Below are 72,089 nucleotides of genomic sequence, written 5' to 3'. Positions count from 1 at the left end.
TCAATCCTATCTTAAAGGGGACATGCTTTGTTGCAGGAGCAGGCGCTGGAAGCTATGAAAAAAATGAATCTTGCTAAATGGTGAGGAATGGCACAGCATAGGAGACTCCAAGGTTTTTTTAGACACTGCACTGGAGGCCTTGGTGGAAGAGGCACAAATTAGGAGAAACGTTCTTTCCACAGGAGACCAGGAATCCCTCAGACATAGGCCAAAAGGCAGTGTGAGTAGACAGCTATGGAGGTCAAGGAGTCAAACCTTGAGGACCTGACTGCAGTGCTGCAAAATGTTTAATAGCCACACAACTGGTCACAATCAGTGAATGCATCTTCAAAGGCTGCCTTGTGCCAACTGCATCACTAGCCTCAGGCAACTCACCGCATCCAAATCGCTCACCTACCGACAATCTCTATTAATATGGGTTTACAGCTTACGCCCAATGGCTTCACATCACACGGTGTACAACTGGCAGCAAGTGTGGACCAGTGGGTCAGGCAGATCTCCCTATTCTAAGCCCTTTGGATGGAATTGTACAGGCAATTAATGGCCACTCATTGCTGAGATCATGGCAAGGGGCAGTATTGAACTCCTAATACCTAAATCTCCTTTTCACATCTTACTTCCCCTTCATCGCACGATCTCTGCTCATTTACAAACTATAGATGAAGTAGGTAGGAAATTCTTACTCCTCTCTCTCACCACACAGACTTCCTACTATGTCTTCTGTGTTCAGAAACCCATGATGTGGATATGCTGGCGTTGGACTGGGGTAAACACAGTAAATTTTTTTGATAGTAAACTCACTAGCTTTCGAGATTGCCCACTTCGTCAGGTGAATGGAGAGTTCTGGCCTCAGACAGAGCATATAAAGCACAGACAGTTTACAGATTACTGATTAGAATGTGAATCTTTACACCTAACCTGCTGTTCAAGTCTTAAAGTGGCTAACAATGTGAGTAACATTGTGAAGGGGGTAACCTCCTACTATCAAAAACAATCGGCTGGACTTAAACCTGGTGTCGTCAGACATTATACTGTGTTCAGAAACCCAGGAAGTGCAATGTGGCCCAGCAGTAGAAGAACAGCACCAAAACATGACGGTGAATAAGCACCGTCAGTGAATTGCATATTCACAGCTACCAGCTCAGATACTGAGGCCGTGCCTGTTTTAGAAACTAGGATAAAGGAGAGAGTTGTATGTAGTGAGAGATCAGGCATGAGAATTAATGAAGTTCAGCTTTCTTTGAATAGAGAATCTCATAGTAACCTCCCCTATGCAACAATGGAGTGGGTAGAAAACTTTAAGATATTGCATTTAGTGCCCTTAGTGCTCTAAAATTATCATTTTAGAGCACTAAGAGCACTCAAGAAGCTGGATAAGTCCATCTCCCCACCCAATAAATTTTAAAATGGCTTTCTATATGACCAGAAATGCTGTACACAACCACAAGCATTTGAAAAGACCAAAGCTAAAATAAGAATACAGCAACAATTTACACTCATCTAAAGCATTTTAACGTAGAAAAATAAACAAATCACTTCAATGAAGAGATTTTGGGAAGGTTAACTAAAAGTGGGCTTTGAAGAAAATTTTGAAGGAGGAGAAGGAATTGGAGGAGTGTGACTGAAGACAAAGCCACCGGGGTTTCAAACAAAAGGGTGGCATAGACAAGTTGGGCCGAAGGGCCTGTTTCCACGCTATGACTCTGTGATAGTGAGGCAGAAGGTAGGGATGCACGTGAGCCCGTTATCAAAGAAAAGGAAAGTTTGTGGGAGGCATTTACAGCGTTGAAAGAGGTTAGAGAGCCAGAGGATAATAAGGCTATAAAGGGATTTAAACATGAGAGTAAAAATTTTACATTTGGGATACCAAGGGAGAATGAGCCAAGAAATAACATAAAGGAAATGAAAGCTAAATGGGTGTCAGATCTAAAAGAAATAAGAGAAGTAATAGCGGGGAGGAAATGAAAGAAAATGGAATCATAAGAACTGTGGACGTAGTATTCGGAGAAGAGAAAAGAAGAATGCGATATTTAAAACAAAAATAGAGGGTGAGACACAGAGAGTGAATAACTGCAATCAGATATGGATTGTACTTGTAGCTTTATGGAAAATATGAGAAAATTGGGTCTGAACCAGCAGGAGAAATCAAAACAAGAAATCCAAAATGTCAACAAAAGAGTAGCTGCCACATGAGGAGAAAGCTGACGTAGATAAACAGAAGATTGAAATGGTCTCACTTATGATGGATGATGAAGTGGGAGGTCAAAGCATTTCAATTACTGACTAAATACAGGCAGATCAGAATCTGAATTTTTGTACTTCAAAGAAATACAATGAATACATTTCATTTTCCTGTTCAATTGCTGGATATTATTAAACGGATTGAGCACCTTCTGCTGTTATTTAATATGGGATTTTAATGCTGGGTTTTACTCAATGGAGCAGTCAGGTTTAAGAAAGTTGCATACAGACCAATCTGAACTCAGAGGGAAAACGCTTGGGTAAGCTAACACTCAAAATTTGTTCAACTGTTTGAGAAAAAAATTCGAGGAGATGACCAATGGCCATGTTGTTAGAGTTTGAGTCATACAGCACAGAAATGGCACTTTGGTTCATTGAGTCTGCACAGACAATAACTGGTGGCAAGTAGATAGCTTTTGCTTAGAGAGAAAGTTTCTTCAATACCCGCGAGTAGATTTTTGTCTTTGCCAGCCGTGGATGGGAGAGGCGGTGGCCTAGTGGTATTATTGCTAGACTATTAATCCAGAGACTCAACTATTGTTCTGGGAACTCAGGTTCAAATCCCACCAGGGCAGATGGTACAATGTGAATTCAATAAAAAATAACTGGAATTAAGTATCTACTGATGACAATGAAACCATTGTTGATTGTTGGAAAAACCCATCTGGTTCACTAATACCCTTTAGGGAAGGAAATCTGCCGTCCCTACTCAGTGTGGCCTACATATAACTCCAGAGCCACAGCAATGTGGTTGACTCTTAATTGCCTTCCAAAGACAAATAAGGATAGGCAATAAATGTTAGTCAACCAGCAATGCTCATGTCCCATGAATGAATAAAAAAAATTAACCATCACCTGGGTGGAACGCTGAAAAGAAAAGCTAGCAGCTTGCAAAGAAACATCAAAGAACCTCAAGCACAATATCAAAGAACCCACCCATTTTTCCTTCAAATTTTTTCTCATATCAACACTATCTCATTCTGCTTACAAGTGCAATGCACACTCATTTTCAAAACAGATCCTCACTACTTGCAACCCTTTCCACTCTCTCCTTACAGGAATCAACAGTATATAACACCAAGGAACAGAACAGGAATGACAGAAGACAATCAACCTTTAGGTCACATCAAACCTCCCGATGCTGTGCACATTCAAGTATTGAAACTGGGAGCATGTCTAAACTTTGTTTCTAACTATAATTTGTCCAGTGAAGCAGACATTCAGCCAATTTGATGATGATTGCATATTTTCTGTGATTGCCCAGCCTCTAGAAACCATTTTCTCTTTTCTTTAGATCCTGCTGAACTGCCTCAACTCCAAAGAAGAAACCTTGGAGGAGAACCGTTCACCTGCTCCAACATTCCCACGCATCTGCTCTATGGATGGGTTAGAGAGTGAGTTAAGAGCGAGTATGCACACGGTGATGCACCTGGCATCAGACAGCAGGAGCAGGTCATGGTGTCAGGGGCATCTCAGGAAACAAGTGAAACTTCTGCTGAGAAGATAGGGATGAGGACTTCATACCCTTTTATAAAGAAAAACTACTTCTCTCGAGCAGTTTCTTTATATGTTTCTCAAGGCTTTAAGCAGCAAAGCTGAACATATGGAGAGTCCGCATCCAGCTTGTTTCATTTTACAGGTAATCAGAACCTGCAGTCTACTTTGGAGAGTACTGATGCTGCAGCCGGACCCACACAACAGGAGTCAATGTCTGCACCCTTTGCAGCTTTACCAGAAGCTAAAATGGCTGCCACGTAGGCTCAGGGCTACAGCTTGGAGAAGGAAGGTCTTGAGCTTGGAGGGAGTAGTACCACATGGATAGCAGCTTCCATGGATTCATTCCTCATTTACAGTCAGTCCTGGCATAGATCAGTGGAAGTGAACAGTTGTTGTCCTATGGAATTGGTTTTGGCACAGCAGATTGTTCTCTCTCAGGGTGTCAACAAGCATGCCCCTTTAGCTCCACATTTGAAGTACTGAGTACAGTTCTGGTCACCCTGCTATATGAAGGATGTTATTAAACTGGAAAGGATGCAAAGAGGATTTACAGGGATGCTACTGGGACTAGAAGGTTTGAATTTGAAGGAGAGGCTGGATGGCTGGCACGTAGGAGGATGAGGGGTGACATTATAGCGGTTTTTAAAATCATGAGGGGCGTCGATAAGGTGTCATTGATGTAGAGGGTGACTGAAGGGTTTCATATGTTCGAATGCAGAGCTAAGAGGGAAGTTTATGTATTAACAGAGGTTGTTAATTTCTGTAACATTTTTGGGGAGGGTACTGTTCTATGAGTTGAACTCTAGTCTCTCCAGTTGCAATGTGTTGTGCTGGCTCTCATTCTTCTAGCTCTCTCTTGTCTTCATTCAATTCTTTCTCATCCAGTGCTGGCTCTTTATGTTGCCCTTTCTCCGCTGACTTTCATTGTCAGGTTGTGCAGAATGCCACAACCACAATGATGCTGATCGTGCAGAGTGGGGGGTGAATGTAAGAAACTGTAAAAAGTATTCTCTCTGGTTATATCACAGCTTGATAGAGCTCTTGCTCTGCTCAGGATTGCAAGAAACTACAAAAAGTATGAATGAAACCCAGTCCATCATGCAAACCAGCCTCCCATCCACTGACTGTCTACATTTCCCGCTGCCTTGGAAAAGCAGGTAGCATAATTAAGTAACCCGGACATTCTCTATTCCACCTTGTTCTGATGGAAGAAAGATACAAAAGTCTGGGATCACATACCAACCAACTCAAGAACAGCTTCTTCCCATCAGACTTTTGAATGAACCTACCTTTTGCTAAGTTGACCTTTCTCTTCACCCTAATTATAACAGTAACATTGCATTCTGCACTCTCTCATTTCCTTTTCTATAAATGGTATGTTTTGTCTATATAGCGTGCACGAAACAATACTTTTCACTGTATATAATACATGTGGCAATAATAAATCAAACCAAATCAAATGAGAAGGACTATGGTCGACTATGTGTGAGGAAGGAGATGGGATAGCTTTTGTCCATCAGCAGGCAATCGCTGAAGTTCCTGAATGGGTCAAAAAGTGGAAGGATAGATGATAGTTACACGAAGAAGCCATTGCAATATCTGTCAATGAAGCTGGCAGGCTGTGGCATTATTCTTCTGCAATTGTACATTGATGGTGTGAAAACCAAATCGTGTTCTGCTGCTGCCTTGAAATTTGCATGTGTGCAGCCTATTGTGCCCTGAACATGAAGAGATCCAGCAATTGATGCAAAATTCCACAGCATATTTCCACCCAAAACCTCAGCTCCTTCGCTGTCAATTCCTTCACTTGATATCAGTTCCTCTCTTAGCGTTCACCTCCATTTTTCACAGAATTAGAACTGGACAGCCTGGTGTTCATCCCGGGGGGAGTCAATCTGATCCATGGGATGCGCCATTCCAGGTTCATTAACACATTTAACCCAAAATCATCAATTTACTCTGTATCCAGATTGCCACTTGTCTTTCAGCTCCTCTATTTCACCGTGGGATTCAATCCATCAGCATTATGCCTCTATCCTCTATCTATCATTATGTCACTTCTCCTTGCCACTAACTAATCGTTAACACACACACTTCACACACACACACACTATGCACACACATACACTTCATGCACACACACACTGCACGCACACACACACTGCACACACACACACACACACACTGCACACACACACACTGCACACACACACACACACACACACACACATGCCATCTTCTTTCTTTCTGTCTGGACGCCCCATCTCATCCTCTGGGAAGTACACTTGGATGCTTCTATCCTGAAGAAGTAATTTATATATGCAAGTTGTTGTTGTTGGTAAAGTAATCCATCAGTTTTTTTGTTGCAATATAAACTTCTCTGTAATTTATAAAAATTGCAATTGGCCGTTAATTACTGTTCATATCAGTTAATTGATGACTGACTGCTCAAAATAATGCCATATTTCCTGTGTACTCAACTCTTGGAACATTACTCAAAAATGAAGGACTCGCCACTATCTATAATTCAAAACGTACTAACAGCAGCTGGTTTCAATATATGATGGAATTCACAGAGATAATATACTACTGAGAACTGTACCTTTTGAGCTTTTTCATTATATAATTTGAAATGCACGTGCTGACAGTTACAGTGTCTGATCCAATTCCAACCTAGCTTTTCTTATTTATATGTGAGTGAACTTCATTTAACCCCTTCATCGTTAGTTCCCTAGAGTTCATTTTTTTAAATGTACATTGGTCAATCTATATTACACTGGAGCTATGACAGTTAAGGGCAGGTCATTGCTATCCTTACAGAAAAACACGGCGAAATAAAGTTTGCCTTATATGTCTTGACTCCAGCTTGAAACAGATTTCTCTCTCTTCATAAATTACTTTTTATTTGGTGCTGTTTTGCATCAATGTCTTCAATCAAGTCTGCCCACCAACAAGGCAGCTCACTGTGATGAGAAAGTATTCAGTCCATTAAGATCCTAAGCAACTATAATAATTGGATTGAGATGAATACAAAATGCCTCAGTGAATTGTTATCTGAAAAGTGACACTTACCAACCTGGGTGTTCTTCAATGAAAAGTACGTGTGGCCAGATTTATATAAACCTGCTTAACCCAATGCCAAGACCACCAATATTTCCAGGGTTAATTTAATTTACTTATTTTCCTAGAAGGTCTTGATGGTTTTATTGTTTCTGAATGAGAATTCGCATTGAGAGACAGGGGAAAAAAAATGGCTTGCTGTTAGGGGTTTATTTAGATGCTTGCAACAGTTTAAAGCTCCGAGTATCATTAAGCACCCTTGATGGAAAATGTTGCAGTTGCAGAAATAGGCCATTCGTACTTCTAATCCCATTTACCCACTCTGCTCTTGGATTCCTGTAGCACTAGTTAACATTGCTGCCTCACAGCTCTGGGGATCCGAGTTCAATTCCAGTCTCAGGTGACTGACTGTGAGTTTGCACGATCTCTCTATGTCTGTGTGGGTTTCATCCAGGTGCTCCAGTTTCCTCCCACAGTCCAAAGATGTGCTGGTTAGGTTGATTGGCCGCACTATATTGTTTCTTAGCGTGGAGGAAATTAGCAGAGTAAATACATGGGTTTACAGGGATAGGGTGGGATTGTTGCCAGGTGCAAACCCGATGCATTGTAGGGATTCTATGTTCTATGATAACCTTTCCTTCATGCACTTATCCAACTGAATCTTGAAAGTTGACATTTAAATCTCAATTATTACATTAATCTTGAAAGGGAATTCTGTAGTTTCACATTTCTGTGCACAGACATCTCTCTTGTTCACTGCTCTAATTGAGCACATTATTCAGTATTGCAGAACCTTCCAAAGGCTTCAGTGGAAATACCGAATGGAGAGAAGAAACCCTCCCCAAAGGAAGCACACGGTGAAAATCAGTAAACATCATCTCCATGATCCCACACACATTGCAACATAGTGGGGGGAATTTTATGAGATTTTTTTTCTAAGTGTCCAGCTAGCGTGAAAACGGGAGAGTTCCTAGTCGGATTTTCAGGTGAGTTTTCATACCCAATCTTATGCACCCTGTCTTTGAAATTCTGGGCTAGACTGTTTCTGGCCACAAGAGGCAGTGGGTGGGGCTTAACTGGCCAGACAGCCAGCAGCTCAGATCGGAGCTGCAAACTGCATGTGCGCAGGAGAAGTGAAAAATAAAGCAACTCTCCTGGCCGAACCCTCCTGGGTCAAATACAGTTTACCCTTGCCCCCAGGCTTTATGCCCAGTTTTACATCATTTTACCACCAAAAAGCTGGTGCAATTAAGGTGCAATTCCACCCAATATGTCAAGAAATTTAATGGCCTTATTAATTCAGGCAAAAGAGAGTGAAAACAACAACTCCTTCCAAGATTGTGCTGTACTGTACTGACTATATTTGCTATTTATAACTACGTGAAATTACTATGGGGGCTGAAATATGTTGCATATATCCCACTTTTTTGGTGTTACTTACCAGCTTTAAGATGTTGCCGAGATATTTCTGATGGAAAATGCACAGAATGTCATCCTGACAAAGTGTCTATTGACCACAACACATTGAGCAGGCAGGTTATCTTGCAATTCAGTATATTTAATGCTGATACAATGCCAGCACTACCATTTTCCAAATGCACATTCCAGCTAACACCTTGCCTTAACCTCACACAGCTGAATGAAATGGAAGATTCTCCACCAGCACTGTTTAAAGGGGTCATGAATTAATTGCAACTTAGTTATTGGTTTATTTCTTCTGGCTGCTGGTCCAATTGTACATGTTTTTGAAGCTTTCCGACACTTGGCTAAAGTTTGATGAGTCAACGGGGAATTGTCTGGCTGGCGCTGAAGTACTTTTATATTGCTTTGTAAATTTTTTTTTCTTTTTTTTATGAGATGAGCGTGTCACTGGCAAGGCTAGAAGTTGTTGGAGCTGCAGTCCCAGAAAGCCCCAAAAAGTTGGTTGTTATCCACCTTGAACTGCTACAGTCCATGTGGTGTAAGTATAAACAGTGCTGTTGGAGAGAGTGATCCAGATTTTTACGCAGTACCAGTGAAGGAATGATGGCATAGTCAAATCAGAAAGGTGTGCTGTTTGGAGGGTATTTTCCAGATAGTGGTGTATGCGTCTACTGCCCTTGTCTTTAGGGAGCAGAGATCACAGATTCGGAAGGTGATGTTGAAGAAGACTGGGTGAGCTGCTGTAGCACACCTTATTAATGGTGTACAATGCTGTCACGAAGCTGATACCAATCAAGTAGGTTGCCTTGTGCAGGATAGCGGCAGGCTTCTTGAGTGTTGATGGAGAGTATTCTATCCTGCTCCTGACTTTTGCCAATAGATAGTTGTTCACCTTGTGCACAGTGGTTAGCACTGCTGTCTCACAGCACAAGGGACCTGGGTTTGAATCCTGGCTTGGATCACTTTCTGTGCACATTCTCCCTGTGTCTGCATGGGTTTCCTCTGGGTGCTCCAGTTTCCTCCCACAGTCCAAATGACATGCTGATTATGTGCATTGGCCATGCTAAATTTGCCCTCAGTGTGCCTGAACAGGCACTGGAATGTGGCGACTAGGGGATTTTCACAGTAACTTCATTGCAGTGTTACTGTAAACCTACTTGTTGCACTAATAAAAAAAAAATGGTGATTAAGCTCTGGGGAATCTGGAGTTGAGTTATTGGCTGCAAAAATCCCAGACTCAGACCTGGTCATGTAGGCATTATATTTATATGGCTGGTTTAGTTAAATTTCTGGTCAATAATGACCCCGAGGACAGTGGGGGATTCAGATATCATAATGCCATTGAATGTCAAGTGGAGATGGTTAGAATTTCTCTTAGAGATGGTCATGTCTGGCATTTTTGTGGCACAAATGCTTGTGTTGAAACAAGTTGTTTCCAAATTTGATTAGCCTGATTGGGCTTCCTCTGGGAATTCAACATGACTGTGAAAATAAAGAGGCGCCATGCAGACTGAGCAAGCTGCTAGTAGATGGAGAAGAGTACAGGGGAGAAGGGCACTGCACAACAGTCCATATCTATCAGAGTCTTCTATTCCCTTACCTTCAGCGAGGACAAATGTACGAAATGTCTTTGTTTCACAAAAGAGGTTGTGATTGAAAACAAGGCTCAGACAACATTGCCTGTGATTGTCAAGGTGATATTGATTCTCAACTTTTAAGTGTCTGATTCCATCCGAATTGCTGCAGGAGATATAAGCAACATCTCACAGCTTGGACTTGGTGCTGTGTAAGATATCTTACCCTGTAAGATATGAAGCTCTCTATACATAGAGGAACAGTTTAATCAAATTAATCTAATTTGATCTAATTTCTTATTTTCAGAGACAAGTAGGCAAAGGGAACATGAGGGTTTTTGTGGATTGTCAACTACCCATGGTGCAGTGTCACATTAACACATTGCCTACTATGTCTGCGTTTTCTCTCCGTGTCTGTCTGGGGTTCCTCCGGGTGCTCCAGTTTCTGAAATACCAGAGGAAACCTACGGTTTCTTCTCACAGTCCAAAGATGTGCGGGTTGGGTTGATTGGCCACACTAAATTGACCCTCGTCTCAGTGGGATTAGCAGTGTAAATATGTGGGGTTACGGGGATAGGGCCTGGATGGAATTATGGTTGGTAGAGACTTTATGGGCCAAATGGCCTCCTTCTGTACTGTAGGGATTCCATGATTCTAGGATTGTATGGTACAGTGGAAGCTGTAACATTGGCCATCAGATGCTGCATCATGGCTAAGTTTCACAGCTTTGCTGATGAAGGTGATCACCATTCCATGTTGGAGAGGATGGGATTTCAGCTCTGTGCAAAATCCTGTGCCAAATTGGTACTGGAATCTTAGTTGCTTTTTGAGAATATGTGCAGGCTTCCCAGCGCACCAAGCTTTGTTTTAAATTTACGGGATGTGCTTGCTGCTGGCTACACTGATATTTATTGCCCATCCCTAGTTGCCCTTCAGAAGTTGGAAGTGAGCTTCCTTCTTGAATTGCTGCAGTCCCTGAGGTGAAGGTATCCCCATACTGCTGTTAAAGACCAAGGATTGTGACCCAGTGACCATGAAGGAATGGTGATATATTTTCAAATCGGGATGGTGAGTGATTTGGAGGGGAATCTTCAGGTGGTGGTTTTCCCAGCTTTTTTCTGCTCTTGTCCTTCTAGATGGCAGTGGTCATGGATTTGGAAGGTGCTGCCAAAGGAAACTTGGTGAGTCCTGCAGTGCATCTTGTATACTTGGCTGCCACCGCTCATTGGTGGTGAAGGGATTGAATGTTTGTGGAGGGGGGAGGAATCAAGCAGGCTGCTTTGTCCTTGGTTCTGTATTTGTTCATCACATCAGCTTCTTCAATTTGGGAAGGCGATGGCCTAGTGTATTACCAGTGGGCTATTAATTCAGAAACTCAGCTAATGTTCTGAGGAACCCGGATTAGAATTCTGCCATGGTAGAATTTGAATTCAATTAAAAAAAAATGTGAAATTAAGAAACTACTGATGACCACGAAACCATTGTTGAATGTCGGGAAAACCTTTTTACCTGGTTTGGCCTACATGTGCCTCCAGAGCCACAGCAATGTGATTGACGCTCAACTGCCCTGGGCCAACTGTGGATGGGTAATAAATGCTGGTCAGCCAGCAACACCCATGTCCCATGAATAACTGATGAATAGTCTGACCCATCTACTCTGACTGCTGCTCCTCTGGTAAGCTGGCACCTGCACTAACATTTTCCCCTGCCCTATCTCCTAAACACTTGTACCCAGTATCTCACCACAATGCAAATTGCCTCCTTTATCCTAACTTATCAAAGACGGGCATTGTCAGAATCCGGGCTGATAACTGCGACTTTAAAATTGACTGACAGTGTCTCTTCATTTTCACTGTCTTTTACATCACCTTCCCTGACTTGAAAGGTTCAAATTCTCGGGTGTCTGAAATACAGAAAGGGGAAGGATTGGGCAGTGTTGAGGGGAGGAGAGAAGGTAAGAAGTATATACCCTCATGCCATCACTCACTTAAGCCCAAATTGGAAAGATTGTGGAATGAGGGAGAATGGGATGAGGGAAAGAGGATTAGTAGACAGATACCCTTAGCCTCGATCCTTGCAGCACTGCCTTTGGCCATAACTTCAGTGCTGCTTGTCTCCATGCTAGTCAGGGCTGTCTCTGGGAATTAAAATATGTGTTTCTTCTCTTCCACTGATTTCCTGCTGACTGATGTTCAGTGCCGTCTTTCCTGCAAGAAAGAGAAACATGTGTCTGTGAGTGTCCTGCAATATGTTTGCATCATTTTCCACATTCATTTCTTGATAAACTCTCACCACATCTTGTAGCCACAATGCACTTCTTCTTTAAGTGGTGCCGGCTGTTTTCAAGTAACACTAAGCTCGAGTCCCCTGCTGAGTGCAGCCAATAAATGGCCAGGTTATCTTTGGCTGTACACAGCTAATGTTTTAAACTGCATATCACACAGATATTGTGTTGCATTCGTGCAACTCAAGGGCATGGGTTCATCACATATTGTGATGCCCAAACACATTTTTTGGGGAAGTTGTCCAATTTAGTCCCATACAACACCAACTTGTTGGGCTGAATGACCTTCAGTGCTATACCATTCCATAATTCTATGAAACCAATTGTTCTGCCTAAATATTAGTGTTGAAGTTTAGCCTCCACACCAGCCGTGGTCCTAATGCCATGTGCTTCCTATGACCCTCTCTTTCCCGAGCAGTGTTAAAGTGTTTCAAAAGCTTGCAATTAATTTACTGAAGGTGCTATTGGGCATTGTACGTACATCCACATCTTCATTTGTAAGTGTTCTTGCACTCAATACCTTACACATTAGGATAAAAGTGATGTTACTGTAATCTGTAAAGAAAAAAGACATGTTAAGAAGTTTCGGTGTGTACTTTTCTCCCAGACAGATTCTGATGAAAGATACAAACCCTTGCTGTCACTATCTGTTCATTAATTTGCTGTGCATGTCCAGTATTTCAGTGCAGCACCAAGGGCATGCTGCATTGTTAGAGATGATACTGTTTGGATAAGGCGTTAAGCTAACCTGCTATTTGCCTATTGAGGTGGATATAAAATAACCCATGGTACTGTTCACAGAAGGACAGAGAGTTTTCCTGATATCTAACCCATACTCCTTCCTTCACTTCAAATTGGCTGCTATCTGTACCCATTTTATCAACATTTTTTACTTCAAGAAGGAAGTGATGAAAAGACCATATATAGTTCTTATTTCCATGTTGTAACACATATCTGAAAGATAACTTTGTATATTGATGTCCAAAAATATTTGTTAGATTCTGTGCTGTGTGCGTAGATGCTGCATTTGGGATCTGTGAAAGCATTGTCTCAGAGCAAAGTCTTTCTTTCTCGATGTTCTTATTGCTCAGAACAGTCTGAATTACACACTGCCTGACACAGATGAGAGAACAGCCAAAGACTTGCTTTGGAAGTTTCAGCATAGACCAGATGTTGCAAATGTCTTGAAGATTCATAGAATCACAGAATTGTTACTGTGGAAAAGGAGGCCATCGTGTCTTCAAATGAGCATTATGATTCAATACCGTTCCGTTGACTTTTCCCCGTAACTCTGCAAATTGTTCCCGTTCAAGTAGTCACCTCATGCCCTCTTGAATACATTGATTGGACCCATCTCCACCACACTTCCAGGCAATGCATTCCAGACCCATACCACTCTCATGTCTCATTTGCTTCCTTTGCAAATCATTTTAAATCTGAGCCCTCTCGTTCTCAATACTTTTATGAGCGGGAATAGTTTCTCACTATCTACTCTATCCAGACTCCTCATAATTTAGAACATCTTTATCAAACCGTCTCTTAGCCTTTTCGTCTCCAAGGAGAACAGTCACCTTACTAATACCATAGGGAACAAAATTCTTCAGTTGCAATGGGGCAGTATACTGGATCTCTGTTATACTTTCTGCATCTATGGCAACAACTAGTTAATAAGCACCAACAATGATCAAGAACTAATGTCTCGAACTATGTCCTTCAGTAGTTCAGTTCCAGGACAAAAGCGCCTGAAGATGGAAATTTTGTTCGACAAAACAAAGGAAATAATGCTCTTTTCGATCACTTTAAACATTTTCACTACTTCAGCTAATTTTCCAAACAGTTCCAAGGCTGAATGTATTTCCTTACAAGTATGGTTCTTATTTCCATGTTGCAACACATATCTGAAAGATAACTTTATATATTGATGTCCAAAAATATGTGTTAGATTCTGTGCTGTGTGTGTAGATGCTGCATTGTGTCTAAATGTTCTGGTTTGTAATCTGCAATAAGTGTCACCAGTTATCTGGCTCTGTTACAGCTTCGATCTGGCACATTGTCTGTGATGAGTTTTCCACGTTTATAGTCCAAATACAGATTTTCAGAGTCCTGATGCAATAATGCACTTTGTGCAACAGAATCCTTGGCCAGGATTCTCCCAGCCCGCTGAGCTGCTCGAGTAGTGCGATGGGTCGGAAGACGTCAACGAGGGCCAATCGTGAGTTTCCCCCAGGACCCTTTTATTTTTGGAAAATCAGCTCCACACTGGAAATCTGCGCAGGGCTGATTGGCGTATTGAAATTTAAATTTTAATATGATTAGTGGTCCCAGAATGGTAGATTCTGGGCCTGCGAGTGTCTACTCCCCCCTCTGTTGGGAGAGGTTCCTACCTGTAAGGTTTACAACTGCCCCCCACCAATAGGGAACAGGTGTGCTCATCCCGCTGGTGGGAACAGAGGCAATTGAGGCCCCCCTCGGGGGAAAGTGGAGATTCCCCTTGGGTAGTGCCAGCCTGGCACTGCCTACCTGGCACTCTGACAGTGCCCACCAGATACCAGACAGTGACTACTGGTACCCTCACCGAGGGGTGAGGCAAAAGAGGGGCAGGACATACTGGAGCGGGGAGCAGTTGGCCCTGTGGGGGGACCTACTGTCACTCTGCAATGGGATCAGTGGGGTAGGGAGTGAGAGGGGTGTTCCAGGACTGGCAATGGGAGGCGAGGTCAGGTCTGCTCATGAGAGGGATTACGGCTGGCTATGGCGGGGGAGATTGGTGCTGGCCCAGTAGGCCAGCAACTGGGAGTGGGAGGCCAGCGACTGGGAGAGGGTGGCCAGCGATTGGGAGGCCAGCAATGGGGAGGTGCCAGTACGCATGCGCTGATCTCCCCACTGACAGACTGGCACATGCACAGTTGCCCACTCAGCATGCTGATTCTACCCTCTCAAGCAGGATGAGGCCTCAGCACCACTGCTGCAACCCCCCCCCCCACCCCCCCCACCCCCCCCTCCCCCCCTCCCCCCCCCCCCCTCACATTACCAACGTGAATCTCTCTGAGGCACTCTGTGATGCGTAGAGTGTTGGAGATTCATTCAGGTAGGTATGGCCCAAAAAATGGCTGGAAAGATCTCCTATTTTCCTACCCGTTGGACAGTTTTTTTTGGGAGAATCCTGGCTGATATATTGGGCACATCTAAAAAGTAAGCAACTGCTTCCCTTTGTCTATGCATCCACCCGATTTTCTAACAATGCATTATTTCATTGGATCGAGTTGTCACTGGCAGGGTCAGCATTTGTTGTCTATCCCTCATTGCCCTTGAACTGAGTGGTAATTTCAGAGAGCAGTTAAGAGTCAACCACATTGCTGTGGGTCTGGAGTCACAAGTATGTCAGAACAGGTAAGAGTGACAGGTTTCCTTTCCTAAAGTACTTCAGTGAATCAGATGGATTTTCATGACGAGAGATTGTTGTGGTCACCTTTAAGGGGACTAGCTTTATGTTCAAGATTTATGCATTTAATTCAAATTCCACCAACTCCCATGGAACTTTCATGGGATTTGAATCCATGAGCATTATCCTGGGCCTCTAGGTTATCAGTACAATAGCATTACTACTACACTGTCATCTCCATGTTTGATGATGTGCCATAAAACTACCAGTGGGTCTTTTGTCACTTGACCCAGTAGGAATATTTTTGCCCATGAAGTATGGTGCCTAGGATCCCCAGATACGTACCTAAATGACTTTGATGTCAATTTTGTGTCATGTCGTGTCGAAGAATGCCCAAACTCAGAATTGACCTGGAGCCTATTCCATCACAATTTTAGCAAACCAGAGACATCCAGGAGTCCAGTTTGGTCTCGCAGTTGAACAGCGACTGAGAGTGGAAGTAATAGTCAAGTGGATACTTGCCCTACCTCCTGATCCACCTCTTATTTGTGTAAGTCAGGTGAGCTGAATAGGAGACAGGAAATCAGAGGCTGCTGCTATGATTCGTAAGAATCTGCAACAGCTAAATGGAGGTGTGTGTGTGTGTGTGTGTGTGTGTGGGGGGGGGGGTACCTTTTGAGGTCAAAGTAATGAAGAAACACTGTGAAGTTGCAAGAAGATAACAGAAGGTGAGAAAAGTTCCAGCAGTGTCTAAAGGTTTTTTAAATAATTCTGCTGAGCATCCTGTTCTGCTTGTAAAGTTGCCATGCGTCAAGGCAGGTTGAGGCATATGCATGGCAATAGAGATGATATCACATGAATATGAGTAATAATTTCCCCAGGAACTGACTGCAGTGCAAAAAGAAATGTAATGATCAAACCACAAGTGTTAAGGTCAGTCTTCTCTTCCCATATTTCATTTATTTTCTGATGCCCTATGGTTCTCATCTTTGCCTGTTTATATTCGTTCTTTCCTTTCCCAATTTTCATTGTTTTTCATACATCAGCAGGCAAGATATTTTTCTGCTTGTATTCACATTGTCAAAAGTTGTGATTGTCTTTCCAACTATTTCCTTCTTTGGCCTCACCAACTGGTCCTTCCTATAATTGATTGGGACTAACTAGGTAGCTCTTTCGGAAGCCAGTGCAGACACAAAGAGTTGAATGGCCTCCTTCTGTGCTTAAAATTCTATGATTACAAAAGAATTGGACTAATCTGCTCTATACCCATCCCACCAATTACCATAACCCAATCCCCGAAGATTTGGTTGCAAGATTTTATGGGGGGCATTTTCTTTTCAGAAAAATGTCTGCTATTACGCTGTGATTTTTGAAGCACCCAGACACACATAAAAGGGTTACTGGGTTGTTGGGCTTTCTGCTGGAGGCGGGGAACTCAATATTCTCTGGGTTGATACCCTCAGTCTGATTATCAAGGGCCACTAACGTGCAGGGATGCTCAATGCACCCACTGTTTGCAAACAAATGAAGGAACTGCTCCCCTGAAACGCTAGAAGGTTGTCCTAACTTAGCAGCAACCAAGATCCAGGACTAAGTGGCAAGGTTGCTGGTCCTTGGGTTTTCAGTGCCAATTTTATCATCTGTGCAACAGGCACAGGCATGTTTCCATGCTGTAGACGTCTATGACACAGATGCAGCGAGAAATAAGCATTCATGTGCCAGTTGTCCTCATAGAATCATAGAATCCTACAGTGCAGAAGGAGGCCAGTTGATCCATCGGGTCTGCACCGACCACAATCCCACTTAGGCCCTATCTTTGTAACCCCATATATTTACCCTACTAATTTCCCTGACACTAAGGGGCAACTTAGCCTGGCCAATCAACCTAACTCACCCATCTTTGGACTGTGGGAGGAAACAGGAGCACCTGGAGGAAACCCACACAGACACAGGGAGAATGTGCAAACTCCACACAGACAGTGACCCAAGGCCAATGTTGAATTCAGATCCCTGGCGCTATGATGCAACAGTGCTAACCACTGTGCCACCATGTCATCTTCTTTGTCGCTGATAGATTTGCTCCTTCTATAGGGGCTGTGTGGACTAATATTGCTCTCAATTAGCCTTAATAGCAGATAATAGTGGTACACTCTGTTGGTATAGATAATTAACATCAGCTTACTCTCTACTTACTCATGTCTCCCTTGAGAGGGCTGACAGACAAATCAGACCCATGTATCGATTTCATTATTAGTTTCCCAAATGGTGATTTGATTTGATTTGACTTTTTTGATTTGCAAAGGAATGTGAGATGAAGACATGAAATGGGAATGTATCGGATTAACTAAATAATTGTTCACATTGTTTACCTAGTTTACATTAAAGTAATGCCTGCTAACAACTTAATGAGTCAACAGCACGGAATGTCATACACCATCCTTCTTTGCTGCATCATTCTGTGATTCAAAGATGTACTCGAGCATTCCTTGCCTCAGTTTTTTTGCCTCACTGCAGTAGGTTGTTGAAACCCAAGCTTGATATCACACCTAACCATTACTTCATATTTGAGCCCACTTTGTGAGCCCACTTGGTTTTTCATTTGTTCATGAGATATGAGTGTCGCTGGCAATTTCAACATTTGTTGCCCATTCTTAATTGTCCTCGAATAGGTGGTGAGCCTCCTTCTTGCTCTGCTGCAGTCCATGTGGCACAGTTACACCCACAGTGCTGTTAGAAAAGGATTTCTAGGCTTTTGGCTCAGTCGTAGAAAGGGAGTGGTGATACAGTTTCAAGTCAGGGTGGTAAGAGGCTCAGAGGGGAACTTGCAGATGGAGGTGTTCCCATGTGTCTGCCCTTGTAGGTGGCAGAGGTAATGAGTTTGGAAGGTGTTATTAAAGGAAACTTGATGCGGTGTATCATGTTGACCATACACATGACGGCCTCTGTGCTTCAGTGGTGGAGGGAGTGAATGTTTAAAGATGGTGAATGGGGTGTCAATCAAGCATGTTGCTTCATCCTGGATGGTGCTATGCTGGAGTCACCCAGGTAAGTCGACACTATTCTACTACTCTCCTGACTTGTGCCTTATAGATTGTGGACAGGCTTTGGGGAGTCAGGAGGTGAGTTCTCTGCCACAAAATTCTTGGAATTTCTTCAATTCTTATGAATCTTTGCAATGTCCTGCCCTATGAACTTTCCTTCTTCAAATGGGTTATTTAATAAAGGCAATTTTTTCCTACCAACCAGCTAATATATCCTCTCAGAATATGAAACGGATGGTTTGAGAAGGCAGGAACATTTGAAGGCAAGGTCAAAGCTATTTGAGAATTCTGATATGTGTGTCAGTGAGATTGAAGTGCAAAGTCATGCTCAACTTTTCTTCTGAAAACTAAATTCTCTGTAAGGTTGGGTGGCAAAATAATCAGTATCTTAGAAACAATCTACTTTAACCCAACATCTTCTTCCACGAGATGCCCATCACTTTGCAACATTATGTATTTGAAAACCTCTTCACTGTCACCATCTTTAAATCATTCTTTACACCAAATCCCAGCCCAATTCGGAACGTACAATAATAGCCTGCTTTTCTCCATAAGTGCACAAAGCATTGCCCGATATCTTAAATAAGATAAGGTTGGAAGAAATGGAATGTCTGTAATTCAGAGCATAAAACTACACTTGTAACGCTCTATTTACCAATCGAAGAAATGTCAGCCAGAAGTAGTCCATTATTGAAAGTAATTCAAAATTCATTTTCAGTGTGATACCTGAGGTGTTCTTTGTTCTCTCCAATGCTGCGGCAACATACTTTGAGAGAAAGGACAATAGATAAGGAAGCAATATGAAAACTGTAGGTTTAGCAACTTTAGGATGGTACACATAATAAATGGGAATAGAATTTGATAATCTCTTCTTTTCTTCAAATGAGAATTCAACTGTTAGCAGGTAGTATGAGTGCAGGCACGCCTATCAGATTCAGTGCTGTATAGCTCTGTGCCATGGAAAAAGAAAAAGATAAAATTAGAAAATGCTAGAAGTATTAAGCAGGGACAATTAGCATTTCATAAGAACATAAGAAATAGGAGCAGGAGTAGGCCATCTGGCCCTTCGAGCCTGCCCCGCCATTCCATAAGATCATGGCTGACCTGTCGTGGCTCAGTTCCACGTTCCCGCCGATCAGGACCCTTCATCAGAGCCAACAACGGAACATAGAATCATAAGATCCCCTAAAGTGCAGAAAGAGACCTTTCAGACCATCGATCCTGTATCAACAGTCCCACCCAGGCCCTATCCCATGTCCCCATGTATATATCCTGCTAAGCCCCCTGACAATAAGGGGCAATTTAGCATGGCCAATCAACCTAACCTGTACATCTTTGGCCTGTGGGAGGAAACCGGAGCAGTCCCACGCAGACAGTGACCCAACCCGGGACTTGAACCTGGGTCCCTGGCGTTGTGAGGCAGCAGTGCTAACCACTGTGCCACCGAGAAGAGGCCGTTGTGTTTGTTCTGCTGGATTATTGCTGCAGAACAAGTGACCTTAGTCTTTGGAAGCTGAGATATGAGGTGGTTTTCCTTATTGCTGCTGAGAACTGTTGGATGAGGATGAGCTACAGTCTAAATTCCTGACGGATGACTGATAATTGAAAGCTGTCTGCCATGGCTGAGGAAGCTGGGATGGAGAGAGCGGTTTATTCTTCTGCCAGATGGACTGCCCCAATAAACCTTTCTTTTATTTTCCACAGTATTGTTTAAATTACTCACGATTTATTGACACAGATGTCTTCTTGGAAGCAAGTTTGGCCATCTATATTCAGATACTGACTGCACTGAAATAAATTCACCTTCTTTATTGTGGTTTGACAGAGATACAACATCAATCATATGTCCTATCTGAGATGCGCGTACATAAATTTTTGAAGCTTTGGTTTAGTTGTTGTGCAGCAAAATAAAATTGTTCTTAGTCTTCCCATTGACAAAATATTTTTGTGGTGTGCTGTTTCCAGGCAAAGTGTCTAATGAACCTTGTTACTGCCCTTTCGCTGTTGTCAGAATTTCAGACTAATTTGCAACTGGGAAAATCGTTAGGCACCAAGGTCAGGGAGTTACTGGCATTGTAAGATCTGTTACAGTGGAAGTTTAAATTATTGCAAATTAGACAGTAAATAGTATTTAAAAAGAGAGAGTGGTAACAAATTCAATGCTGTTATCTAATCTAAATCAGGTTGACAACAGTGAATCGTTCAAGCTTTCGCCTCGCCATTTGATTAGACGTTGATTTATATCCCGTTCTCAGTACCCATTATTCTCAACTTATACTAGATGTCAACTGAAGTCAACCACAAATGCCTTCCCACTCCTCGTCAAACTTTTGAATCTCTCCTCTCCCACCTAAAACTCTGAAATGACACAAAAAGTAATCCATTGAGTTAAGTAATGCCACAATTGCTTCTGCTATCACCACTGCCCATGGACCTCGTCAAGAGATTGTGGAGTTGGTGGAGAGTGGTAGACTTGAAATTAGCAGTCGACACATAACGTCAGGGGGAAACTGGGATAATGATTCATAGAATCTCGCAGCTTCATCTAACAATGCTGAGAAAGGTGTTTGAGGTCATTGCCATGTAATTGTTGAATTCCATTCCCTCTACACCCTGTCTTCTCCTGAAGGGATCAACTGGCAGACAGTTCATTCACTGAATGAGCAAACATTTGTGATTTCCACCTCCTTCTAGATTACATCATTAGTGGGAGCTGTACTAATCAGAATTGCTGTTTCGCATTGACAATTATCAGAAACAATAAATAAATATGAGGGCAAAAAAAAATACAAGTAACAAGAAATGTCACTCATGACAAATCGAATATCTTAATTCTCATTCAAATATTGTAATCCACATTACTCAGTCTCAACTTGTCCCAATGATTGAACGGTTAACAATAAAACTTTGACTAAATCATCACATTTTTTAAGATATTTCAGTGCATCCAAAATAGGTGATGACTCCGAAGCGAAAGATGTGTATTTTTGAGAAAATAAGTAGATGCTTTCACCATCGTGCCTCTGCCATCTCCCTCCCCACCCCAACACAACACACCCCCCTTCCCCCTCATGTCTCTATCATCAACCACACTACCCTTCACCTCACCAGTCCCGGTCAGCATACTGGACTGTGGTTTAGAGTGAATTTCTATCTGGGTCTCGCAGCGCAAAATGTGCTGCCCTGTCGAGATAATGTGGCAGCCACTGTGAGCAGCCCAGCTCAACACCCAAGGCAACCACAGTAAACAGCTCCACCATAAATCCCCACAAGAGTGGGCTAACACTGGCGTGGCTGAGGAACTGGAGCAGCGCTGTTGCAGGTAGGCTTTGAATGTTGCCCTCACCTCAAAGTCACAAGTGAAGTGGGGTGGACAGCTGAACACCGCTTATATCTGTTTACGATTTAGACCATTTAGTTTCCTGTTGGCCTGGCTGGCCATTGGGAGGGGAAAGGTGATTCCAGTGAGTTGTGTTTTTAATGAGTTTTCATGACATTCTAATACATGCAAATAAAATTTGTGACATGGACCAATGGGAAAGTCAGCCTGCCATTGTCCCAACAGGAAATTGGCTGACTGACTGGTTTTTCCGCCAATGGGAATCTAACTTCTGGCCTCTCTGAATTTCCTACTTCTACCTACCATGAACACCATCGCTAGCGGAAGTGGAAAACCACCCTAGCTTTTAATTCCAGGCGTAGTAATTAACTGACTAAAAATTTCACCAGTTGCCGTGATACGTTTTGAACACATGGCTCTGGAGGATTTGTCTGAATCTTAAAATTACTGATCCAGTAACATTACTGCTACGCCACTTCATCGATCACCTGTGAGCCACTTTTATTCTGTAAGTCCCTCCCTCCAGTAGTCACTGTATTGTCCTAACTGTGTTAGAGGTAGTGGGTTTTAACAAAAAGAGAAAAAACTGTGTTTTACACATGTAGATTCAAAGTAACACACACCAGATTTATTCTAGGAGTTCTGGCTGGTACAGTGCACAACCTGAAACTATAAGCAACAGCCTGTGCAACACCCTAATGACATCACCATCAAATCATGTGATCACTTCTTAAAGTAATTGTGAAACCATTTAAATATATAGCAGTCATCTTTATTTGGAGGTAATTAAAATCCTAAGCATTAGATATTGCTTCAATATTTCCTTCTCTTTTAGGATTATGTTCTATAACCATTTGCTTGAATTCTATTGCAAATGCAGGTACTGTCTATTGGATGAGGTGGTAAGCCAAGACCCCATCTGGTTACTCAGGTGGATGTAAATTGGATCCCATGACACTATTTTGTTGAAAAGCTGGGCTGCTGGCCTCAAACAGCAAGACAAAACAAAAGGAGAATGAAACGTATTCCATTCCCTTTACATACCGAGACTCAGTGACCTCCTTCACAGCGCAATAGATGGCAAACTGCAAGATATAAATACTGCCTGCTCCAGCCAGGAAATAGCTCAATGCAAACTGTTTATGGTCATCTTCATAACCATTTGAAAGTTCTGTGCACACTTTTCCTGAGACTGCCAGCCTGCCCACAATAGGTGGCAAACCTCACTGATCACCTCCATAGTGAAACAGAGACACCATGCAGACCCTTCCATGATGAAATCAATGAGAAAAATTGTTTATCTGGAGGGAAGCAATCTTTATTTTATTCATCCATAGGACATGGGCATTGCTAGCTGGCTAACAATTATTGCTTGTCAGCCTGAATCTTGTATGTCTCTCTTGTGGAGACAAGGGATTGGATTCAATTTGAATTTGGTTTTTGGAGCAAGCAATGGATTTTAGTTTGCCTGGTCCACTCCGAGCATTGGCTTTGCTAATTTAAGAATGGGGTAAAACATTTAAAAAAAAGTATTATTCTCTGAAGTTCCTGAATGGATTTGTCCTCCTGCTGAGAACCCAGTCACACCTTCTCTTCCTCCCTCTTCCAACAGTGTGCCCTCCACTGTGTTACCTTTACTAGTTCCCTCAGTCATGCTGCAGAGCAAGAAGGATAGAACTATTACAGCCTTGACTGGTCTGGGGAGAGCTCTTGAAGTTACAGGCAAGGCCTTTGCCACATGCCACTCTGCTCCCTAGAGATAACAGTTACTTTAAATCATTGTACATACAGGCAACAGACAGTGTCGCTCATTTGGAACTAACCTGAAAGTGGTTGATGATCCATTTAAATTGGTTATAGGGGTTCTTTCTGTTGTTGCAACACAATTAGGTTATAAACATGGCCCCCATAGCACCAAAATTATGGCCACAATGCAACAGAATTTTTCAGACGAACAGTGTGATCATTCATTCAACATGTAACTCTATGTGAGGAGGTGTCCGTTCAGCTCAGCCATGTGGACATCTGGTTAGTGATGGAGAGCGATGCCAGAAGCACAGTTACAATTCCCGTACTGGCTGAGGTTATTTATGAAGCTCCACGTTCTTGTTCTTGCTCCTTGCCTGAGATGTAGTGTTTCTCAGGTTAAATCACCTCTAGTCACTGCCAATGGTCACCTGGGATTATGGTGACTTCAAGTATAACCCCAAACACAAAGGGTAGACATTAATGCCACCCTCCAAGGCAAGTTTGGAGACAGTGGGCATCAACTGTGTGGGATGATGCTGGGTGGGAATGCAACACCCCTTTGTCACCTCTGCCTTGATTAAGTCTTGGGCAGAGAGACTCGTAGATGGTCTTCTCTCCTGAACGCCAATTGAGGCCCTTAAGTAGGCAATTAATGTCCATTGAGGGACTCATCTACGAATCTGAGAAAGCAAACAGTGAAATCATTATTTTGGTTGTTGAATGAATTGGTGTCAAAAAGACAAAGGAGTGCACTAAAAGTTTAACATTAAGGTTAAAATATTTTTGTAAGAATATTTCCTGTAATAAATGGTTTTTTAACCTGAGCCAATCCCTGTTTTGAAAGGGAATTAGATCCTCACCTACTGAAGAATAATGTTAACAGATTGAGGAGTAGAGCAGGGAAATTGTTTACCATTCTGTGGAGCTACAGGTCTTCCATCATCACAACAAGAAAAGTAGTCCTCCTCTATTTTAAATTTCTACACTGCTACGTGGTAAAACAATATTTGTGCTTTACAGGTGAAATTCCAAGAATTCATCTAATAACAAATGCATTAGGCAACATATTTATTCAGTTCATTCTGGTTGTAATTAATACAAACACAGTAATATAATAGTTCACTCTCATATAGAGAACGCTTTTCCTTTCCACATTTACATGTACAACATTTACAAGTTCTGTGTTATAGAAACAGTGGAAATTTTGAATGATTTAAATTGTACCTGAGCTGTTCATAGAATCAACAGGACAGGAGGAGGCCATTTGGCCCATTGACCCTGCACCAACAACAATCCCACCCAGGTCCTATCCCCGCAATCCCATGCGCTAACTCTCCTAACCCCCTGACATTAACAGACAATTTAGCATGGCCAATCAACGTAACCTGCACATCTTTGGACTGTGGGAGGAAATCAGAGCACCAGAGTAAACCCACACAGACATGGGGAGAATGTGCAAACTCCACACAGACAGCGGCTCAAACTGGAAATCGAACCCAGGTCCCTGGCGCTGTGGGGCAGCAGTGCTAACCACTGTGCCACTGTTCTGCCCTGTGTTCATCTCTTGAGTTCAGGCTCTGGGCTAACCAGAACTCATGGATAATGTATAGGAACACAGCACTAATACAACAAGCTGGCCATTTGTGAAATCAGTTTTTGTTGTACAACTATACATACTTACCAACAGATGTGAGTTGAGGACGTATGATTTGGAAAAAAAAATCCACTTCTACAGCATGAATGTTCTCCTGAGGCTGACATTAAAGCATAACAGTTGAACCAGACTAGAGGAAACTTTAATCCACACCTGACCTTGAAGAAGTTGATGCCAAAATGTTCTGTCCTAATATCAATCCCCTTGATGAGCAAAAAATTCACTGAGTAGAAAGGATATGTTTTCAGGCTCCAAGTTCCAAAGGAAAGTCAAGTTGGACTTGCAACAGCAGAGGCAATAGTGTAGTGGCATTGTCATTGTATTAGTAATCCAGAGACCCAATGTAATGTTCTGGGGAGTTGAGTTCAAACCCCACCAAGCCAAATGGTAGGATTTGAATTCAGTGGTAAATAAATCTAGAATTACGAATCAAATGATGACAATGAAACCACATAAAAACCCATCTAGTTCTCATTAATACCCTTTGGGGAAGGAAATCGGCCATCCTGGTCTGCCCTACACTTGGCTCCAGACTCATAGTAACGTGGTTGTCTCTTAAATGCTACTCAGTTTAAGAACAATTAGGAATGGGCACATGCCATGAATGAATAAAAGAAAACATTATTTCTTTCTCTGCGGATGCTGCCAGACATGTTGAGTTTTTCCACCATTTTCTGGTTTTATGTCAGATTTCCAGGATCTGCAGAATTTTCCCTGTATGTTTTCCATCTTTCTTTATACAATAACAGTAGCTTGTTACAAGGAAAGATAATTTTTGCATATAAGCAATTTACTGATGAGCCATTGACCTTCATACGTAATGTTAAAAATAAATTAAATACTTTAGATGTACTTTATGCCTTGAGGTATGGGTTCTGTCATGTGCTGACTCACTCCTGCTCCTTGTAGACAATGGAAGGTTGTTCTACCCGTGCTTTTTACTGTAAGCATTGACAATTCTACCAAAATAGTAATTTAATCCCATTCATGAATAAAGATGCCAATGATTGATTTATTGCAAACAGGTTTGTTCAAATTCCTTAGTTTGAATTCACAGAATCCAAAGCAGATTCTACAGCATCTTATTCCAGCGAGAGATTTTCAATCTCAATTTAAGATTGTTCTTAAGCTGGTTTTCTGAACTTGCAATAAATTCTTCGGGCCAACAGCAGGTCGACAGTTCTACTGAAAGACAGCTCCGCTACTGGTAAAGCATTACCCCCGCCCCCCGCTCTATTATTGCTGGGCCCCAGGCCAGAGTAGAGTGACAGTGGGAGGGGATTCAGGGTATGGGGATTAGGTGAGGGGGAGAGGTGATCTGCAGCAAGCATGGGAAGGTGGCTCTCAGGAGCACACACCAACAGCACCCCCTCTCCCTTCCCAACCCCCACTTCCCGATGCCAGGATCCTCGATCGAGCCTTTGAATGAAGGACTTCCAAGCGCCCATAGGCAAAAGCTCTTGTCGTGTTCACCATATGGTGCGCTCCCCCCCCAATATGCCATTGTGTTAATGCTGGAGAGGGAGGCAGGTGTATGAGGTCCTTAAGCGGGCATTAATTGCCCAGTTAAGGGACTCAATTGTTAGCAGAATGAGAAGATTGTCCATGGACCCTCCCTTCTCAGACTTATTTGGGGTGGAGGTAGTAAGATGGCAGGATCCTAACCAGCTGGCATAGTGACACAGTTGTTAACACCACTGCATCGTAGCAACAGGGACCCGCGTTCGATTCTGGCTTCGAGTCACTGTCTGTGCGGAGCCTGCATGTTCTTCCCGTGTTTGTGTAGATGCTTTGGTTTCCTCTCACTGTTGAAAGATGTACAGGTTAGGTAGATTGGCCATGCTAAATTGCCCCTTTGGGTGGAATTTCCCTGTCCTGCCTGCCATGGAAATCGTAGAGTGTGAGACAGGGCCATGCAAAGGTCTGTTGACCTCGGGAGGAATTTTCCAGTCTTGGAGTGAGTGCAGTCTGAAAATCCCATCTTTAGGGCCTGAATTTACCGTTATATTGTGTCCGTTTTCAGGTGTGAACACTTGGTAAAGTTGGGCATAAGTAGCGCAATCCACACCCGCCTCCGCACTGGTTCCCCCTTTACCAAGGCCTGGAAGCGGCATGCGTTTAAATTGACTTAATGTGCTGCACACCCATTCTTACCAGCACTTCCCACTTCACCACTAGGTTCACCCATCCAGAATTGGTGCGAAACAGGCATGCTCTGTAAAAGTCCGATTCGGGCACTCCATTTAGTGAGGAAGGAAGTGCTTGAGATCAGTGGGGATGGGGTTGAGGAGGTGAAGCGGGGCACAAGGGGAGGGTAGGCTGCTACTATGCCTGTGATAAATGAGGGGGAAGGGGGGGTCTGCTGCCTCTCTGCCTTTCATCAGTGGTGGGGGGGAGGGGGGTCTGCTATCATTCTGCCTGAGATCGGTGGAGGGGAGGGGGAAGGGCCTGCGATCGGACTGGGTGGCGAAGGGGGAGGGATAAGGCAGTCAATAATGTTGTGAGAAGACAGAGGAAGGCATTATCTCTGGCCTGGGAGTGATGTAGCAGGGAAACCGCATTCTATAATTTTTTTTTCTGCGCATGCGCAGTTGAATGCTCCGATCGGGGCTACAGGATTTCGGGCGCGTTCAGCCCCATCCACAGGTTTGTGCAGTGCAATTCGGAATCACTGATATTTTTTCAGGCAGTGTGTGTACGGAGGCACCTGAGAACGGGTCTAAAAGTCGGATCTGAAACACTCCCAGTTTCAAGTCCGCCCAGCACTTAGAATCAAAATGGTAAAATAGAGCCCTTAGTGTCCAGTGGTATCCAAGTTAAGTGTATTAGCCATGGCAAATGTGTGGGGTTATATGGGGATTTGATTGGTAAGGGGGGTGGGCCTGGGTAAGATGTTCTTTTGTGAGTTGACGTAGACTCCATGGGCTGGATGGCCTCCTTCTGCACTCTGGGGATTCTATTAAACTAGTTTCAATGTAGTTCTCCATGGAGAAGGACACAAAATTCCACTCTATCATTGAGTTCAATTCTTATATACAGTGAAATCCTGCAAGTCTCAGGCATTACCTTAGTGTGAAAGCTCACAAGTTGCAAAATCACAAAGGCGAAACATCCTTTTGCAGGGGGCTCAATTAGCTAAGTTCCAGCCATGCGATGGCAGCACTGATTTGGGCAATGACATTATCTTACAATGACCTGTATTTCTCTTCACTGAAGCTGATAGACTTGCTGTGTATACTCCACGCTTTTTCTTTTCTTTTTCAGTTATTTATTCACAGTTCATTTAAAGATTGCAGTCAATGTTAAAGGGAAAAACCCCAGGCCAAAAAAGGATGAATACATTCTGGAAAATTCCTCACTGATCTCCCCCTCAGGTCGCTGAGACCAGCCAAGGAGATCACGTGAATTGAGGATTACAAAGATTTATAAACACCCTCACGTTCTGTATTATGTGATTCCTGTCCTCAGCAGGAACCAGTCCAGTCCCCTCTGAGACTCAGCACCCACTGCACCAATCTGTATTCCTGAACTTCTCCACTCTCTGAGAAAAGACAGATCACCTAATATCTAGTCCATTCCCATTCTCACATAATTTAAACATCTCCTCCCATAGTTGTTACCGTGGATTAAGCTATAAAATTACATTGTGAGACAAATCTAATTTGTGCATTTGCAAACAGCAATTGCAAGGGCAAAGATTTTTTGCAAAATGGGTAATTTCAAATGTGGATCAGCGAATATTGTTTGCACGATGGGTGATGTGTGCTCAAAGTATCATAGAACCCCTACAGTGCAGAAGGAGAGCATTCAGCCCGTCAAGTCTGCACCAACTTAGCATCTTACCCAAGCCCACCTGCCTCCACCCTATCCCCATAACTCCATGCATTTTCCATGGCTAATCTACCTAACCTACACATTTTGGGACACTAAGGGGCAATTTAACATGGCCAATCCACCTAATCTTCACATCCATGGACTGCAGGAGGAAACCGGAGCACTCAAGTGAAACCCTCACAGACAATGGGAGAACGTGCAAACTCCAAACAGACAGTAACCTAAGGCTGGAATCAAACCCGGGTCTGTAGTATTTGAGGCAACAGTGCTAACTACTGTGCCACTGTGCTGCCCTACTGTGCCACAAAGCATAGATAAATGAAACCCTGGAGAAGGAATCAGTGAATCACTGGAATTTATTGTAATTGGTTGTGGTAGAAGTTCCATGTGATTCTACATCTTTTTAAACATTTTAGTTTTTCCTCAGAGTTACAAAGTCAGTAGGCAGAGTGGATAGGATGAGCCCTTAATCCATCTCCTTGCTTGCTCCAAAACCAATTTAGATTCAAGTAGAACCCAATTCATGGTCCCCAAAAAAGATATATTAGGTCCAAGCTGACAAGATGAAGCATTACACCAGATCCTCGCTTCATCCTACACGTGGTCTTAGTCAAAAGGCCAAGAAGTGATTTGATATCTGGTGAAATTCACAAGCAACACCATTCTATGTGCTGATTGCTGCATTGGCCATGCTCTGCATTGGCCATATTTTTATCCAGTTGTTACTCTTCAAAAGATTCAGACAAAAAAGGTGCGAATCGTTGAGAGGTGAAGAATATGGAGGAACAGAGAGATCTTGGGGTTCATATGCTCAGATCTTTGAAGGTTGCCACACAAGTGGATAGAGCCGTGAAGAAAGCTTATAGTGTCTTAGCGTTTATTAACAGGGGGTTTGAGTTTAAGAGCTGTGGGGTTATGCTGAAACTATGCAGGACATTGGTGAGACCACATTTGGAATATTGTGTGCCATTCTGGTCACCTCACTATAAGAAGGATGCGGGAGCATTGGAGAGAGTGCAGAGGAGATTTACCAGGATGCTGTCTGGTTTGGAGGGTAGGTCTTATGAGGAAAGGTTGAGGGAGCTGGGGCTTTTCTCTTTAGAGCGGAGGAGGATGAGAGGCGACTTAATAGAGGTTTATAAGGTGATGAGGGGGATTATAGAGTGGATGTGCAGAGACTATTTCTTCGGGTGGATGTAACTGTTACGAGGGGGTATAACTTTAAGATTCATGGTGGGAGATATAGGAGAGATGTTCGAGGTAGATTCTTTACTCATAGAGTGGTTGGGGTGTGGAATGCACTGCCTGCTGTGATAGAGGAGTCGGACACTTTAAGAACTTTCAAGCAGTTTGGATAGACACATGGAGCACACCAGAATGATAGGGAGTGGGATAGGTTGATCTTGCATTCGGACATTGCTCGGCACAACATCGAGGGCCGAAGGGCCTGTCCTGTGCTGTACTGTTCTATGTTCTATGTTAACTTCGTAAATCTGTTGTTTTTAAATTATATCATGTGGGTTTGGCACTGGGAAGGAGAGGTGAAATCCAAAAGAAATCTGAGCATGCTGGGAAACTGGCTTCAACCCACCTATTTCGCCATTCCACTCCCGTGTTTAAGGAAGGCGCCTGTTTCAATCCCCTTGGGAAAGATTGGTTGGCAGTTTCAATATGCCAGTCACTCAATTACACTGCTATTAATGTGCATTTTGCAAATTAACTTTGACTTCTCTGAAGAGGAAAGCGTCAACAAAGGGGCTGATGCCATAAGGTGAACGGTGCCAACACATATTTGCAGCTGCAGGCTTACCCGTGTGTGTGTGAAAGAGTTAGTTCACAGTACTTGCACTAAGAGATTACTGTACACAGTTTGGAGGTTACAATACCCATTTTTGGAGGTTATCTTACACATCTTGGAGGTGTCATTCCACACTTTGCAGATCAGAACTACACTTTGAAGATCTGATAGGATGGGTGACACTTTTGGATTTTGGATTGAACCTCACTGAGCATTCCTCACCTGCACCCTGGTTGTTCCTGACATGAGACTTAGAGCTTCTTGAGACACTGTACTCGTCTGACAATTTGAGGAAGCTTAACTTCTGCCTGCAAACCCATGAGCTGTGTATGGGCTACTTTAAGCTGCACCCCTCTGTTCATGCCCTCTGTCCTGTCAGACTACATGTCTGTGAGCAGCAGGCTGCTGGAAGTGCAGATACAGTGAACTGTGGATTACTCTGAACCCTCCAATTGCAAGTCTCAGGTGAAGCAAGATGATCAGCAACACCAGGCAATAGCAGGGTCTGCATTAGCAACACCAGCAAAAACAGTTACTGTATCTGCACTTCCAGCAGCCTGCTGCTCACAGACATGTAGTCTGACAGGACAGAGGGTATGAACAGAGAGGTGCAGCTTAAAGTAGCCCATACACAGCTCATGAGGTTTGCAGGCAGAGGTTGAGCTTCCTCAAGTTGTCAGATGAGTACTGTGTCTCAAGAAGCTCTAAGTCTCATGTCAGGTGATGGCAGGCATTTGCAGGCTGTTGGAACTAATTCTGCTGCCGATTGACAGTCATTGGCAGTCATTGTTTCTCAGCGATGGTGGCAGTGACAAGGATGTACTTAAAGCTACAATTTCTAATTTTCCTTTTTCTTTTGGCTTGATTGAAAAAGAACTGGAGGCAATGCCAAATGCCAGACTGGGACAATACGCACAGTTCTCTATTTCACCAAATGGGGTGAAAAAAAATCTGAGCCTTTAAGGATCTCCAAAGGTACCATTCTGACTCCTGACCCTCCAAAGTGTAGCCAAAAGATGGAGCAGAATGAGAACACTATTTTGCCCCCTCGAGATCACTCCTCATGAACGTTCATGATCATGTTCCTGCCTCCCTGATCACCACTTGCCCAAAGTAAACCCATATCTCTTCACATTGTTATCATGCTGAAAAGCTTTTTGAGGTAATTTTGTAATCTGCTCACTGAGCGTTCCTCACCTGCACCATGGTTGTTGAGTACGATCACTCTGAACCCTCCAATTGCAAGTCTCAGGCCTAGATAGCTTTAGCCTTAGGCTGTAATTTGTTATTGTGGACAAACCAGCCAAAGTAAACCTTCCATGCACCCTGCAGAGCCTGTTAGAGCTCACATGGAGAGCCTCACAGTCCTTGGCACAGTCCAGCACACAGCTTATTCCACTTTTTCAGTCTCATGCACTGAATCCTTTATGCGAGGTCTACTGCCCCCCTTAATAAGGAGATGAGCATATCTCTGTGTGAAGCCTTATAAAGACTTCTGGCAACTTCTCACACATCTCTTTAATTCTACACTTCTTGCAACCAAGGTCAATTTGCCCATTGCCGTCACCAGCACATTAACTCAAAATGACAACTGAGCAATGAAGGTCAGAGATGATTGAATATACCCACCACAGTCAGGGAAACCTCTGGCTCTCTACTGTGAAGAAGACAGTGCCGAGCTTCACTTTCTCTCAGCCCTGAAGCTGCATACAAAGTGATCCTCGCCGCTCATAGAGCAGATTAAACTCCCCGCTTGACATCCACCCACAGCTGGCATCGGGGCAATAGCAGCAGGAGATACAATGATTCCAATGAACGCCGTTTCAGAGGTTAGAACGTGGTGAACTGCAAAGTAATGGCTTGCAAAGGGAGTGGCCAGGCCATACATTCACAGCTGACAGCCAGTGCTTATGTACATGTGGGATTATTGAGTAATCACTATATCCATTATGTGGGAGAACTGAATCTGTGGGAGTTTGGAGGCCCACATTCCAGACCCTTAAATGCCTGTGACCATTGAAGCAATGAGCAGCAAGACGGAATTCAGGAGACGTCCAAACACTGAGAGTGAACACATGCGATTAACAATGTGTGAACAACTCACCAAACCTCTTAACTTTTCTTTTGCTACTGCTATGTCTATGCTGTATCTTGCAATGACAGGCTACCACTGTGTAGATTAACAAATGAATGGTTTATTAAGTAATGATGTACAGAGAGCAATATAAGGCACCAGACTCCATGGCTCCAGACTTCTAACTGGCAAGGAAAACCTGTGCTCAGCTCCAGGATTCTGGCCTGATTGGCTGAATGGGTATCATGACCCTCTGAGAGCTTGCTCCTTAAAGGGGCACACTACCATCGTCCAGATGCAGGCCCAGCATCTGCAGCTGAAGTGGAGACAGACTTCTGACTGCGGTGGCCTATTGACTAAGAGAACTTCAATTTGATTTGAATTATTATTGTCACATGTATTAACATACAGTGAAAAGTATTGTTTCTTGTGCGCTATATAGACAAAACATACCATTCATAGAGAAGGAAACGAGAAACTGCAGAATATAGTGTTACAGTCACAGCTCGGGTGTAGAGAAAGATCAACTTAATGCAAGATAAGTCCATTCAAACGTCTGTAGCAGCGGGGAAGAAGCTGTTCTTGAGTCGATTGTATCTTTTTCCTGAAGGAAGAAGGTGGAAGAGAGAATGCCTGAGGTGCATGGGGTCCTTAATTATGCTTTGCTGAGGCAACGGGAGGTGTGGACAAAGTCAATGGATGAGAGGCTGGTTTGTATGATAGCTGGGGCTACGTTCACAACCTTTTGTAGTTCTTTGAAACTTGGGCAGAGCAGGAGGCATACCAAGATGTGGCGGGTAGCTCCTGGTGGCTGAAGGGTTTGAAAGTCTCCTGCTCAGGGCAGCTCCATGCTCTGACCTGGTGGAAACACTGGGCAGGATTTGCAAGACACTGATTTCTCCTGTCAGGGTGCTTCATACAGCAGTTGTGGCAAGGTTAGTTATCCCTGCGGACTAAACTTTCCTGTCCCGTCTGCTACAATTCTTATGGTGGACCATGCAAAAACCCATTGATCTTGGGAGGGAATTTCTAGTCTTGGGGCAAGTACGGCTGGAAAATCCCACCTGACGTCTTTGTAACTTCATAGATGGACACAGTTTTGGCTTCTGCCGGACCTTGTGTTCTCTTCACTTAGGAATGTCCTGTATTGCTCACACAACTCAAACTGCCTAATTACCTGGATTGCCTCGTCCTGGATTTAGCTTTAAGGAGGTCAGAGAGTGAATCTGGTTTAGACCTCCATATTCACATCCCTATGCAATCCTGTAGAGATCATTTATGAAGGAACCAACAAATTCCTCAGACAGTTGGAGTCTCTTATTGAATTTAGCTCTTTCCAATATTTTGTTGTCTCTCAAATTGAAATAAACATCAAGGGATTTTAAAACTTCCTCAAATTTGCGGGATGAATCATTAATCTCCTGTCATATAATTGTGTCATCTGCAATTGGTCCTGTTGAGTAAAGAGGTGTGTTTACTTGTTCTTCTGGTTTTTTCGTTTAAGCCTGAAGTGATGCTGTATCTTAAAAAAATATTCTCTGCACTTCAGTCTGGACCTTTCAGCTGAATTTTTTCAGCACCTGTACTTTCAGTTTGCAAGCTTCTCTCAGTTCAGAATGCATTGAAGATTTTCCTTTTCACCAGATTTTTAGCCTTGCGTGCGATTAAGGATATTTTGATCCCCTACTGCCACCATGTTGTAATGGTGTTGGCTACAGAATGTGACTCTTAACAAAGTCTTTGTACGTAAACAGTAAGTCATAGAGTCATAGAGGTTTACAGCATGGAAACAAGCCCTTCAGCCCAACTTGTCCATGCTGCCCTTTTTCTTAACCACTAAACTAGTCCAAATTGCCTGAGTTTGGCCCATATCCCTCTATACCCATCTTACCCATGTACCTGTCTCGATGCTTTTTAAAAGACAAAATTATATTACTACTCTACTACTACTTCTGGCAACTTGTCCCAGACACTCACCACCCTTTTTGTGAAGCAGTTGCCCCTCTGGACACTTTTGTATCTCTCCCCTCTCACCTAAAACCTATGCCCTTTTATTTGAGACTCTTCTATCTTTGGGAAAAGATGTTGACTATCCAAATGATCTGCGCCCCTCATTATTTTTTCAACCTCTGTAAGATCATCCCTAAGTCTCCTAAGCTCCATCTAGCCCTTCGAGCCTGCCCCGCCATTCAGTAAGATCATGGCTGATCTGAAGTGGATCAGTTCTACTTACCCGCCTGCTCCCCATAACCCTTAATTCCCTTATCGATCAGAAATCTATCTACCTATTCAATCTGTCCCAACTCCTGTATTCAATGTTCTGGTCAATGAAACCAACCAAGTAGTCCTTATTAACTACTTGTAACTATGCACATGTATAGAGTAAAGAGTACAAGCGAGGGGCTATCTTCATCTCTAAGTCGTAACGTGTTTCTGGCCAACACCATCCAGACTTGCATTATTGTGTGGGGTGGTACTGTACTCGATCCCACATTTACCATGTATTAGATTCTTCTACTATATAAATAGGTCATTATATCTATGGCAAAGCTATTAGAACATTTATTTGTATTGTTTTACTTTGCTATAAGTTGCATTGGAAAGTTTTCAACACACAATTAATTGGACAGTCGACCAATTATGAAAAAGAACCAACACTGCCCAAATTATTTTAATTGTACAGGGGAGATCTTTTGACATTAACGCTGTTTCTTAATGTAATTTATTCATGGGATGTGGGTGTCGCTGGCTGGCCAACATTTATTACCAACCCCTAATTGCCTTTGAGCTGAGTGATTTGCCAGGCCATTTCAAAGGGTGACTATTCTTGGATCTGGAGTCACATGTAGGCCAAGCCGGGTATGCTGGCGGATACCTTACCTGGAAGGTCATTAATGAACCAGATGGGTCTTTACAACAACCATCATTTGGCTTTTAATTCCAGATTTTTAATGAATCCAGATTTCACCATCTGCCATGGTGGGATTCGATTTTGGCTCCCTCGAGCATTATCCTAAGACTCTTGATTACTCGTCCAGCAACAAGACCATTGCACCATCACCTCCTCATAAATGTTCTAAGTATGTTCTTCATACCTAGGTTACCATATTCCACCTGGTAGCAACAGGGCCCCAACATTTCAAATGTCTGCCTCATAAAATTTTACTGTGTCAGGTTGACATATAAGCCCGCTGTCTTTTGTTAGTTATAGAACATTTACTGAAAACGGATCCACTAATCGGGATAGCTAACTTCAGCTGGGTCTTTGTAAGTGCTTTACTACATTTCTAAGTCTTTGATGTAAAGTTGATTTATCTATCAAATGCACACATAGTCATTTTTTTAAAATGTAAACACTGCTTAGAAAATTATTATAAGGATTTGGCTTGGGCCTGGAAGTGGTGTGTTATTTTTGGATGGGTGAGCGTTTCTTCTCCTGTGAAGAAACAGTAAAATTAAATAAAAATGCTGTGAAGCGGGCTTATTGGGCCGCACCATAAAATAATAGCATTCCTCCTGGCTAGAAAGATGGAGAAAATTGTAAAGATGTCAAATGACCTACATCAAGGGATTTGTCACGCAAAGTTACAAGCTACGTCCAAATAATTTATTAATGTCAGTTTTTAAAAAATAAACATTAAAGTAGCGAACAGGCATGCTTAAAGCAGCAAATATTCGGTGATAAATGAATCACTGCTATTGAGTTGTATGACCTTAAAACAAAACCTCAGTCAAAGCTTCTCCCACCACACAAACATCATGTCCTCCATCCCAAGAAAGTTAAATGATGAGAAACGCGAAGCCACCTGTGCATTCAAAGCAACTTTCGAGACATTAGAACCAGCACAAAGCACCTGCTTCACATTATAAAGTCATATTTGATAAATATCTGGCATTTGATGCTTGACAAAATTTAATAGCAGCAGTGTCAGAAATGATAGGAAATCATATTTCTCTTGAATGACGTTGCTGTCGGCCCAGCATTATAAAGCTTCTGTAGAGCACTGAAGTTTTATAACATTGAGATCAGTGTTAATAAGTCTCAAACCTTTAGATGTCTAATGGTAACCAGAACATTTTTTGTTTAAGTATATTTATAAGTGCCACAAGTAGGCTTACATTAACACTGCAATGAAATCCCCTAGTCACCACACTCTGGTGCCTGTTCGGGTACACCGAGGAAGAATTTATCATGGACAATGCACCTCACCACCATGTCTTTTGGGCCATGGAAATAAACCAGAACATCCGGAGGAAACCCACATGGAGAGAACAAGCAGACTCCGCACAGACAGTGACCCAAGCCGGGAATCGAACCTGGGTCTCTGGTGCTGTGAGGCAGCAGTGCTAACTACAGTGCCACCATGCCATCCATCAGGTGATTTTAAAAGTATATAAAAAGTTATTGAAGCTCATTCAAATTTGAATTTTAATATTTAACAAATTTTAATAGGTTAAACATTAAAATAGCCTGTTAAAGACAAAAAGCTGTCCTTTTTCTGCCTGAAATAACAGATAAAGTTTACGTTTCTCTGAGTTTCACTTGCATGTTTTTCCGTTGTAGTTTGTCAGTCATGTTGCTGAGTCACAAGATTCTGGTTGGAGCTGCGACTCCCAGGAATTGAGCAGAAAGATCAAGGCTGACAAAGCCCGTTCAATATGGGCGGCACAGTGACACAGTGGTTAATACTGGAGTCTCACAGCGCCAGGGACCTGGGTTCAATGCTGGCCTTGGGCCATTGTCTGTGTGAAGTCTGCACGTTCTCCCCATGTCTGTGAGGGTTTCCTCCAGGTGCTCCAGTTTCCTCCCACAATCTAAAGATGTGCATACTAAGTTGATTGGCCATGATAAAATTGATGATTCATGTCAGGGGGATTAGCAAAGTAAATATATGGGGATACGGGGATAGGGCCTGGGTGGGATTGTTGGTGGTGAAAGCTGGAATATCTGGAATTAAGAATCTACTGATAAACATGAAACCATGTCGATTTTCGGAAAAGCCCATCTGCTTCACTAAAATCCATTAGGGAAGGAAATCTGGCCTGCAAGTGACTCCAGAGCCACAGCAATGTGGTTGACTCTCAACTGCCCTCCAAGGACAACTAGGGATGGACAATAAATGCTGACCAGCCAGCAATGCCCATGTCCCACAATTGAATAAAAAAAAACACTTTTAGAAAAAATTCATTGGCTATAAAGTGCTTTAAGATGTCTGGTGGTTGTAAGAAGTGTTATATGAACGCACATCTTTGTAATAGCTCTTCAACTTATTCCCCTTGAGATAACTAAAAGTAAGGAAGAGGTTACAGAAACATGAACAGCTGGATGAAGAATCCAGGATACAATGGACTGTGCCCCATGACAATATAAAATGGTGTCTGCTATTTCAATGGCAAGGACTCAATAGGCCTGATTTTACCATCGCATTGTGCCCATTTTTGGATTAGAAAACTTGGTTAAGTTGGGCATGAGGCAAGTAATGTGATCCATGCCTGCTTCCGTGCCAGTTCCCTCTTTACCAAGGCCTGAAAATGGCCATGATAGGGACCATACCTGAAACGGGCACGGCAGTGATTTGAATGCATTTGCATGCATTTAAATTGACTTAATAGGCTGCGTGCCCAACCTTATCAGCGCTTCTCCTTTTTACTACCACATTCGCCCATCCAGAATTGGCGCGAAACAGACATGCTCCACAGAAGTTCCGATTCGGGTGCTCCAGTTAGTGAGGAGATTGTCCAATTGTGTCTGATAGCTCTCTGCTTGAGATCAGTGAGGGGAAAGGGAGGGTCTGCTGCCACTCTGCCTGAGATCAGCGAGGGGGAAAGGGGGGAGGGACCTGCGATTGGTCTGGGTGGTGGAGAGGGTAGGGGGATAAGGGGGTCAGTAATGTTGTGGGGGTGGGGCAATGTTTGTGGGGTTCTGGGGGACGTATTATCCAGCCCAGGTGCGATGTGGCAGGGGAGACACATTCTATCATTTTTTTTCTACATATGTGCAATTGGAGGAGCCAATCAGAGCTGCAGGAATTTGGGTACCTTAAGCCCTGCCCAGAGGTGTCTGCAGACCGATTTGGAATCATTGATATTTTTGCAGGCAAAGTGCGTATGGGGGTGTCTGAGAATGGATCTAAAAGTTGGATCTGTAATACTCTCAGCTTCAATTCAGCCCAGCATTTCGAATCAATATGGTAAAATAGGCCCCAGTGTCTTCAAAACGTCTATCTGCATGTAAGCAATCACATAAAGTTGGGAACAAGTAGACTTTCAAGGGTCTTAGCCCATCAGCCGTTGTCATAGAAACACAGAATCCCTACCATGCAGAAAGAGGCCATTTGGCCCATTGAGCCTTATTGGGAGCAGTTTTGAGCTGCATACCTATGGAAGGATGCACTGGCCTTGGAAGGGGTCTAGAGGACGTTTCAAAAATTATTCCCAGGAGTGAAGAGTTTATCATGTGAGGAGTGGTTGAGGAGCCTGGGACTGTATCCGTGGAGTTTTAAAGCTTGAGGAGGGATCTAATTGAAACCTAGAGAATACTGAGAGGCCTGGATTGAATATACGCGGAGAGGATGTTTCCACTCATGGCAGAGACTAGAACTCAAGGGCATAACTTCAGAGTGAAGGGATGCTCCTATAAAACTGAGATGAGGAGGAATTTCTTCAGCCGGAAGGTGGTAAATCTGTGGAACTCAATGCCATAGAGGGCTGTGGAGATCATTGAGTGTCTTTAAGACAGAGATGGATAGGTTCTTGATCAATAAGAGGATCAAGAGTTATTGGGAGAAGGCAGGAGAACGAGGATACAAATCCTATCAGCCAAGATTGAATGGCAGAGCACACTCGATGGGCCAAATGGCCTAATTCTGCTCCTATATCTTATGGTCTAACCCACACATCTTTGGAGTGCAGGAGGAAACAAGAACACCCAGAGGAAATTCACACAGACAGGGAGGATGCACAAACTCCACACAGACAGTGACCGGAATTGAACCCGGGTCCCTGGCACTGTGAAGCAGCAGTGCTAACCACTGTGCCCTGTGTTCACAGATTGTGGTGATGCAAAGAGGGTTTGGCTTACTGTTGCCAAAATCACGATGAGTTACTGGGCTGTCAGGCTACCCACGATACACTTAGGTCAGAGATGTGGGAGCAAACTGTTTCTGGTTTCACACCTTCTGAGCAGTGCCTGTTGTTAAGAATATGAGTCAACCTTTTAAACAAAATGTTTAATCTTTTCAATTTAAGCAGGTAATCAATTTGCTGGCAGAGTTGAAAAGCATTCAGACCTCACAATGTTCCAGTTCCCAAGAGCTGGCAATATAGTTCAGACCAGTCAACCCCATTTATCTCTCAGCATCTGGAATGGGCATCTGTACAATACCCTTAGATGCCGATTAAACAAAATACTATAAACAAATATAATTTGCAAAATTACACTTCCGAGAGCATTAAGCAGGAAATGTAATACAATATCTTAGTGAAATTACTGCATTGAATTTATTCAAAATTAATTATTTAGCAGTGTACAACAAATTTATTTTTCATAATACAGTGCACAAAATGTACACGTTCCACACTTTTATGAAAGTTAAAATACAGACAATGAGATTTTTTTCTTCAAATTCTTATCAATTTAATTTAGGCTGAAATACTTGTAAAATGCAAGTCCATGTTTAATACTTTTTTGTAATAGGTTGTGATTAAATAGACCTGTATACAACTTGGGCCATATCAATGTGTTGCTACTGAAAGAGCCTAAACTCTTTTCAACAGCTGTGTGAGCAGCAATGAAAGTAAGCCATATGGTTTTGCTGCATTTCAAGGTAGTCAGCTACGGCAGGTCACAATTTTTAATGGATATCCGGCAAACAGTTCTGGGACTCAAACCAAAATGACACCTGCCCCCAGCTCAGATTCACGAGTCCCAACTATTCGTACTCTTTACTATTGTGGAAATAATGCCTCCATTGTCCGCTGCATTGTTTACAGTTTTGCACACAGAAATCCAATATATGCAAAAGCAAATTCCTAGAACGATGAATTTAAAACAGCATTCTGGGTGGCATTTCCCCCGCCCCTGTGCCAAGTGCTGTGACAGCAGAGATGGCCTGCCATTAGCCAGTGGTGGGATCCTCTGGTCCCACTGCTGTCATTCGCACCCTTCACCACCGGCAAACCAAGGGGTTACTGTCAACAGGACTGGAAGACCCCTGTGTGAACGTTTTGATCAATGTACCTGCTTTTTTTTTTGTAGCATGTCTGGCTAAATGCACAGCCCTTTTAATATATTTTGCACAGGCAGTGACCAGTGATAAGAAACTACAGATGTAAAGAAAGGCTTGACACACAGCAACCACAACCACTGGAGCAGAGAGGGCTGAGAAGGAATTTAATGAGGGTTTTTAAAGTAATGAAAGGTTTTTGGTAAGCTGAATCGGGGAAGATTATTTTCTCCATTTAACAAGCCAGTAGCAAAGTGACATCAATTAAAAAATTGTCACTAAGAGAATGAGAGGAGAGGCTGGAAGAGCTTTATTTCTGATAACAATTATTGAAACATAGAATGATTTTTAATAGTGGTGGTTGGTGCAGGGACCACTGAGCTTTCAAAAGGAAAGGTGGATAAATACCTGGAGCTGGGGAAAATGCAGTGATCTCCAAGAAGAAAGCAGGCATATGGGATTAGGTTCTCAGCAAAGAGCAGCACAGACACACTGATCTGTATAATCATTGCTAGAAAAAGAAACCTTGTGGTTACCAAAGCATCTTTTTCATTTCAATGCACCACTTACGGTCCCACTGCATCGAGGATGATAATCATGATGTTTCCATTGGGTAGAGAATCATTAAAACGTTCGGGTATCAGGTCAAGACAGCTCAGTGCCAAGTTATCCCGCAAGAACCAGAAAGAGGTCTTTTGGTCATCTAAATCACTATGTACCATTATATTCCATATTATTTAAAGTTGGTTTAAAATAAAGAGCTGCGTTACTTTAAGCTAGGTTAAATGTTCATGAAAAGTAAAGGCCTGAGTTCTGTCTGGTGGTGAGTTTGATAATCCACATGATCTCCTTAGATGCATAATTGCAGTCGGAAGATTCAAATCCATCATAAAATGCAAGTGGATAAACTTGATCTTTGTTAAAGAATGAAAGAATCCCTACAATGCAGAAGGAGGCTATTTGGCCCATCGAGTCTGCACCAACCACAAACTCTATCCCCATAACCCCATGCATTTACCCTTGCTAGTTCCTCTGACACTAAGGGTCAATTCAGCATGGCCAATCCACCTAAACTGCACATCTTTTGGACTGTGGGAGGAAACCAAAGCAAACCCACACAGATATGGGGAGAACATGCATACTCCACACAGACAGCGACCCAGGAATCGAACCCAGGCCCCTGCAGCTGTGAGGCAGCAGTGCTAACCACTGTGCCACCGTGCTGCCCCAATCTAAATGAGGTATCAATTGCATTAGTCTTCTGAAGTGAAGAGACACACGGGCAATAAAATGGAAAAAATTACCCCCTCCCACAGAATTGCAGTCAAACCCAATGGGCAAATTATAATGCCTTTCAACAGTTTTTCTTGTTCATGTTTTATTGCATGTTCCTTGTTAGAGACCAGATCAGAAACTCCAAGGAGCATTATGAAGTTAACCCAGGCCCCAACTTAATTTGATTTTTGCATAAGTGCTAGCATAAGGTGTTTCACTTCAGGTATGATTCTATTGATTCACTAGGTAATTATTATTAAAACAAACTTTATTTAAGAACACAGTTAGAATATAACAAAAAGAATTAGCATAACTTTGATTAATTAAATTATCTAAACATGACAAATTATAATTCTTAACTATCTATCGCTATAGTTCCAATTTAAGCAATATCTCCATAGACATAAATCCTACTTCAGAACCAATTAGCACCAAAATAGATAGGCTCATGTGGATGCTAGATTTCTAGCCTTTTAACGCCCCTGGATTGACACTGAAAGACATCTGCCTTCTGACTCCCATTCAGCATTTTCCAGAAAATATCTACATTCAAGCACCAGAACATCAGAGAAATAGACATATTTTCTGGCAGAAACCAGTCTCCAAATCCAGAGATACAGAGACAGAGAATCAAACCCCACTCTGAAAATCCCCAGGGGAAAACACTAAAATATCAACCCTGCATTAGTCCAGATTGAAACAAATGTTATAGCAATTAAGATCAATTATGCTGCTGCAATAACAGGAATTGTCAGGTACAGCCAAAGTGACACTGATAATAGGACTGCCTGCTAACAAAAATCCTGCACAAGATAGATAAGACTATAAAACCATAAGACATAGGAGCAGAATTAGGTCACTCAGCCCATCGGGTGTGCTCCACCTTTCAATCATGGCTGATATTTTTCTCATCCCCATTCTCCTGCCTTTTACCCATAGCTCCTGATCTCCTTATTAATCAAGAACCTATCTATCTCTGTCTTAAAGATACTTAATGACCTGGCCTCCACAGCTTTCTGTGGCAAAGAGTTCCACAGATTCACCACTCTCTTGCTGAATAAATTCCTCCTCATCTCTGTTTTAAAGGATCATCCCTTTAGCCTGAGGTTGTGCCCTCGGGTTCTAGTTTTTCCTACTAGTGGAAACATCCTCTCTACATCCATTCCATCCAGATCTGGCTGTATTCTATAAGTTTCAATAAGATCCCCCCTCATCCTTCTAAACTCCAAAGAGTACAGACCCAGAGTCCTCCACCAGTCCTCATATGACAAGCTCTTCATTTCAGGGATCATTCTTGTGAACTTCCTCGGGACCCTTTCCAAGGCCAACACATCCTTCCTTGGATATGGGGCCCAAAACTGCTTGCAATACTCCACATGGGGTCTGACCAGAGCCTTATACAGCCTCAGAAGTACATCCCTCCTCTTTTAACCTAGCCCTCTTGACATGAACGCTAACATTGCATTTACCTCCCTAACTGCCGATTAAACCTACACATTAACCTTAAGAGAATCTTGATTAAGGACTCCCAAATCCCTTTGTGCTTCTGATTTCCTAAGCACTTCTCCACTTAGAAAATAGCCTATGCCTCAATTCCTCCTTTCAAAATGCATAACTTCACATTTCTCCACATTGTATTCCATCTGCCACTTCTTTGCTCACCCTCTGAACCTGTCCAAGTCCTTCTGCAGTCCCTTGCTTCCTTAATACCATTTGTCCCTCTATCTTTGTATCACTTGCAAACTTAGCAACAGTGCCTTCAGTTCCTTCTTCCAAATTGTTAATGTATATCGTGGAAAATTGTGGTCCGAGCACTGACTCCTGAGGCACACCATGAGACACCGGCTGCCATCCTGAAAAAGATCCCTTCGTCCCCACTCTCTGCCTTCTGTGAGTCAGCCACTCCCCTATCCATGCCAGAATCTTACCCTTAACACTATGGGCTTTTAACGCATTTAACAGTCTCTTACGCAGCACCTGACACAAATACATTTCTTAAAGGCACAGTATTGTCACATCCTTTAGAGAAACCCTCAAAAGAGCATCACCCCAGTCTGAATCTGTATGTAACTTCCATATCGAGGATTGGAACTGCATAGGCAAATTAGAATCCAAATGAGTAGGCCAGAAAAGCAATCTCAACTCAGTTATACTGATTAGTTTTGTGTCTCTGAGTATACAACAGTTTGTGCCTCACGTGGCCTGACTTCATTTTTGACAGACCATTGCTGAAATTTAGGATGGATGATGAGCTTAGAGCCAAGGCTTCATCTGTGGGTTTCCTCACAGGGGCAGTGAACCAAGTTTGAAGCGCATATCTTGTGCTTCATATTAGCAAACCCTTGAGTCTCTCTCCTAGAGCAGAGGATAAAGTTTGGACTGCAACAGTGAGAAGGTATCGTGACGGCACTCAGGCAATCTGACTCACACCTGCTCGAACATCTGTTTTGTGCATGGAAAAGTATCCCTTGTGGTTTATAAAATATTCTGTGCCTGCAAAAATTCAACTTGAGAAGCCAACCTTAGTTAGTATCAGCTCATTCTGGCTACTGGTGTCTCGGAGAAACTTCGCATAGTGGTGAACAATCTGCCCGATGGATTTATGCGCAGCTGACTGGGAAATCCTGGATTTGTCTCGGGTAGCACCCCTGGAAGGATTTAGTAATGAAAAAGTTGTGGTTGGTGGTCACTTGCACAGCTACTGGTAATGCTTGGCCAGTGTGAGAGGCTGCAGTGTCTGCATCTGACTTAACAACCTCAGCCTGCAGGAATATGCCAATATTAGCACTCCCTTTGTCTTGTGTCCATGACATCTTTGTCAATCTCTCATTAGCTCTGATCTATCTCTGACCTTCCATTCTGGTCCACCCTCCCCTCACTCTATATAATTCATTACACTTTTATCCCTCTTCAGTCCTGTCAAAGAATCATACGGATTCAAAATGTTAACCCTGTTTCTCTCTCCGCAGATGCTGCCAGGCTTGCTTGGTTTGTTTTTTGTTTGTATTTCAGATTTGCAGCATTTGCAGTATTTAGTTATTATCTACAGAACAATCGCTGTTCAAGGAAGTCAAGGAAGCAAGGCATCTGGCCCAAAGGAGAGTTTTTACCATCATAGCAAAAATGGTGGATGAGAATTGGATGTCCCGTCCCAAACACAACGCCTTTTCCCAGGATCAGGAATGGGTCCGGCTTGAGGTTTGTGCAAACGCTTTCACAGAGGAAGCCACCCTCCTAAACTCACAGTTGTCTGCGCTTGCATGGGATTTTAATCTCACAGATGTCTGAAATGTGTGGTGTCTGCAGAGTAGGTCTGGGAAGAGAGCTCTGAACTTTGTGCATTTGTTTGGATAGCCAGGATACCCCATTGGTAAGTGTTGGATGCTCTTTGGAATTTGTTTTAAACTTGCCTTAACTTCCTAAGATTGAAAAGAAATGCTTTAACCCAAGGATGGAGAAGGGTGGATCTGCTCGACTCACAGGGCAGTTTTCTTCCGCTTCTGTTGACTCACATATCCAGGTGCCAGGAAGAACATTGAGAAAGGAGCATTGGACTTTGTACAAAGGGAGATACAAGATTAGCATGGCACCCTCATCCACAGAGGCCATAGAAACCAGTCAATGTCAGCAGCTGGAGGCCAGAGAGTCATGGGGAAAGGTCAGCGCCAAGCATACCAGGAAGGAGGAGGAGGAGGAGAGGCTGGACAAGCAAGTTCCAGCTGGTGAGTTAGGTGTACAGATAAGACATCACACAATAATATGATTGGGAACCAATGCTGAAGGTGACTGATGCTAAGCCATGAGGTGGTAACATGTGTTGCAATGATCCAGCAACAAATTAGCCCCCAATCCATCGACCTCCCCTCATGCACTGCCAATGACTGTAAAGATGACTGTGGCTCTCAGTAACAATGCCGTTTTCTTCCTAGGGAAAGTCCATTATGGGCCATTCAGTCGGGGTCAGCCAATAGCTGGACAACATTTTCAGCATTCCCAGCATTCACCTGATAAGTCAATGACATCTCTGAAGCACAAGATGGCCAATCTCTCACACAGGTCGTTCTGAGGGCTTGCTTTCTATTTGCACCCAAGTTACCCAAATCATGCTGTGCCCACCTCCAATCCTTCACTACTTATAAAAACAGAAAGTACTGGAAAACCTCTGCAGGCCTAGCAGCATCCTTGGAGAGAGAAAATAGACTTAATAGCTGGAATGTTCCAACCCCACCCAGCACAGGAATTGGAGTGCATAGAGAGGGTGGTGGATGCCTGGAACTCCCTGCCATTTTTAGAAGTCAGGCTCAGCTCTGTGAATGCTCCAGACTCTGTTCTTCCCATTAGCTTCCAGTCACAAGCCATTGAACAACCAAGGGTGACACAGAGGGTGTGATTTTACCTGCCACCATGCTCCCACTGCAGCAATGTTGGAGAATTTTGCAGCCAGTCCAATCTCCGTTGAGTGTGGCAGGATGGGAAACTCCCACTGGCGTGAACAGTGGTAAGATTCCGGCCCGAGTCTTCCTTTAAATATGCAGGTTGGGTTCCAATGACATCATTGGGTTCTGACTGTTACCAGAGCTTTGTGTTGGAGGGCCATTATAGCCTCTCCGACAGGTTAATCCAGCAGGAAAAAGAGTTGGGGCTAGAAGGTGCCCACAAAAGTAAATGTTTTTATTTCATTCCATTCATTTTCCTTCTGGATCAGAGGAAGTTCAGTGTGTAAGTTGAGGTCTCCTCTGCTCAGAGTTTTCCCTGACTGTGAGGCCCATTTGAACATCTTCCCAACTGATAACCTGTTCCTTTGGTCCTCGGCAAGCCTCCTGCTTCTTGGCATCTCGCTCCCATCTTCCAGCCAGCTGCCACATCCTGCTGATCTTGGGGAAGAGGTCTAGAGGTTTGTTGCTCACCTAGAGCCTGCCCACAGGATTGCCGCTCCATGGTAAAATCGGGTTTAAAGCTTCCAACAACACTTTGTTTGGTACACCCAACAATTTAAACAGGATGTTACGCAGTTCAGTTGCAATTGCATCCAGCTGAGTCACTTGCCATGTCAGAAGCAATTACTCCTATTATTGAAATTGAGAGAAGAATAATGTTGTTGTCACATGGAATCACAATGCTACAGGGAGCTAGGGATGAATCATTCTTCTCAGGATAATCTGACTACCTAGTTATAGCAACTCAATTATGTTGGTGTCACCAAAATGTTGATGTAATTACTGCAAATTTTAGTGTCAATTAATCACGAAACTGATGCTTGCCTGTACAATGTAACACAAGCCATAACAAATATTAAGGAGAAAAGAAGACTAAGGACAAGTGTAAAATCAATTTTGTGCATCTTTTTTTGATGCTAAGCCTGTTTGTGGTGGAGTATTTGAAGAGTGATTTCACTCACCTTCATTGTGTGACAGGTAAACTTAGGTCTACTTTTTCCAACCAGCAAAGGTGCTAACAGATATATAACATTGCAGTTGCATTGTCATTAAATATGATGCACTAAGTAATTTTTATATAATATTTATTGTCTAGATCTCTTACTGAGTGCACACCAATGATGCTGTCCTTATAACTAAAACACGCTTGGTCTTAACCTCAGCTCTATAGCACACACACTATGATACATTCCCAAATGTAATCCAAATGATTGTGAAAAGTGATGGGGGGGGGTAGAAATTTGACTCTTATTGAAGCATCTGATCACATCTCACACTGTTTGCATAAGATCATACGACAAAGGAGTAGAAATGGACCATTCGGTCCATCAAACCTACTCCACCATTCAATGAGGTCATGACAGATCTGATATGAAAATCCTTAACTCCACTTTCCTGCCTTATTCCAATAACCTTCGATCCCTTTACTGATTACAAAATAACTGCATGGAAAGAGCACAAGCACCTTGATCTTATATTGCTCTCAACACCTCAGGGTTGCAAATGCAACATCGAGATGATGGCCTCGACAAGTCAGCTGATCCACTCCTGGCAGTCAGCTGGGCAGGCTGCTTCCAATTTGGTCGGCATGGCCATTCCGCTTGACCAATCTGGGATCCCGGCTGCTACAGCAACACAAAGCAGGAAGACGATGGGCAACTTGCAGCAAAGCCCAAATTTGCAAATTTTAATGGAAAAAAATATGTATATTCATGAATAAATCAATATTTATTGTAAGAGACTAATGTCGCAATATCATTTCTCAGCCCTTTGGGCACCTAAAAGAGACATTGGAAATTTGAGTATGTAAATGAGAGGCCCCCCCCACCCCTCCCCCCACCTCCCGCCCCCTCATCAGATTTGGGCAATGCGGAGTAGGAGATGGATTCTCTCACTGAAGGTTCTGCAGCTGCATTCTAAGCAACAGCAGCTGATATTAAAAGGTCGAATTGCTCTTGACTCATCGTTCTTTAAGGAATTATCTTTGGGACATTGCTGGCAATTAGGCCAAGTGCCTGAAATCTACTTTCTTCAGCTGGGCAATTGCTGCATTTGGGAGTTTTGAACAGCAAGTCTTGATGATTGAGGCCTGAGGCCTGCTTATGGGCTGACTTTGGCCTTTATGTTGAGGTGAACATTCTGTATCCATTTCAGGCTGAAAATGTTCCGAAAGGAATCTTCACCCTATGCTGAACAATAACACGGATATGAATAAGCGTAGAAACATAGGAAACAGAAGCAGGAGTAGGCCATTCAGCCCTTCGAGCCTGATCCACCCATTCATTTTGATCATAGCTGATCATCAGATTCAATATCCTGATCCCACCTTTCCCCTCATATCCCTTGATCCCTTCAGCCCCATCTAATTCCTTCTTGAAATCACACAATGCTTTGGCCTCAACTACTTCCTGTGGTGGTGAATTCCAGATTCACCCTCTATGGGTGAAGAAATGTCTCCTCACCTCAGGCCTAAAAGGTTTATCCTTTATCGTCAAACCATGACTCTTAGTTCTGGATTGCCCCAACCTTGGGAACGTGCTTTCTAAATCTACCCTGTCTAATCCTGTGAGAATTTGAGTCAAATCCCCAATTCGTTACTATATTTGATAGGATTCAAAACATAATTGCAGAACATTTTAGCTCGTTGTATGAACATCATGAAATGTAATCAATGCTCTGAGATATGTAACACAGAGTCAGTTTAAATGAATATTTGGGTGTGACATAATATTTATCTTGTACTTTGGTTTGAGGTTTTGGCACAGGAGTCATGATCCAGTGGCCTCTGGTTTGTTTCAACAAGAAAATGACACTCTGAACACCAGGGCACTGTGATGCCCCAGGGATCATGTGCACCAAGCAGCCAGCCATCAAACAGATGTCTGCTCTGAAACTTTCCAAATAAGCCAGATGATATACACAAATAAAAGGAGCTGGAGCTGAAAGAATTATCAGTTACGTAATCACGTTTTGGACTTGTTCTTTATCCTAAGGATATATTCCTTCTGTTGCCAAAAAAGGCTTAAAATATCACAGAATCACAGAATACTACAGTGCAGAAGATGTCCTTCTGCCCATCGCATTTGCACTGACCCATGAAATACCCCGATCTGCTCGTCTAATCCCACTTTCCAGCACTTGGCCCACTGCCTTGAATGTTATGGTGTGCCAAATACTCATCCAGGTACTTTTTAAAGGATGTGAGGCACTTTGCCTTCACCACCCTCCCAGGCAGCGCATTCCAGACGGTCACCAAACTCTGGGTAAAAAAGGTTTTCCTCAAAATCCCCCTAAACTTTCCACTCCTCACTCTTAACCTGTGTCTCCTCATAACTGACCCCTCAACCTAGGGAAACGGCTGCTCCCCATCCTCCCTGTCCATGCCCTTCATAATCTTGAACACCTATAATATTGCTGAATAAGTAAAGAACAAGATCAAACACAGAATCAAAGAATCTTACAGTGCAGGAGAGGCCCTTTGGCCCATCGAGTCTGCACCAATTTGTGAAAGGCCCTGACCTGTCTGCCTAAATCCCACTTGATGTGGGTATGCCGGCGTTGGACTGGCGTAAACACAGTAAAAAGTCTGACAACACCAGGTTTTAGTTTAGTTGGACTAAAACCTGGTGTTGTCAGACTTTTTACTGTGTTAAACCCCACTTGCCAGCCCTTGGCCCATAGCTTTGAATTAAGCAATTTGATTTTTAAAAAATCAGCATGCCTGTAATGATTTAGTAGGCAAATACAGCAGACTGATTTCAGCTGGAATGGCAATACAATTGTTGACAACTAGCTCAGCACGTTCACAGGGAGGACCCAGCTTTAAGCCCAGGTTGCTCATTTTTCCTTCATTCAACAGCATGCCCAAACACACACGGTGAGGACAGCACCACGAGGCTCCTCACAGTGATTTATTCCACTGGCACTCATTATTTAAACTCACACAACATAATCCAATCATGAAAGAAAGTCTTGTATTTATACAACAAATTTTGACATCCTAAACTGCTTAACAATCAATGAAGCATTTTGAACTGTGGCCGCTATTTAATGTAAGTACCATGGCAGCCAATTTGTGCAAAGCAAGCTCCCACAAATAGCAATGTGATAATGGATGATCTATCCACTATAGCGATGTACATTGACGGGCAAATATTGACCAGGACACCAAGGAGAGCTTTTTAGCTTTCCTCCTTTCTAGCACCATGGGGTCTTCTATGTCCAGCAGACAGTGCCACAGTTCTTATTTTACCTCTGATAGTTCAGTGTTCTCTCGATACTACACTGGAGAGTCAACCTTGATTTTGATGTTCAAACCCAATAATTGGACTTAAAACCTGTGATTTTGTGACTTCCAGGTGAGCAAAGTAAAGTTTATTTATTAGTCACAAGTAAGGCTGACATTAACACTGCAATGAAGTTACTGTGAAATTCCCCTAGTCACCACACTCTGGCGCCTGGTTGGGTCAATGCACCTAACCAGCACATCTTTCACACTGTGGAAGGAAACCGAAACACCTGGAGAAAACCCACGCAGACACAGGGGCAATGTGCAAACTCCACACAGGCAATGACCCAAGTCAGGAATTGAACCCGAGTCCCTGGCGCTGTGAGGCAGTAGTACTAAACACTGTGTCACTATGCTGCCCAACGAGTGGGGCTGAGTGGGTGTGAATGAGCTATTGCTGAGGCTAATGTATAATGACTATGATAATGCACAATTAATGCTGCTGAGATCATTGACTTAGTACACAAAGCAAAGGATTCTGATCATTAGGTTACATCTAAAAGATTAAGGCGGCATTTAAATTAGAATTTTATTGTTGCCTCAAAGCAGTTCTTACCTGATTCTAAGATGCAGCAGCGCAAAATTCCTGCCTCCTCCACAGAGGCCGATTGTGTCTTTGATCCAGACAACAATTTAACTTTGGCTTTAGTAAACAGATACAACAATTTGAAGCATAAATGCTGGCTAAATATCACTAAGCGCTCAAATGTTTGTAATTGTATCATAGTACCTCGGGCTATTTATCTTTTAAAATTAAGCCTTTTGTTCACATTCTGATCACCTCCTCCCAGGGCTCTGTCTCTAATTCCTTCATCCAATTCATGAATTTCTCCACGTACGCACCCCACCCCGATCTCTGTCATCAAGCCGCTCAGAATATTCTCGACACTAAAAATACTAAACAAACAAAACTTGTTGCTGTTTAAATTGTCAGAGTTTAAATCTAGATTTTTACTTAATTTCAAGATGTAACACTTTATTATTATAATCATAGAACTCCTGCAGTGTAGAAGGAGGCCATTCGGCCCATCGAGTCTCCACTGACTCTTTGACATCGCCTCGGCATCCTGAGGCTCAGAAAAGATGGAGCTTACCTGAGATTCCTAGAGAGGTCAGATAGGAAGGTTCACTCCAGGATTTCCAGGTGGCCCAAATTCCACAGGATCCCCAGACAGCTATGGAAGCATAATGTTCAGACTGAAATGAAGATTTAAATGTCTGTACTGCTCTGCATGTGCCTTGGACATTATACTTGATTGTATGATGGAAAAACTGTGGTACATTCCATGTTACTGAGTATTGTCATAAAAAGCGTTAAGTACACTCTTAGAGACCACTGGAAGGACTGAGGGTGGCATTGATTCCCCCCGGCCCCACCACATCCACAATACTCCCCTCCTCATCTCGAAATAACTCCTCGGACAAATTCCTGCTATCTGCACTAGAATGAGCTGCAAAATTAGTCTATAAAATTATGTGAGGCATAGACAAGGTGGATAGTCAGAGGCTTTTTCCCATGGTGGAAATGTTAATTACAAGGGGGCACAGGTTCAAGGTGAGAGGGGAAAGTTTAAAGGGAGATGTATGGGGGAAAGTTTTTCATGCAGAGAGTGGTGGGTGCTGGAACCTACTGCCAGAGGAGGTGGTGAAAGCTGGCACATTAGCAATATTTAAGAGGCATCTGGATGGGTACATGAATAGGGAGGGAACAGAGGGATATAGGCTGAGTAAGGGCAGGAGGTTTTTTTTTAAGTTAGGGCATGATGGTTGACACAGGCTGGGAGGGCCGAAGGGCCTGTTCCTGTGCTGTACTTTTCTCTGTTCTTTGTTCTCTTTGTTCTTCATTTTCTCTGTTTAAATCAAGGCACTCTTCAGCGAATTACTCACTCCTGTTGTGTGGTGGTCGGGTGAAGTATGCAAGTCCAAAATAACTCTGCGTGGCCCCTGAGCTTTCAGAACCTTAGCTCCACTGCAGCCTCCCTCTTGCCATTATCTAAGTTTCTCCATTAGTGATTCACCCTGTAGACTTTCTTCAAACTCTCTATAACTTTCCCATGCCTGTCTCATTAGTCTGCGGTCTTGAGACCAGTTTTGGGAGACCCCATCTGTTGTGGTGTAGGTTATTTAGGCCTAAGGGGATGGGTGAGAGACTCTTCTTCCTCCAAAGGAAAAGAATAACAATTGGACTTTTACAGGAATTTGTGGTTGCCATGAATGTGTGTACTGAGGGTGGAAACCTTTCTTTCAATGTGACTCAGACAATATCGATGCAATCCATATAAGTGATTCACATATCACAAACTTCAAATTTGAGAGTTGACGCAATCATTCCAGTCCATGCACTGTCTCCTATTATGACAGCATCCTTATGTACGTTTTCCTTTTGCAAACAGTGAAAAGGGTTGACGTTTCAAGATCTAAAGAGTGACTGAGAGTTTGGAGAGGGTAAGTCGCCAATTGTGGGTGTGGAGGAACATAGCTGCGCTTTACTTAGTCATTTTGTGCTTGTGGCTTCATCTGGCCACCCATGAGACAGGAACGAGTTATTCCATGAACAGTATCCTCCTTCAATGCAAACAGAGAAGGCCACTATCAAGGAAGGTGACGCATATACTGCAGGCTTGTTGAATGGTGCCTTTTTCTCCGGAAGGAAAAATACACATTGCATGAAGTGATGGGGGCGACCAAGACTGGCAGGCTAACACTCCTGATCCTTCTTACTTCATATGAATGAAAAAATATTAAATCCTTTTTTGATGATGGTTGCATTCTAGGCTGCATCCACACTCGAAAAATTTGAATGAAGCAGCCCTTGATAGGGAGGGCCAGATTCTCAGAGGGGTGAGCATGTACAAGAGACATCAATACCTGTGTTCTGCAGGCAAAATAATCTGAAAATCATCCAGTGTAACATCTGATGATTCACAGATCTGTTCGCAGTGCGGGACATGGCACTGAGAAATTGGCAATTTTCACACTTGAGGATTGAAAGCCAGTGCAACATTACCCAGGATTAATTTGTTTAGTCAGAAATTTCCCACAGGCTTCAGGACCCTGACTTTGAGGGACAACAATCGTGTGGAGAACTGTCACTCGGAAGTTATTTTGAATTGGCCAGTTAGCTGCCAAAGGGCAGGCTCACCATCCAATTAAGGGCGGAACATGGACTGTCATGAGTGAACGGCTGAGAGGAAGCCCTTCAACACTGATGTAGACCATAAGACCATAAGATATAGGCCACTCGGCCCATTGAGTCTGCTCTGCCATTCAATCATGGCTGATTTCTTTTCATCCCTATTCTCCTGCCTTTTCCCCATAACCCTTGATCCTCTTATTAATCAAGAATCTATCTATCTCTGTCTTAAAGACACTCAATGACCTGGCCTCCACAGCCTTCTGCGGCAAAGAGTTCCACAGATTCACTACTCTCTGGCTGAAGAAATTCCTCCTCGTCTCTGTTTTAAAGGATTGTCCCTTTAGCCTGAGTTTGTGTCCTCTGGTTCTAGTTTTCCCTACTCGTGGACGCATCCTCTCCACGTCCAATCTATCCAGGCCTCGCAGTAAGTTTCAATAATATCCCCCCTCGTCCTTCTAAACTCCAAAGAATATAGACCCAGAGTCCTCAACCATTCCTCATATGACAAGTTCTTCATTTCAGGGATCATTTTTGTGAACCTCCTCTGGATCCTTTCCAAGGCCAGCACATCCTTCCTTAGATAGGGGGACACAAAACTGCTCACAATACTTTAAATGGAATCTGATCAGAGATCTTCTACAGCCTCAGTAGTACATCCCTACTCTTGTACTCTAGCCCTCTCGACATGAATGCTAACTACATGAAGGAGCAGGCTGCCTCTTCAGATTGGAGCCAGAGTGTCCTGAGATGGAGGTAAATTCTCATCAACTTCTTAAAGTTTTTAATTAACAATAGACTGGGCAATTGGACTTCCATTATGGAGAGGGGGAATCACTCCAGTGCCGGCCTGTAGCTCCAACCATGAGCAGGCAGGTGAGGAGGACTTTGAAGCCTGCCCGGAGTGCTGGTCTCCAGGTGTGCCACTGGGGAGCGGTCTCCAGGCAACAGGCCTAGCCTCTCATGCCTCCAGGAGCTGAATGTACTCTTTACTCGGCCTATGAATCACATTAACTGACTGTTTGTGAGAATGTAGCCTTGCAGCTCCTCCCATCCATTCAGCCTCTGGGAAAATAGCACAGGGTGGAATGGTGCAGCAAGGCGGAATGTTGATGAGGGTGTTTCCAATCCCCATCTGAGACTAAACATCCTAACCTTCATCTTAATATACCCAAGGCAGACCTTTGCATGTCAGCAGTGCATGTCGAGGACTCAGGCAGCGGATGGAATTTCTAATCAGCATTCCTGGTGCACAAAACTCTGTGCTAGAAGTGTGGAAGGTAAATATCCACCCACAGAGGTGAATGAAGGTTGTACATTTATGCCTAGACGCAGTAAGTTGCACAACAAGATCACACTGTCATGGCAAATAGTGAATCAAAGCTAGTTACTTCCTGTGTTTTCAGCATCTGTCTTTTTCAGATGGTATTTCTCTTGATGCATTGTACTGAGATCCCATTTTTGGAAAGCACTTTGGAGTACATCAATTCCGAAGAAGACAACCAGAATATCATTTAATTTCTTGCACTGAGGCCTTTGGTGCCTGATCAGGTTAGTTTAAAATTATCACCTCGTGACACTGAGATCTCTAATCTTCTCCAATTATGGCCACTTGCTCATCCCCGATTCCCAACCATTGGTGAGTGTACCTTTAACTGCCTAAGCTAAGGACCAAATTTTTAAGCAGTTACTGAGGTGGAGCAGGTAGGCCCTCAATTTCCTACAATTGGCCAGTTTACTGGTTTGTTGAAATTGTCCCGTCTTTGTCCCACTTGTGAAGAGTAGGGTTGCAGGACTGGGGCCTCACACATGATTGGGAGCCTATTGAGGCATTTGGAGGGCTGAATCAGGTCAGTGTTCTGGATGGTGGCAACGTCCCAGTGCAGGCCTGAGGACCAGCATTGTTTTAACCTCATTCCCTTCACAATGTTGGCCTGGCATCACTGGCCCCTTTTTCTTTTTCAAATTTGTAAAAAGTCCCCACATGGTGACTCCACGCTGAAATGCTTTTTCTCTCTCTCTTCTTGATCCTCTGAACTTGGGGGGGTCCACTTTCTTTGGTTTGATTTGATTTATTATTGTCCCATGTGTTAGTATAAAGTGAAAAATACTGTTTCTTGCACGCTTATAGACAAAACATACCGTTCATAGAGCAGGAGAGGAGAGAGTGCAGAATGTAGTGTTACAGTCACAGCTTGGGTGTAGAGAAAGATCAACTTAGTGCGAAGTAGGTCCATTTAAAATTCTGATGGCAGCAGGGAAGAAGCAGTTCTTGAGTCGGTTGGAGAGTGGCCTCAGATTTTTGTCTCTTTTTCCCGACGGAAGAAGGTGGAAGAGGAAATGTCCTGGGTGCGTGTTGTCTTAATTATCAGTCCTAAAGGGGACTGCCAGAGGTGACCACTTAATTGGCTACCTCCTCAAAAATCACCCTCCGTTTGCCTACACTGGAATGCATGAGTTCTTGACCTTTATTTCCTCCCAGTAGTGGAATCAGGCCCTACAAATGAAAAGCCAATCCCCTGAGCTCTAGAATTTCCAGCCTAAACCTCTTCACCTCTCGATATCTCTTCTCTTTAAATCAGTCAGTGGAACCTACCTCTTTGACCAGGCTTTTGATCACATGTCCTAAAATCTCTATGGGCGCGATCTTGCTGCCCATTCATGCCACGCTCCCCCTGCGGCAAAGACGGAGAACCTGGCAACAACCCAAATCTTCATTCACTGCAGTAGGATGAGAAAATCCCGCTGGCGTGAAGATTCAGAAAATATGCGTCTAAGCATCAAATCCTGTGCAGTAATGCTCCTGAGATGTACGTTGGGCATTTAACTATATTCAAGGTGCCTTTTAATTACATGTTACTGTTGTGAAACTCAACAGGAAAGCATGGCTAACATCTGCTCCGCCTTCCTTTTACCATTAATATCTTTGTGGGTTATCTTTACATTTGCATGATGTATCATTTAAATTGGTCTTATATTTCGTGAACCAAAGTGACTACCATCTATGCATCCTTGTGTAAGATCATCCAGAACTTTTCTCCATGTGCACTTCAGTAGATTTCTTCCCAGATGTTTGCATCTTCTCCCAATGTCTTCCTACATTTGCAGATGCATAATCCCATCTTGGCCACAGCTGATGATGCTCGTGACCCGTGTCTCGAGCAGCCTCTGTTTAATATCCGGATGTCCTTTGGACCTGTTAATGACTTTGCTACTCCCCGGTGCTATCCATTACAATAACCAAGGGAATCATTGCTAAATCCAACCTCTCTGCACCATCTTGCAACCGTAATTCCTCCAGATTGCTCGCTCCGCAGCTGTAGCAAGTCCCTGTGGGCTATTTCTGACCCTGAATTTCTAAATGTGGTTGTTACTAAGTGACAAGACAGATTTACAGCAGCTGTGATTACACTGCATGCTGGGTTGCGGGTTAGTGCTTAACTCATAAAAAGTCAAAATTAGCCCATAAAATAACATGAATCTGCCTTTGGGCTAAAATATACAGGAGTTCGATTTAACTTCTATTTAACGTAGTCTCAGAGGGCTGAAAGTAAATTTGATCCTATAACATTGCATGTTCTCAAACTCCAAGGCGCAATGTTTATTTAACTTCTGTGGATAACATTTGGAATTCTATTTATTGTGAGAATCAAGACTGGATCCAGATTTTTGTGTAGTTGGCCAGAGCCTGTGGGTCCTTAAAAATTGTGGGATCCAAATGTGGAGGTCTTGCCCCCTTTTGTAATAGATTCCATTTTTACCAATAGAGCATGATTCACTCAGGTGGGAAACCGAAACTCAGCAGTGCCATTTAAAGTTAATGTTGAGTTTAAACACTCCCTTATGTTGGCTGTTGCAAGGGTCTTAACCAAAGTGTGGAAGTCACAGATATATGTAGTTGGTGCAAATGCCTTTAAACTGTGAATAACTCCTGTTTAACTGTCATGAGCATAAGTTTTTTTTTATAAACCTCTGCCTTTTAAACTGAAATGAAATGACTTTGGCAGTCACTGATTGCTTTTTATAGAAATCCTTTGCTGGATTGCTTTGATGAACAGGCCACCTCGTGTAGCACAATGTCAAGCAGTTTTAATATAGTCATTTATTGACACTTGCCTAAGGGTTCATCACAAATAATCGTCCAAGTTTCAAAAACCAGAATTGTTTAGCAAGGTGAAGGAGGAGGGGTGGGAGTGGTGGGAGTGTTGAGTTTACAGCTTAAATAGGCTAATGAAGGATTAATCCTATGAACAGAAGTTTGTTTGTTTTATAAAATATTAAACATTTGAAGATATTTAAAAACATTGATGCTTTCATAAACGAGAGTTTTTGCACCATCAAGTCTGTACAGTGAGACCTGTAATCGATTTTTAGAGGTTTATTTTATTTCATCTCCACATGACTCCTGAAGTCTGTCCATGGTGGATATCTGGTGAGTGGCTTTAGAACTGGCAGGTGAGGGACCTGATTTGGTGTTGGATGGTTTTGAAGTAAGATAAACCATTGGGGGTGGTTTGGGGTTTGGGTGAGGAGGTGTGAAGGGTGGAGAGCTCGAGGGCCTATGATTTTCTAAGACAACTCAGAGAAACCTAGAGACTAGGGCAGGCCTTCTAACAAGCCTGCCCTGGCGTTCGCATATCCTTGTGACTTTCTAACAAGCATACCATCTCCCCAGTGCTTTCTATCCTCATGATTGCCTTTGCTCTGCTATTTGATTCCATCCTATGGAATGAAAATCTTACAATTTAGGGTACATCCTAGTGAGCAGGATCCAATAAGTCTAGAAATTTCCTGACCTGAGCTATCAATCTCGATAACAAAAACCACCACAAAGTTAGTACAGAAAAAATATGGATCAGCACATATCTTCAAATTGTATCATAGAGTCATACAGCACATAAAATGCCTATCGAGTCTGCGCTGACAATAGCTGCCATGAAAGTTACGCTAATCCTACTTTCCAGCACTTGTCCCATATCCTTGGATGTTACGATATTTCAAGTTCTCATCCAAATACTTTCTAAAGGGTGTAAGGTTTCCGGCCTCCACCATAAAATCATAGAATCATTGAATCATACAGCGCAGAAGAGGCCCTTTGGCCCATCGAGTCCGCAGCCACACATTAGAAACACCTGAATTCCCACCTATTCCCATTTTCCAGCACTTGGCCCATAGCCCTGAATGTTACGATGTGCTCATCCAGATACTTTTTAAACCCACCTCCACCACCCTCCCAGGCAGTGCATTCCAGGCCATCACCACCCTCTGGGTAAGAATATTTTTCTTTGCATTCCCCTGAAACCTCCTGCTCCTCACCTTGAACATACATCCTCTCGTGACTGATGCTTCGACTAAGGGAATCAGCTGCTTCTTTCCACTCTGTCCACATCTCTCATAATCTTGTACACCTTGATCAGGCCGTCCCCTCGGTCTTCTCTGCTCCAACGAAAACAAGATGTGGAGATGCCGGTGTTGGACTGGGATAAGCACAGTAAGAAGTCTCACAACACCAGATTAAACTCCAACAGGTTTATTTGGCAGCAGTAGCTTTCAGAGTCTCAAGCTCCTTCATCAAGCCTATCCAACCTCTCTTCATAACGTAAATATTCCATCCCTGGTGAATCTCCTCTGCACCCCCTCCAGTACAATCACATCTTTCCTATAATGTGGTGACCAGAACCATGCACAGTGCTCTAGCTGTGGCTTCACCAAAGTTCCATATAAGTCCAACATGACTTCCCTGCTTCTATCATCTATGCCTCGATTAATGAAGGCATGTGTCCCACATGTAAGTAGGAAAAGGCATGTGCCTTCTCACCACACTACTAACATGCCCGTCTGCTTTCAAAGATCTGTGGACAAAAACGCCAACGTCTCTTTGTTCCACAGAACTTCTTAGTGTCCTACCATTCATTGAATACTCCCTCGTCAAATTACTCCTTCCAAAATGTATCACCCCACATTTTTCAGGGTTAAATTTAATCTGCCACTTCTCTGCCCATTTGACCATTCTGTCTACATCTTCTTGTAGCCCAAGACACCCCCCTTCACTGTTAACCACCTGTCCAATTTTTGTGTCATCCGCAAACTTACTAATCCTGCCCCCACATAGTCATCTATGTCAGTTATATAAATGACGAATAATGAGGGGCCAAACACAGATCCCTGTGCTATGCCATTGGAAGCTGACTTCCAGTCACTAAAGCAATGTTCTGTCATCACCCTCTGTCTCCTATAACTGAGACAATTTTGAATCCACTTTATCAAATTACACTGTATCTCGTGTGAATTTACCTCCTTTACAAGTCTCCTATTTGGGACTGTGTCAAAGGCTTTGCTGAAATCCATGTAAACTACATCAACTGCACTACTCTTGTCTACACAAGTCACCACCTCAAAATACACGATCAAATTTGTTAGGCATGACCTCCCTCTGACAAAGCCATGCTGACTATCCCTGATCAAGCTTTGCCTCTTCAAGTGGAGATAGATGCTCTCTTTCAGAAGTTTCTCTCATAGTTTCCCTACCACTATCTTCCCAGGCAATGCATTCCAGATTCTCACCAGCCTCTGAGTGATAACTTTCTTTCTCAAATCACCTCTCAATCTCCTTCCCCTTACCCTAAAACTTTGCCCACTCGTGATTGCCCCCTCAACCAAGGGGAACAGCTGCTTCCTTGCCAAATCTCTCATAATCTTATACACCTCAATCATGTCCCCCCTCAGCCTTCTGACTCTCCTTTTAGCCCAAATGTGCCATTCCAGGAAAACATCCTGGGGAATCGCCCCTGTACCCCCTGTAATGCAATCACATCTTTCCTATGGTGAGGTGGCCAGAACTGCACACAGTACTCCAGCTGTGGCTTAACCAATGTTCTGTACAGCTCCAACATAACCTCCTGTTCTTATACTCTATTCCATGACTGATAAAAGCAAGTGTCCCATTTCCCTTTTTAACTACCTATTCACTTGCTCTCTTGCCTTCAGGGATCTGTGAATAAGCACCCCAAGATCCATTTGTTCCTCTTAGCTTCCTGGTTTCCTACCATCCATGAAATATTCCTTGTCCTGTTACTTCTTTGAAAGTGCATCACCTCGCAGTTATCAGCCATGATTGAATGGCCGAGCAGGCTCGATAGGCCGAATGGCTAAATTCTGCTCCTATATCTTGTCTTAAATACCATCTGCCACTGATCTGCCCCTCTGACCGACCCCTCTATATCTTCCTGTAACCTGCAACCATCGTCTCCACTATTAACCACACCACCAATCTTGGTGTCATCTGCAAACTTACTTATTTCCTCCCCGCCACCCCCCCTCCCCACACATTCTCATCCATGTAAGTTATGTTAAAATAAACAATAAGGGATCCCCAGTACTGAACCTTGTGACACTCCACTGGACACCAGCCTCCAGTCACTTAAACAACCTTCTAGCACTACTCTTTGTGTCCTTTACAAAGCCAGTTTCACCATGGAATAAAGACACATTGCAATTGATATTGGAATACTTTGTCCTTGCCTTGCAGGCATAAAATTATTGCAAACGTTGTTTGGAAATCCCTGCCCCGTGATGACTGGGGCCATTGTACAATCGACTTTAAGAAGAAGAGAGGCATTGGTTTGAAAAAAAAATTACATTTGCATAGCACTTGCCACATCCTTGGGATTCACCAATAATGATTTGCAGGCAACCCTCTAATTATGATATGTAGTCACTGTTATTTTATAAACACGGACAGAGGCCAGTTGCATACAGCAAGGACCCACAAACAGCAGCAAGGTCAAAAACAGTATATCAATTTTCTATAGTATTGGTTGAGGGATTAAAAACCAAGCAGAAGGTGACCGTCCACCCCCATCCCTCAGTGCTTTGTCAAATTGTTTACATTTATCTGAGCTGACAGAGCTTAAGGATAAGGTCTCATCTGAATTGCAGCAGTTGCAACGCATTATCTTTCAGTACTCAATGAGGTGTCAGTCCAGATTATATGCTCAAATCCAGAAATGTATCCTGCACCTATAAGTATCTGAATGAGGGGAGAAAGGCCACCCTTGAGCTAAGGCTGACACTTCAGTGTTTTCAGAAAAGAGCTGAATGAATAGTTGGTTAGGGTTGAGATTGAGGGACATAATAAGAAATGTGAAGAGAGATGACTGAATTCTCTGAAGGTGATAATTCCAGAAATTATCATCTGAACCCATGGAAATGCTATGCAAGGAAATGCAACCAATTGAGGATAAAGAAAATGAGGCGATGTAAGGAACACTGACAAGTATATTTCAAGGAACGTGATAAGTTTTTAACACCCTCCTTTAACTCCAAACTGAGGAACTGTCTGGTTTTACCTGCTGTCATGGTCTTAGGAATGGATACTGCTTGACTGAACTCAAATAAACTGAACTCAAATAAGTTGTAAATAAACTCCTTCTTGGTGGATTTTCCTCATTTTATGAACACTCACGTGCTATCATTATACATCAGTAAGGCCACTTCAGTAAGGCCTTTGACAAGGTCCCTCATGGCAGACTGGTGCAGAAGGTGAAGTTGCATGGGATCAGAGGTGAGCTGACAAATGGATACAAAACTGGCTCGGTCAAAGAAGACAGGGTAGCAGTGGAAGGATGTGTTTCTGAATGGAGGGCTGTGACAAGTGATGTTCCTCAGGGATCAGTGCTGGTACCTTTGCTGTTTGTAATATATATAAATGATTTGGAGGAAAATGTAACTGCTTTGATTAGTAAGTTTGCGGACGACACAAAGGTTGGTGGATTTGTGGATAGCAATGAAGGCCATTGGAGGATACTGCAGGATATATAGATGGAGACTTGAGCGGAGAGATGGCAGATGGAGTTTAATCCAGATAAATATGAGGTAATGCATTTTGGAAGGTCTAATATAGGAAATATACAGTAAATGACAGAATCCTTAAGAGTATTGATAGGCAGAGGGATCTGGGTGTACAGGTGCACAGGTCATTGAAAGTGGCAATGCAGGTGGAAAGGGTAGTCAAGAAGGCATACGGCATGCTTGCTTTCATTGTCCGAGGCATTGAGTTAAAAAATTGGCAAGTCATGTTGCAGTTTTATAGAACCTTAGTTAGGTTGCACTTGGAATATACTGATTGCCACATTACCAGAAAGACGTGGAGCCTTTGGAGAAGGTACAGAAAAGATTCACCAGGATGTTGCCTGGTATGGAGGGCATTAGCAATGAAGAGAGGTTGGAGAAATTTGATTGGTTCTCCCTGGCTGAGGGGAGACCTGATAGAAATCTACGTGATTAAGAGGGGAATGGACAATGTGGATAGTCAAAAGCTTTTTCCCAGCGAAGAGTCGATTGCTAGGGAGTACAGGTTTAAGGTGCGAGGGGCAAAGTTTAAAGGCGATGCACGAGGCAAGTTTTTTACACAGAGGGTGGTGGGTGCCTGAAACTCACTGCTGCGGGAAACTGATACAATGTGAGTTTTAAAGGGCGTCTGGACAAATACATGAATAGGATGGGAATTGAAGGATATGATGCCCGGAAGAATAGGGGGTTTTAGTTCAGTTGGGCAGCATGGTTGGTGCAGACTTGGAGGGCCGAAGGGCCTGTTCCTGCGCTGTAATTTTCTTTGTTCTTTCTCAGCCGACTCTGCAATATTGTTTCAACATTGGAGTCTAGTCATAAAACAGTAAACCAATAGGGCGTAGGTCTCAACAGCGTGCTCAGAGTGCAGAGTGGGCACTGGTCACACCTCCAGATAGCCCACCCTAGGGGTCAGTGTTGGGACCCTTACTTTCCCTGATATATTTTAATGATTTAGACCTAGGTGTTCATACCATAATTCTCAAGTTCATGGATGAAAAAAACTTGAAAACATTATGAATGGTGAGGAGGACTTCAGAAGGATAGACACAATTTGTGGAAAGGATAGACAGGTGACAGATAAATTTCAATATGGAGAAATGTGAGGTGATTAATTTTGACAGGAAGGACATGGAGAGACAATACAAAGTAAAGTGTACAATTCTTTATATATCTACAACACCAGGTCACCATAGAAAAGAAACAAAGGTTAATATATAATGGGACAGGAGGAGCAGAGAGACCTGGGTGTAAATGTAGATAAATCACTGAAGGCAGCAAGACATATTCAGAGAGCAGTTAATAAAGCATAGTCCCCTTAGCATTATTAATAGGGGCATAGAGTACAAGAGCGTGGAGGTTAACTTCTGTTTGCCCAGTCACTAATGAGGCCTCAACTGTAGTACTGCAACCAGTTCTGGGTGCTGCACTTTAGAAAAGAGGTGAAGACATTAGAGAAAGTCTAGAAAAAATTCATGAGAATGGTTCCTGGAATGAGGTACTTCATTCATTAATATAGATTGAAGAAGTTAGTTTAGAGAAAGGAAAGTTGAGAGGAGATTTCACAGAGGTATTCAAAATCATGAGGGGTCTGGACAGAGTGGATAAGGAGATACTGTCCCCAGTAATGAAAGGATCAAGAATAAGAAGGCACAGACTGAAAATAATTGGAAAAAGAGGCAAAGATTATGGGGAAAAAGCAAGAAAATGGGGATGAAAAAAGTATCAGCCACGATTGACCGAGTAGCCTAGTTCTGCTCCTATGTCTTATAGTCTTACGGTCTAAAAATGATATGAGGAGAACCTTTTTACACAAGTGGTTAGGGTTTTAAATGCACTGCCTGAGAGTGCGGTGGAGGCAGGTTCAATCAAAGCATTTAAAAGGGAATTAGTTATCTGAATTTTGATAGGAGTAATATGCACTGTTACGGGGCAAAGGTACCAGATGATTTGCTCATTGGGAAAACCTGTACAGACACAATGAGCCAAATGGTCTCTTTCTGTGCTGTAACAATTCTGTGATTATGCTGCTGCCCATCTGGCACTGCTTATCTGTTCCATTATATATTAACCTTTGTTTCTTTTCTATGGTGATCTGGTGTGGCAGCTATATAAGCTGAAGCATTGAACCCTGTTAAAGATGAACTTTCCCTCACTTTCACCAGTACAAAACCCTGCATTAGATGATTCACTGAACAAAATCAGGCACAGATAGAAGGGATGGCCCGGGAAATTGCTGACTGGAAATCTAACTGGCAGAGAACAGCATGTCTGACAGATCTCCTGCAGATCAGCGGGGATGCCAAGACACATCTGCTTCCACATCTGGACACTTGTGATTCCCCAGAACAAATGCCTGTCCTGATGATAGAAAGCCAGCTGGGCCGGACTGCTTGGCAGTTGTTGAATTACTACAGTTGGCAGACTGGCTCTCTGAGCCCAGAGCTCCTAGATTTTATACAGCACAAACAGCTCCTGAGCTCTCGACTGAGTTATAACAAGAGACAGGGAGAACTCTTTCTGGAATTTTGAGGCTGGAGACTGGAAGTGATTGTGATTCCTGTTTTCTGCAGCAGTGACCCACAACTTTGCGAGTGTCACCTGAAGTGAGATGGATGGATTTCAGAATCTTTTCAACAGATTGATGCAAATTCTTAGCCTTCATTATAAAATTCAACTTAAAATACACATTTGCAACACTGCTATTTAAACAGCTGTATTAAGTCAATTTATTTCTATTTTCTTTGAATCATTAACGAGCAGGTCTTTGAATCGCCGTGCTTAAAATATTTAAAATAAGTTAATTTAAAATATCTTGAATGAAAAGACTTCTGTCAGTGTTTCAGTCTAAGGGCTCCTGGTCCAACCCTAAAATGCACCTTTGATTTAAAAAAAGAAAGCACTTGTCATGATCTTTTTAAAAGGAATGCAGTTTGTTTGACTAGAAGCGTTTCTTCTATGGCACTTGGTGCCCAAGCAAACATTCCAGTGCCTTATAAACATTTAAAAAGTGATGCCTTAATTCCCATACCCACATAATGCATTCCAGTGTGTGAGTGAGTAAATCTGCATCAAATCAATGCATTCTTCATATCCTACCCATGTTTACATCCAATGCCCAGTTATTTTGAGTCACGATTAACATAATCCAGAAGATGCATTTCTCCGACTATTCAGATCATGAGTAAAGTTGCTCTTAACATCCTGATTGAGCATGCCTGGTCCTGATTTTGGCCTGATTTAGAGAGTGAAACTTGATTCGAGCATATTAACTGCTTTTGATTTGATTTGATTTGATTTATTATTGTCATATGTATTAGTATACAGTGAAAAGTATTGTTTCTGCATGCTATACAGACAAACATAGGGAAGGAAGTGAGAGGGTGCAAAATGTAGTGTTACAGTCATAGCTATGGTGTAGAGAAAGATCAAATTAATGTGAGGTAGGTCCATTCAAAAGTCTGATGGCAGCAGGGAAGAAGCTGTTCTTGGGTCAGTTGGTGCTTGACCTTAGACTTTTGTATCTTTTTCCTGATGGAAGAAGGTGGAAGAGAAAATGTCCGGGGTGTGTGGGGTCCTTGATTATGCTGGCTGTTTTTCTGAGGCAGTGGGAAGTTTAGACAGAGTCAATGGATGGGAGGCTGGTTTGCGTGATGGACTGGGCTTTGTTCACAACGTTTTGTAATTTCTTGGGGTCTTGGGAAGAGCAGGAGACATGCTAAGCTGTGATACAACCAGAAAGAATGCTATCTGTAGCGCATCTGTAAAAATTGCTGACTGTCGTAGCAGGCATGCCAAATTTCTTTAGCCTCTTGAGAAAGCAGAGGTATTGGTGAGCTTTCTTAATTATACTGTTGGCATGGGGGGACAAAGACAGGTTGTTAACAAGTTCACTTTTATTCTCTTCTATTCTCCATCCTCTGTCATGTACTTGCTCCAATGTAGAAGACCAGCTCTCTGTCAATTACACTTTTATCGATATCTATCAGGAGATAACTTGCAAGTGCCTGCCCAGTTCTTTTTCCTCCATTCCACATCTTTCTACATTGGAAATTCTTTTGTGAGGGGAGGATTAATCATTTTTCTTTTGGTTGGGGGGGTGGTGAGGTCGGTGTGCAGGAATTGTTCACAGATGGGAACGTAATTGTTGGCTAAACAAAATTGTCCCAAACTAAGGACAGGAGCAATGAAGACAGTTGTAAGGGTCAGTATTTTGACTGACATCCCTTTGCGAGGCCACAGTTTCACAGAGGTATGGATGAGCCAACAAACAATAGTGTTCCGAAAGCTGCTGATGGAAAATCACAGCCTAGAAATATTAACTCAGTTTTTCTCTCTCCACAGATGCAGCAGATTGGTTGAGTATTTTCAGTTTCTATTTCAGATTTTCAGCAGTTTGTTTCAGTGCTGATTTGACTATTGGCAAAAAGGGATTTCAGAAAAGGGACATTAATGATCTGGATTGAGGGACAAGAGAGAGACATAAGTTGAGTACAAAGAGGATTCATAAGGAGATAAGGGGAAGGTGAGAAATTTGAAAAAAGACAAGGATCGAGATTCTATTCTAGAGGCAGGTTCCACGGGGTGCAGTTGTGACGTTGGGAAACCCGAAAGATCAGTTTTCCAGCTGTTTTGAAGCATGTAAACTCCTTTCATTTTTTTTCTTCTTCGTTTCCTGCTCACATTCAGCTTTATTGACAAGACAGAAGCCCCGCTGGTCAGGAAGCCTGCAGCACAAGGCTGCAACTAAGAAGATTAGGTGGGTCTAGTGAGGGGCGTGTTTGAAGTTATGGGGAATGGACATTCTGATTGCAGGTATGTGTGGGGGGTGGGGGGGTGGTGTCCAATGATATGTGAAATGGTCCTGATTATATTTGGGGGTCCCAAAATTTGATTGTAAATTGTTACAAGGAAGCAATTGAGAATAACCTTCTTAGTGATTTGGGATCATGTTGGTTAGGGGCCAATGAAAATGGTGACACTGCAGGGTTTGGTCTTCAAAAATAGGAAAGCAGAAGATTCATTTGAGAGAACAAAGGGAGCTGACCTTCCAAGGCCAGCATTCCATCTGATCTTGTGGGATTTCCATGAAAGGTTGGGATAAAAGTACATTCAGTGTGATGAAATTAATCCTTAGTTTATGCAAGTGAGTGGAGGATGGATGTGGAGTGACTTAGCAACATTACGATATCTGTAAATATTTGACAGATATAAAATTAGCAATTTAAAATTGTTTTCTGTTATAGAACAATAAATGCTTCGTGAAGAATAGCACTAGACATTGTTAGAATGTGACCAATGATAACATTGGATCTGTTGTAGTGTGACCAATGGTAACAAGTTGTAAGAGTCAGCTGACCCAGTAAACTATGTAACCAATGACAAAATGTTGTGATGATCAGCTGACCAGCTGACCCTGTGTAAATAAGAACCTATTGGGAATGTGGGAATGTTGAATGGCCCAGGGTGAGGCCTCAAGTGTTGGAGTAATGAAGTTTCTTTTAATAAACCTTTATCTTTGACTTCTCCGTTGGAGTAAGTTTGGTTTTATTTCATTGCCTATTACTGAAGAGTACCTTCTGCTGGATGAACGGACATAACATAATTTTTCCAAAGCTTCCAAACGTAACTTTAGAAATAGACTTCATATTTCTTTAATATGGAAGAGTACTTGCTCCTAATAGGTAAATAGGTAGGGTTAAGGGGATAGGGCCTGGGTGAGCTTGTGGTCGGTGTAGACTAGATGGGCCTTCTTCTGTACTGTAGGGATTCTATGATTCTATAATATCCAAACTATACAGGTTAATCTGTGTATATTAATATACCATTCCACTGTACTCATAATGGTCCATAATGTCATAATTTACACTAAGGAAAAACAAATGAATGATTAAATCCCTTCCCCCGCTGTCCAAACCCCTTCCTCCCACCCACCCCTAAGCCCTCTGAGGAAAATCTTGCCAAAAGCCAGAAATGTGTTGATCTGTGACAAGTGTATCATTTGATTGCATATTAAAATGTAGATTCTAATGTTTTCTCGTCACTGAGGTACATGCCACCTGACACAGATCTGGCAAAATAGACTTCCTGATCTTAAAGTACTGAAACTTGAGGCACAGAGCTGCAGGCAGGTGACACATTTATTAAAACAAGATGAAAGAAGTGGAATAAATCATTTTCTAAAAAAAAGTTAATAAAGTTAGTGCCTTAATGGGAAGCAGTAAGCTTCCCATAAACTTTAACATGGGGGCCATGGCTGCAAGTTAAATGACACAGAGCCTTATATTGCTCTTTAACCTGAGTGCGGATCCAGGGCCAAGGTGATGTGCTTTCACGTTAATGCTTGAAAGTATTTGAACGCAGGCAGTAAGCTGATCTGCCCTGCAGTGTAAAAACTCAGGATCTGTACTGGCGAGGAAGTTGTTGGGTTTGAGGAATGGGGCACAGGCCAGTATAAACATTATGAAGGATGTGTGTGGACAGGGGGATGAGTTGTTTCAGTTACCTTGCAGTGAATATTTTTTTTGCCAATTACGGAAACTCCGAAGGATTTCTTTGCATAGGAACACAGCCTTCTGCTTCTGAAAAAGCTGGAACATTTTTTAAGTAAATAACATCCCTGTTTGTGACTTCAGGTTTGAAAGGTATTCAGTAAATTAGGGAATGGAGGAGGAGGTCAGAAGAAACAATTTAAGCAGTTGAGTTTGTATTCTTTCACAGGCAAGGCCAACATTTGTTGCCCATCCCTAATTTCCCTTGAGCTGAGCGGCTTACGAGGTCATTTCAGAGGGCATGTAAGAGTCAACCACATTGCTGTGGCTCTGGAGCCATATATGTAGGTCATACCAAGAAAGGACGACAGATTTCCTTCCCTGAAGGACATTAGTGAACGAGTTGGCTTTCATAAAAATCCATGACAGTTTCATGGGATGGAATTTTCTGTTCGGGTGGTGGTCAAGAACCCCAGCGTGACTCCCCCCTGGGTGACAGGATGGGTTCTGGCCCATGGAATCTGCACTGATTCTCCAAAAAAGCATCCCACCCAAGCTCTCCCCTCCATGCTATCCCTGTAACCCTGCGCATTTATCATGGCTAATCCACCTAAACTACATATCTTTGGGCACAAAGGGACAATTTAGCATGGCCAATCCACCAAATATGATGCCTTTGGACTGAGAGACGAAACTGGAGCACCTGGAGGGAACCCACGCAGACACATGCATCACAGACCATAGAATCTACAGTACAGAAGGAGGCCATTTGACCCATCGAGTCTGCACCAACAATAATCCCACCTAGGACTTATCGCCATAGCCCCACATATTTACCCTCCTAATCCCGCTGACATTAAGGGGCAATTTATCATGACAAATCAATCTAACCTGCGCATCTTTGGACTGTGGGAGTAAACTACAGCACCTGGAGGAAACACAGACAGACACGAGGAGAAAGTGCAAACTCCACATAGATAGTGGCCCAATTGAATTGGACTTTGATTCAAGGCCAGAATTGAACCCGGGTCCCTGGCGCAGTGAGGCAGCAGTGCTAACCACTGTGCCACCATGCCCTCCCTTGCAACCATTATCCTGCCCCTTTGCCCCAGTCATACCTTTGCCTTACACTCATATCCTTCCCATTGGTTGTTCCTGATGGTCAGCACAAGGCTGAATTGGAGCAGCTGGGAGATGTGACAGCAGCACAGCTAAATATAGGTGAATGCAACAAGTACTAACCTCAAAGTCACCGGTGAAATGAAAGCTGCCAAGTGTGATGTATATATTGTTGTTCATCCATTTAACATGGTAATTAGATTTGGAGGGATAATGTCATTCTGATGAGTTGGGTTTTTAGTAAGAATGAACTATATGGTAATACATGCAAATATGGTCTCCTGTGTGGGTCAGAGCGTCAACCTGCCATTTGCCCACCCCTAGGATCAGGAAGGGAAAATTCCAACTTCCTTTCCTCCTAAATGCCGTAGATGTCATTCTGAGAAATTCAAGGATTCACACAGAATAGAAGTCCATTCAGCCCATCATGCTTGTGCCAGCTCTTTGAAGGGGCTGTTCTCGTAATCTCACAATGCAGGCTTTGCCTTTTCAAGAATGTATCTAATTTACTTTGAATGTTACTATAGAATCTGTTTACATCATCCTCTCAGCTAATGTATTTCAGATCATCACTGTGCAAAGGGATTTCATTCATCTCCTCTCTGGTCCATTTGCCAATGATCTTTAATCTGTTTCCATTGATTCTTGACTCTCTTGCCAGTGGGAGCAGTTATTTCTTATTTACTCTTTTGAAACATCCAAATAACTTTCAGCCCTTCTATTCAATCTCCCCCAGCTCATTGCCCCAATGAATAACCCCATCTTTTCCAGCCTCTCTACACGCCAGCTGTACAGAGCCTTAGGGAGACCACATCTGGAGTACAATGCACAGTTGTGGTCTTCTTAGGATACATTTACATTGGAAGCTGTTCAGAGAAGCTTCACGCAGCCGATTGCTGGGGTGAAGGGGTTAGCTTATGAGGAAAGGTTGAGTGTGGTGGGATTATATCCATTAGAATTTAGAAGAATGAAAGGTGATCTGATCAAAATTTATAAGATCCTGAGGGGACTTGACAGGATGGATGTTATGGTTTAGGTCAGAAAGTCCAAAGTGTTTTATGGAGCTCGGCCAGATCATAAGTTTTGAATTTAGCCAGAATAAGCATGGTATATTTCACTTCAGGTGTGATTCAAATGACCCACCGGGGAGCTTTATCAAACAAGGTTTAATTAAGAATATAGTTAACATATATGGAAAGGAAATTAGCAATAACATTTATCAATTACAAACAAAAACAAAACAAGCACAATAATGTATAACAATGAGCAAATATATCTAAGTTGTTCCAATCAAAACCAAGCTTCCTTTAGACAAAACCCTTTAA

The sequence above is a fragment of the Carcharhinus amblyrhynchos genome, chromosome 7, assembly GCF_965287045.1.
Source record: "Carcharhinus amblyrhynchos chromosome 7, sCarAmb.v2.hapA, whole genome shotgun sequence".
NCBI lineage: Eukaryota > Metazoa > Chordata > Chondrichthyes > Carcharhiniformes > Carcharhinidae > Carcharhinus > Carcharhinus amblyrhynchos.
This window is presented reverse-complemented; position numbering follows the sequence as displayed.